Here is a 72089-nt window from a genome sequence, read left to right as displayed (position 1 = left end):
TCTTTTACCATAATTGACGCAAGCCTAAACGTTGGATGTGTTTTCTGCTTTAAAGGTAGAAACACAATGAAATACGCCACTTTTTCACGCTCAGTTTCATGTAAAAGATTAAAGGCCAAGTACTACCTAATTCAAATGCTACCTAATTCATTTGAATTAGGTAGTAGTTGGCATTTAATCTTTTACATGAAACTGAGCGTGGAAAATCGGCGTATTTCATTGTGTTTCTACCTTAAGTCCTAAACACATCCAACGTTTGAGTAAAGTTGGGCATAATTTCTGATAAAAGAATAAAGAAAAGTCAAAAGCCCTTGTACTTTTGTTTTTTAATTTATTTATTCTTTCCAATTCCAAGTCCGAAGACATCATTTAAGAAATTGACAAAGATAACAGGATATTTAACTTAACAGAAAAAACATTAATTGGAGAGATGCTCAACATTGGCACAAAATAAAACATATAAAAACTTCAAATACACAACTACTACTCACTAATTAACAACAGGGGCCTAATTAGTCGATGGTCAGACTAGCAAGGTTTCTTGAAACCAATTTCGTTAAAGTTTCTTTTCAAGTTTCGTTAGTGTCCACACACGTTAACGTGAAATTTAAGATTTTTTTCGTGTCCCTTTATTTTACTATTCGCATTTGTTGTGTTTCTCATACCAAAAAACAAAGCAAACATACATGGTAGAACAAGAAAAGGTAGCAGCAATACCCAGCTGACTGAACTGGGCTGTAGTGTTAGTGTCAAATTCCATACGACATTTTATATATTTATTTCTATGTTCGATGTATAATAGGGATATATATTTTTTGAAGAAAAAAATTATTCATCTGAAATAAAAACAATTTCCCATAAAGACTCCTTCATATCAATGACATGTAACCTCCTCCAGGTCCGAACGACATGTCGCACACTAAAACACCACTTATAGAGGCGGTACAATATTTGTTAATATGTGTGGTATTTTATTAAACTTGAAAATAATAAAGCCCTAATAAACATGTGCTTTTTGTTTTCAAGAACAAAAGATTGAAACAGCTTCTCTTTTTTCAATGAATTACGAGCGACCCCAAACATTTTGGCAAGAATTCTACTTCCTGCGTGATATTGTGTATTTAGTGGAATGATACGGAAACATTCAAACTGAAAATCTAACCAGTTTTCATTCATGTTTTTCAAAATATTCAATCAAATGTGAAAAATTATTAGTTTTTTAAATTCCAATAGTTTATAGACATTTCCTTATTTTGTTTACATTTATATTTGACACTAACGTTCCAAACAAAAACAAATTCCTTTGTGGTTGTTGTTCGAGTTGTATTTGTTGTAGTATTAACTTTACCTTGTATTTATTCTACCATGGCAAACATATATAAATAAACTAAACAACAACACAAAATAATTAACATTAATAATTTAATTAATAGTAATAGCTAAATCTCGTCTATTTCATTAATGAAATGTTTTTGTTAAATCTTTTTATGCTTGTTTCGTTGTTAACATTTGCTTGAGAAAATAAAAATGTGTTGCGTGGAGCTGGAGAGATGTTTTTTTATATGGAGGCGTCCTGCCTCTGGCAGCCGGCAAACGAAAAAGAAACCGGATACACATTAGATGGTCGGTTCATAGGCAAAATTCGCAGTGTTGCCAACCAATATGAAATAATAAAATACAACACTGTGGGGAACTATAGGGATCTATAGATTAGTTCGAGGCGAAAACGACAACGAAAATGAAAGCGATAAACGTTGGGAAATCCGCGAAAAAGCTAGAAAATAGGAAAATGTCTGATGATGGCGGCCGTATATAAGGCGTAACGGGGAGAAAATTCGCCATTGAAGTTTTTGGTGCCTGACAATAAGTTTATAATGGCCAAAATAAAAAAATATATACCCCCAGGAAAATAGTTAAATTGAATAAAACAAAAGACTGAATGTTTGAGAAAAAAACACTTCCTAATATTTATTTAAATTGATGGTGTTGTGTGTATGTTTTTGTGCGTACAAAAAAATTGTAAGTGTTTGTTTTATTAGTGATTGGTTGTCGGTTATAAAATATTGCTCTTTTATTAAAGATAACGCCAAGAAGAAAACCGACCACATCAATTAGAACTCTGGCCCCTCCAAAGCTTTGTGTGGAGGTGGTCAGTAAAATTTTAAGGAGAAATTGATCCAAAAACAAAATCCATATTGAGTCTGTTGGAAGTCAGACACCTGTGGGCGTAAGTCCAGAGTGAGGCATTGTGTCCCGTTGAATGTTTCGGACGCTTGGAAGTCCTAGATTGGCTAAACCATCATCATCTTCATGTGCAAATAATAAAGAAAAGAGCGAATAAGTATCTGGCTACCAGGTAAATCATAAATTTGTACCTACCGAGATATAAAACGGCGCTTAGCACGCACAGGGGTGACGTCTGTTTCCTAATGTATATGCGCATGCGCTCCAGATGGTGTTTGGTGCCTGAAATTACATAAAAGAACAGAATAATTTCAATCATTGTTTTTTTTTTACAAATTGACCTTAATAATATAATCAAAACTTCAACAAAAAATACTAAGATTTAAAATTGATATCATCGTTAGGCTAAGTGTGATCGTCTGTAGTGAGTAGATTAATATTTAAGTTTCACATTTGTTAAGAATTTCTAACGCCCAAAAAAAAAAAAAAAAATAAAAATACGTGAGCGTAGGGTTACACCGATATGCGAAAGGAGTAATTTTGGTTTTTTTTATGTGTATGGACATATGGTAACGTCCATCTTCCCCTTAACAGAGCTCTATTAGGGTGGGAAAATTAGTAAAAGTGGCCATATTGGCAAAACAATTCCTACTCATATTAGTCAGTAACCTGAGCGATTGGCTCGCAATAATAAAGTCAGGTGTTAGGAGTTTAAATAAAAATCTATTGTGTTTAAATGTTTCATTGTTAGGATTAAGTTTAAAAACATGATAATAAACCTATTTAATGTTTGAATGTTTGTGATTTAATATGAATTGCTGACTTGTTTCTTTGTAAGAGAGATAATTAGGATGTAGGTTATTAAGCGGTAAGTGTGTGTGGCTTCTGGGGCCCTTTAAAATTTTTTTGTCGTTTTTTCATATGGACCAAAGGGTCAAGGATGGGCGGGCTATGTGTGGGAACGAGACACCAAGTTCCCTTGTCATGGTTGTATAACGTGTTTGTGTCGTTTTATTTTGTGTGTATCTTGTTTTGTTTTCATTCCTTTAATTGTTTGACCCCTAGGGCTGACGGTGGAAGGGTTGAGAACCCCCTGAAAGTGTACGCCCCGACTGAGCTTGTCGGAACCCCACCGTAGCGCCGCATTAGGCGGTACATAACAAATGAATGAAAATGGAAGAAAAAATCTTGCTATGAAAAACAAGAAGAGGCAACATAACAAACATAGAAAACCATGTACATGGGTTTCACTACTTCATACCCCTCGCCTATAAACTTGACGTCGCCATGTTGAAATCGTGCTAGTCTGACTATCGACTTACGACATTCGATTCGATCGAGCATTTGCTCGAGAAAGACAACATCGAATTTTTAACCCCTATTCGCACCACCAATTCTACATTTACTAAGGGGTAGTTTACACTATATGTAAATATCATATGACATGAAATTTTCCACCGTTAAGGCGGCCATCAGACCATCTGCTTTTTCACATGTATCTTGTCACTTTGGGTATACTAATACTACAGAACAGCTGATGTCATACATCTGAAAAAGCAGATGGTCTGATGACGGCCTAAATAGTCACTAATATGTAGAATATTGGACATTTTCCTTACGCCATTTATTCTGTGGGTTCACCTCAGCAAAAATATAATAAAACTACGTCTCCACATTGCCTCCGTCTGTAGATATGGAATGTTTTTATTTCGTGTCATATGACATTGATAGATAGTGTTAACTACCTCTAAGAGGTTGTTTACACTATTTATCAATGTCATACGAGACGAAAAAAAAACATTCCATATCTACCCACGCAGGCAATGTGTCGACGTAAAGGCTTGCGTACATAAGCTGCCTTGCCTGCTTACATTGCTTACTTCTGATAAAAGAATAAAAAAGAAAAGGGCAACCCATTTCGAAATTTCCTCGGCCTTCTTTATTCTTTTATTTTTATTATGTCAAAAATGAAGCAGGAAAGCAAGGCAATCAGGCAGAGCAGCTTATGTACGCAGGCGTTAATTTTACTGCAATTTTGCTGGTGTGGATGCAAAAAGTAAGTGGCGTAAGGAAAATCCCTAATGCCAAGTTTACACTAGCGCTCCAAAATCCACTGGATTTCACGAAATCCTGAAATACACCTCGGTGTTTACACTAATTTTTTGTTGATTTTAAACATATCACAATGATCAAGGTAGCGCGCAGCTGATCGAACATGAATTTTCACAAGTTGTTGTAAATTGAATTAATCATCAAACATATAGAACTTTACAACTTTATTTGGAAAATTATCGTAAAATTATCTATATATCCTATTAATTGTGTATAGTACTAACAAATGAAAAAATAAAAAAATTATTTTATCGTTGAGACATCATATTAATAAATTTTGATAGATAAAAGTTGTCCTCAGAACCTGCATAATTTTAGTACTTGCAGTAGTTTTCCCGTTTAGTGCTAAAAATGCGCTCCCGTACTCCGAAATCTAGCAAGACTTGCACTTCTCTTTAAACCAAAATAGCGCCGAATAACACCTTCTCCTGTTTTCTGCCATACACTTTTGGCCTAGTAGAAACTGGCAGCAAGTATTTTCATTGGCATCTAATTGGTCTGTTCCTTTACTTTTGAAAATGGTAAAACCGGCAAAAGTGGTAAAAGTTGTAAACTGCTCCCATATGAATTGTATGGTGTCTAAAGTAAAGGAACGCTTTTCGAGTCAAAAGTGGTAAAACTTGAAGATTCTTGCACGTAAAGGAACAGGGCTAATATGTTATCTGATACGTTGATTTTGACATTTTTCGTCACTTTTCAGTTCATGTATTATTTAAGATATTTGTATGGGGAAGCAATTTTTGACAATTCGCTCTTTTTTCTAACATTACCATTAAAAAAGTACGGGAACACAATGAAAAATAGCATTGTAACAAAGTAATTTAATATTTTTTTCACATTGTTTACAAACTTTGATTCTAAAATTTTTTGTTGCAGCAATTGACCATCTACCTTGTTTATTGTGATACGTGAAAAGTGTTGCAACTTTTGGTACTTTTTTAGGCAAAAACAGGGTTGTATATCATGTGTACTGTGATTTCGATGTTGATTTCGCTGAAATCACGAAATGAGATGATTTCATTTTTGTATGCGAAATCATGATAAATTTAGCTTGATTCCGCGCGAAATCACGAAACGACGCCGAATGTAAACTAATATTGACTTTTGCACATTATTTCAACTATATTCGACTAAATATTCAAAAATAAGCAACATTTCCGTTTATTTCTGCGGTTTTTATAATGAAATATGGCCAGTTTTCCCATTTCTGGGATAGCGTTTTTCCTTAGCCCTAAATTTTAATAATTTGCTATAAAATATAATATTTTTGCACACAGGAACAATGATTCTGTTCGCAAGTATTAAAATGTATACTAATACCCTGCGTTTACAAATGACAGGACAGTTGACTTCATGTATTGATTGTCAAAATCCCACAACTTGCCTGTGTGACGTAGGCGTCCCGACAACTGCAAAAACAGTTGTAAAATTTTGAATGAAAATCATCGACATATTTTTGTTTTCCGTTCACACATTTTGTTTTTGTTCATGTTCTTTTATTTTCAACACATTTCAATTATTATCTCAGTTATTTTTACAAAAAGTGCCAAAAATTTGTCTTCCTTACTGTCTGTGAAAAAATGATGGACAGCTGGGAGACAAACGACAAATGTATGTATGTGTTAGTAAATCAGAGTTGTATTTAAAGACAAACTCTCTGGTGTAAACGCCTAGATATTGCAGAAAAACTTCGATAATGGCCGGTTTTTGGCAAAATATTTAACAAAAGATACAAAAACCGAATATTTTTGACGCATAGAAAACAGGGTTAACCACGTTTTCTTTGTTATTCTCGCCTATAGGGTTGCCATGGATCCATGTTACAAACACTTTTTAATTGCCACAGGACCAACATTTTTTTAGGTATTTGTTTTTTTGGATATTGGACATGGGCTTCTAAAATACTGAGGTCTTATTATTGGTGAAATTGAAAACCGAATACTTTCGACACTCACTGTATTTTGTAGTTTGAGGTGATTGTTTTATTTCTAATGGCTCCGGCACATACGGCGCGTTGAGCGTTGTGTTACAACAACCACATGAAAACTTCAAGAACAAACTTGGCATCACTTACACATTTTTCATGTGGTTGTTGTTTTTAACGCGTGACGCGACTCACAACGGACCGTATGTGCCGGGGCCATAAGGTATCAAATCTCAGCAAGAAGCGGCGCATCCATGTAGTAGGAGGAACACAATGTGGACTGCCAACCGTTAATTTATGATATGGAAAGAGAATTATTTTTGTAGCAATGGATAATCAAATAATTTTCGTAAACAACCTTCTATTGTTAAATTAAAGCTTATCCGCCAAACATCTTGATTTTCAAATCAGCTGACTTCTTGCAAGTTTTTGCAAATTGTTGTTCGATAACGTTCTGCAAATTTTTAGCTTCGAGAGAGAATAATTAGTGGAGAGAAGTTACTGAGAACTTGCTGAGTACCTGCAAGTACTTTTTATTTGCGAAGTTATCGTACAGACCTAATGTCAAAAAGTTTTATAGCCCGTTTCCACGGTACGTCGTTCGACCCATAACTACGAATAAATTACTTAATTCCCCACACAAAATTCTATGAACGAACGACGATTTTTCTACGTTGTTCGATTAGAAACACTTTCTGAACGACGAATAAGTATGTCCCATCCCTAACAAATGAGAGAATTTATCGAAAAAATTAATTATGACATGTCTAAATTCAAAATTGAAAAATTTGTAGAAAACACAAAAATTTTTAGAAAAAAGGAAAAAGATGAATGAAAATTAATGAACTAAACATTTTATATAGATGCAGAAGGAAGATGGTTGTGTTTCCTTCTTAATTCCACATACATTTCTTGTCCATTAGTTCAAAGTCGTGTAAAAAATCAGAATTAAAAAGGAAACAAATAACTGAAAGTGTGTATACACAAACATTATTTTGACATGTCTCTCTCTCAAAATAGTAACATATAAAAATATATTGAAAATACAAAATTATTCAGAATTTATGGAAAAAATGAATGAAATGTGTGTAGTTAAATATAGAAGATACATTTGAAGGAAAGTCTATTGGTTTTCTTATTCATTTAATGTATATTTTATGTGTTTTCGGTTCAAATTTTCGTGAAAACAAGGAAACAAAAATTAAGGAAATTTTGTTTATGTTTCTGTTAATTACGAATGGTGTCGTGGAAACGGGTTAATTCGTGTACGTCGTTCGACAGGTGAACAACGTAATTGAAACGGTCGTGTGAACATGACATTACAAAAATAAATCAATTCGTAAATTTTTCTAGCGCAGCCGAAATTATTACCCAAAGTCATGATAGAATAAGAAAAGGTAGCAGCAATACACAGCTGACTGAACTGGGTTGTAACGTTAGTGTCAAATTTCATATGACATTTTATACATTTATTTCTATTTCGATGTACATTAGGGACATTTATTTTTTGAGAAAAAAATATATCATTCGGAAAAAGCATTTCCCAGAAAGACTTCTTCATATCAATGATATGTAACCTCCTCCAAGTTCGAACGATAAGCCGCGCAGTAAATCCCCGCTTGTAGAGGCGATACAACGTTTGTTAATATGTGAGGAATTTTGTTATAATTTAAAAAAATAAAGCCCTAATAAACATGTGCTTCTTTGATTTCTAAAACAAAACATTGAAACAGCTTCTCCTTTTTCTATGAATTTCCAGCGACCCCAATGTTCACGGAAGAACATTTTTATTTTCTAATAAAGATAATGAATGTCTTGGTGAGGGTTGCGTGTGTAGATTAGAGATCATTTTGTTAAATAGGGATCTAGTTTAAATACAGTCCACTTGAAATGGGTAAACATGTGGCAAGCAGACCTCCTTATCGTGGGAGGTCGTTAGAAGAAAGGAGATAAGAATTTCCATTCCCACATGTGGTATGTCTGAAATAGATTGGTACAGGCAATCTATGAGCAGTCTGATAACCATGTGGTTGCTTGCTACATGTATGCGCATGTAAGATAAGAATATTTTACGACCTCTCCATAAGATTGTATGGCAGATGCGTTCGTACACATATGTGCACTCTCACTTTCTCTTTTCTACACACTAGTTTAAGTAGGTTAAGTAATATTTTTGTATTTAGTTATTAAGAACATTTTTTACTTTTAATAAACAGTGCATATTAAGCATTCAAAAAGGAAAGAAGTGTTTTCTTTCCACGCTACGGATCCTTATTTACATTGGTCCTTCGAGCCGGATCAGTGGCCGATTCCAAAAAGAGCTGGGAAGCTGATAATTTGCCTCACAGGGAGGAAATTGGGTCAGCTGGCTGGTGAAGTCTTAATATCCAATTGGGGATATTGTCCATAGGGGAAGGGACATTCACCATGCTGCTTCAAATGGAAACAAAGGTAAAGGATGAAGTGGAGAGGCTTCTTGGTCTCCTCATCTGGGCTATTGAGGAGATCAATGAAACCCAGTCTGAAGACTACCACGAAGGGATTTGTGAGTACGTCGAGACTCAACGGGCTGCAGCATCGAACCTGGCAGTTCAAAACAAATTGGTAAAGGAGAGAATGCTCCAACTGCTTACCAAGAAGGATGAGCTGATGAGACAGGCGGTAAAAGAGATGGTCGGAAGGTTGAAATTTCCCATTATACCTCTGTCATTGGAGGAAGAACGACAAAGGAAAAAACAGAAAATAGACGCCATGTACCAGGTGATATGGGATTTAGAGCGTAAAACGGCGAAATCGAGAGCCATGAATAGGGTTCTTGAAATTGATCTGAAGAAAGCTGAAGAGGCTAAAGCAAGCCTTGAAACCACAGTGATCTCTCAGTGTGAGGTGATAAGAGACCTACACATGAGGGCTGAAGAGGCCAAAATGGAAGTCCGTGGCCTGCAGGAAAAATTGGACAACGAGCGAATGCAACGCAGGGCCGCGGTAGAAGCTATGAAGATTATGAAAGGGGAGATCATGGCAATGGAAGTTGCTATGACCGCATGCCAATCGGAGAAGGAAGATGCAGTCAAGCTTGCCACTACACTAAAGGAGCAAGTCAAGCGTGAGGCTGAGGAATCGAAGATAGCTAAGGAAGAATTAATAGCGGCTATCCAAGAGGGAAATTGTGAGTTGGCGGCTATGAAGGCAGAAATGAGAAAATTGAATGAAGAATTGGCTAGCGCAGAGAAAGCTCGACATTTAGCAGAAAACGAGCGTGATGTATTGGCTGCAAAACTTATAGCCAATGAGGATGCAGCGATGAAGGTTGCAAATTTGGAGAAGGCGAATAGTGCTAACGTGGAAAGTGAGTATTTGGCCAACAAAATTAGGGTAACTAGCAGCGAGTTCATCAAGACGACAGATGAGAACTTTTGTGCAGAAGACAAATCGCACATAGTAGAGATCAACTACGCGTTAGTAAATAAAACCAATTGGACGAAGAAGGATTTTCGTTTGAAGGCAGGTGTGAAAGCCAAGCAAAAGCCGGAGGCGGATAGCTTCCTGGAACGTTGGAAGGAGATGATACCTAGGGCCAAAATGGTGATGTCGCCAGAGAAGGATGACTTTCTTCAACGTGATAAGAAGATGTTTAAAGCCAGTAAGAAGAAGCCCCCTCAGAAGGATGACGTTTTTACTGCTAGAGTGAAGAAGCCGCCAGATGAAGACGACTCTGTCTGGAAGATGAAGCCGGCAGACAAAGGTGGTACGAGCAAGAAGGAGTGGCTGAAGCGATGGAGATTGCTGCTACAATAATATTGATTGAATTTAGAATTTTAGTTGGTATTTCTAATTTTTATGTTATAAAATAATTTTATATTTCATAAGCATTTTTGGGCCCCCAAGATGTTCACGGAAGAACATTTTTATTTTCTAATAAAGATAATGAATGTCTTGGTGAGGGTTGCGTGTGTAGATTAGAGATCATTTTGTTAAATAGGGATCTAGTTTAAATACAGTCCACTTGAAATGGGTAAACATGTGGCAAGCAGACCTCCTTATCGTGGGAGGTCGTTAGAAGAAAGGAGATAAGAATTTCCATTCCCATATGTGGTATGTCCGAAATAGATTGGTACAGGCAATCTATGAGCAGTCTGATAACCATGTGGTTGCTTGCTACATGTATGCGCATGTAAGATAAGAATATTTTACGACCTCTCCATAAGATTGTATGGCAGATGCGTTCGTACACATATGTGCACTCTCACTTTCTCTTTTCTACACACTAGTTTAAGTAGGTTAAGTAATATTTTTGTATTTAGTTATTAAGAACATTTTTACTTTTAATAAACAGTGCATATTAAGCATTCAAAAAGGAAAGAAGTACTCGATCGAATCGAAAGTGGTAATTAAGCCCCAGAACTAATGAAAGTATCGGTATATAATAAATAAATCACAATCCGGCTAAGAAACTACTTTTTATCAGAAATAAAGCCAGGGTACATAAGCTGCCTCGCCTGACCGCTTTGCTTACCGGAAGGCCGAGCAAATTTCGAACTGGGTTGCCCTTTTCTTTTTTATTCTTTTATCAGAAGCAAGCAAGGTAAGTAAGCTGCCTTGCCTGCTTACCTTGCTTACTTCTGATAAAAGAATAAAAAAGAAAAGCGCAACCCAGTTCGAAATTTCCTCGGCCTTCTTTAAGCAAGGTAAGCAGGCAAGGCAGCTTATGTACGCAGGCCTTAAAGGAGGCCGAGCAAATTTCGAACTGGGTTGCCCTTTTCATTTTTATTCTTTTATCAGAAGTAAGCAAGTGGTTTGTTCCAGTACTACAAGAATCTACTAATTTTTACATTTTTTCCCGATAACATAAAGGAAAATATGTTATCGTAGTAAAAAGTAGTAGCTTCTTGCAGGTTCTGGAACAGAGCAAAGGTAAGCAGACAAGGCAGCTTATGTACGCAGGCCTTTACTTCTTTAGAGGTAGTTTACACTATCTATCAATGTCATATGACACGAAATAAAAACATTCCATATCTACCCACGCAGGCAATTTGGAGACGTTATTTTATTACATTTTTGCTGGTGTGGACGCACAAAGTAAATGGCGTAAGTAAAATCCCCAATATTGCACATATTAGCGACTATATAATGATGGAAAATTTCATGTCATATGTCATTTACATATAGTGAAAACTACTCCTTACTAGTCGATGTTTACACATCGCGATAAAATTCATAACTAACTCGCCGTTGCTGTTTCCACCTGTATTTATCTTATCTATAAAATCTCCATGTTGGGGAATTTTCCAGAATGTCTGGTAACACCTCGAATCTGTGCAACGAACACACAGACGCACATTCGCACTAATGGGTGTTTTACACGATATGTTATTTTACATATGTGTTGTCACTTTGCGTATACATTTTGTATATAAAAATTGACAACTTATATGTAAAAAACATATCGTGTCAAGTACCCATAATGGGTACTTTAGACGATATGTTTTTTACATATGAGTTGTCACTTTGCATATACATTGTGTATTGGAGAAGTGACAACTCATATGTAAAAAACATACCGTGTAAAGTACCCATAAGCGAACAACCATACTCACATACATGTGCGAAGATCAATACAAGTGGAAAAGCAAACTAATGACGTAATTACAACAACAACAAACAAATACAAGAAGTAGCAAACTAAACGATAATTACATGATTATGGCAAAACAAAAGTACATTAATGAAAGGACAAGTAAGAACTAGAATGATGAAGAGAATTCTACATGGTAGTTGTTGTTGCTTAAATAAAGTAACTGCGTAATAAAACTTTACGTTACATTTCAACTTTTTAAATTAACGGAAATTAAACCAAATTAACTTAAACCTATCAGTTACATTCGTAACATTGCCTCTCGCTTAAGCCTGTTCATCCCGAATAGGCACACTTCCCCCTCTGTGGTATGTGCATTGGTAACACTGCCTCCCGCTTAAGCCTGTTCCTCCTGACTTGGCACAGCCTTCGTTCCGTAGCGGGCCAACCGTTCTAGATGTACCACCTTCATCCTCGATCTAGGGCTGTCGCTCTTCTGAATGCGATACACGACGTAATTTATTTTCGTGACTACCTTGTAGGGACCTTCCCAGTGCATATGGAGTTTGGGGCGTAGTCCTTTTTTTCGTTGTAGTTGAACAATAGTACCAGTTGCCCTTCTTGGAACCTATCACTATTTGCCGCTCGATCGTACCTCGCCTTCATGCGGTTGCTGACCATTTTGAACCAACGGCGTACTGCACATGGACTTCACTGAAAGAGATTTGACAGTCCACAAGGAGTTATGAAAATGCACTACGCTCGATACATTTTGGAAGCTCTCGCTTAAATATCCGTAGCCAAGCAAGCCAATTTTTTGATCCCTACAGTCGCAGCCTTTTTTTCTGAACACAAGAAAGAGTGTTAAAATTCTAAGAATTTGTTTTATAAAAAATAAAGAAATACAAACTAAAGTTATGAACATTGCTGTAATTAACGAGACGCAAATTATTTTTGAAGTTGAGCTGGAGTTTTTTGGAAATCTGAACTGAAGTAGGAGGAAAAATGAACAACCATTTGGATGATGAAGCAATATCAATTTCGATGTCATAAAAAGCAGAGTAGAGGAAGTAAACTTATGCTTGGTTTACATTTACGAAATCCACTCGATTTCAACTGTCAAATCCATAGGTTAAACGTCAAATGAAATACAGATGAGATTTCATTTGACGTTTGAGCTGTGGAATTGACAGTTGAAATCGAGTGGATTTCGTAAATGTAAACTTAGCATTAGCATTAGTTACGATCAAATTTAATGGAGAGTTTTTATAATTTGTGTTAATGTAATAAAGTTAATATTCTTGTTTTATAAGAATATGCAATGTATTTTATTTATTTTGGGATATTTGCAATGTCTTGCATTTTATAACATATTTAAACTGCATTTAAATTCAAACCAAAACACTACGTCAAAATCTGTGATTTGGATCGAAAATGGAGTGCATCCTAGCTGTGTGCCGTGGAAGCAAAATGGAGTGCGTCCTAGCTGCGCGCTCTCTTGTAAAATTCATAGGTGAATTCATAGGAAAAGATGTACTCCAGCGGCAATTGTTCTAGTGATTTAACTGCATCCGCGGATGCAAACTTTTTGCTGGTACTCGGTTGCTTGTCAGTGTGGCCGCTCACTTTTGTTAGTCATCAGGAAACCACAAAATATTTTGTGGTTGCTGGACTGTTTGACAGTAATCGATAATTCCGAAAAATCGACAGTCAAAACTGATCGTGTGTACTCCGCTTTAGTGTGGACCGGGGCTTATGCCCGTAATTTCTACGCGTAGTTATCTATGAGTTCATAGATATCCCGCGTGTAAGCAACATTTCATAATTTCAATCCATAGGTTACGTTACCGGGTCGAAAAAGGACGTGTTACTTACACCAAGGATTTTGCATGGTTGATCGTTGCCAATGTGTTAAAAATTGTAAAACATTTATATGTGGCAATGTTTTTATTAAATCGTGAATGAAAATCACCAATGTTACCACATGTTTTCAAAAATTACACGCCTCGGTAAATGGCACGTAGAAATTACCAAACACATAGGTAAAGATAACTAACTAGGTACCTAGGGCTAGAAATTACGGGCATTAGGCCATGTTTATATTATAGCCTTTTGCAGGGTTAACCTTCTTAATGAGTATTTATTTGACGTATACGCAAAGGAATTGACATTTTAAACCCAGTGGGTTTGTTAAATCCGGTTATATATAAACGTACTATTACTCTACTAATGCCCGTAATTTCTATGCGTAGTTATCTATGACTATGGAACTTGATATAGAAACGCATAATTTCATGAAATTTACGTTAGTGTGGTTCGCAACTTACTTGCGGCAACTGAATTTACTCTGAAGCCACACGCTGAAACTTTCCCATTATTTTGGCGTTCTTAGGTCGAGTTCCCCAATACAGTAATTTCATAAAATTACTTTAGTATGGAACTCGATCTATGAACGCCAAAATAATGTGAAAGTTTCGTATGAGAGTTTCAGCGAGTGGCTTTAGAGTAAATGATGAATTGAAAAAATTGCTCGTACTGACAAATTTCAGCCACTACAAAGGGAACGAGAAAACTGCCACAAGAGAACTTGCCCAATGTAAATCGGGACTTTTAAAATCAAAAAGTCGACTAATCGATTAGCCGAAAGTCGCGAAAGTCGACTTGTGTATCCCTATATTTCACACCACTTTACGTACGTTTATAAAGAGGACGCTACGCGTTTTTCGCTGATATTTCACACCACTCTTCGTTATCTAGGAAAAAATAATATTGTATCGAAATAAAAGTTTTTGATATTAATTAAAACCTAATATAATGGCGCGTGATCTTTCTCCAAATGAAGCCATGGAGAAAAACAAGGAAACCAAGGATGGAGGAAAAGATGTTAAAACAGTGAACAATAAGGTAAGCTCCTCTTCAAATGCAAATCGTGGAAGGGAAAGAGATCGTAGGAGGCGTGGAAGTGCATCATCAAGCAGTGATTCTAGCGACAGGTGAGAGATACAAATTTCATGGCCCACGAACAACCCATACAACATATTTCTTCTTACTATTTTTGTTGAACAGTTCATCCGACAGCAGCTCTTCGCGTAGTAGTTCTGGCTCAGGATCACGTTCAAGCTCGTCAAGTTCTAGTGGATCTTCATCTTCTTCATCATCTTCTTCTTCGCGAAAAAGTGCCTCTTCGCATTCTCGCAGTCGCAGTCCGCCACCAAAGAGGCGGGAGCGATCCCGCAGTCCACCACCCAAACGACGTGAACGTTCGCGTAGCCCAGCTGTAAAGCCAGCAAGAGAACGGACACGCTCAAGATCACGTAGTCCTTTACAAAAACCTCGGGACCGTTCCAGATCGCGGTCTCCACCACCAAAACGACGTGAGCGTTCTCGCAGTCCAGTAAATAAGCCTCGTGATCGTACCCGCAGTCGTTCCAGAAGTCCTCTTGCTAAGGCCAGAGAACGTTCCCCTACTCCCAAACCAACTCGTATACATATTGGACGATTGACAAGAAATGTCACAAAGGATCATGTAATAGAGATATTCAGTTGCTTTGGCGAAGTAAAGAACGTGGAATTTCCCACAGATCGTTATCATCCAAATTTCGGTAGGGGCATTGCTTATGTAGAGTATGCTACGCATGAGGAATGTGAAGCAGCAATTAAGCAAATGGATGGTGGACAGATTGATGGACAGGAAGTAAACGTATCCGCCGTCCTTACACCCAAACCCAGAGGACCACAACGACGTCCATCTCCAGTCAACCGCAGACAAAATGATCGTTGGCGTGCATCGCCGAGATTTAATCGATTTAACAGAAATAGACGCTCTCCACCACTTCGTGGTGGACGACGTTCGCCTCCACGTAGACGTTCTCGTTCTCCCATACGTAGGCGCAGACGCAGCAATAGCTCAGACAGTTCTCGCTAAGAAATTTGCTATAGGCTCATTGGGGAGTCTTTATATAAAAAGAAACAGTTCATTAAAAACAGAATCAATCTTATCTAACACTAAACGTATATTTTAATCATATTCTTCATACTTTTTCGTAAACATGTATGATGTTATGTTAGAAATGTAAACTATATATTCTTCGTTCAATAAAAAAAACAATAATTTGATGGAAATACAGACGTCAGTGTATAAAAGAACAATCGTTGCTTGATAACGGACAGCCTTGTGGATGATTCCTATAAAAGAAACACGCCCGTTTCTTAATGGTTTGAGGTTTGTTTGAAGCTTTCTGAAGTGGCTGGGGTATGCGTATTTTTACAAAATCGGGTTTATAAAGTTCAAAAATTTCGTGTTTGTTGCGCAGTAATGTCTTAAGACCACCACATTCCGATTTTATTTGTTTCAAGTCTTCCTTCATCAACCCCCTGGCAATTTCCGGCATTGTCAATGAGCGTCCTTCCAACCATTCATTCTTGATGGGACTTGGTTCTTGTGGAATATTAGTTTGGTTTAATAGTAGCAAGAATATCTTTAAAACTATCTGATCTATTACTGTCTTGTCAATTTGTGTACAATTGCGTACAACTTCCACTTTGTCTCGAAGTTTAATTTCTGAGTTGTCGGTGTTAGGATAGAGATTTTTCTCACTATCCACAAATTGTTGGATCTCCTCCACTTTATTTGAATGCGAAATGGATGAATAATTGCGTCTCCGGCCAATAAATGCAATTCGTTTTGTGCTCGGAATTTTCAGACGATCTATTTCCGTCTCAAATCCGCAAACTTTCGATATTCTTTCGGCATAATCACAAAAGTCGTTATAAATAGAAATTGAGGAATTTCTTCGTTGAAACTTTCTTCCAGAGAATTCAAAGGCACAGCACGGCAAAAGAAAATAATTCATTTTGTAATGGCTTCTCGCTGCTAACACTGGTAACCATGGTGATAGTTCATCTGAATGATTGCCTATAATCCAATCGACATCTGGAGGCAGATGAAACGTACACGGGTCTATAGTTTCTTCTTTCAGGTTGTTTGCTACTTTGGAAGGAAAGTACGACCAAATCTTGCGAGATCTAACATCATAGCCGTAACCCGCATAGCCTTCCTCATTTAAAATATAAACTAAAAGACCATTGCCACAGCCCAAGTCTGCAAATGCTACGGGAGAAGGATTCATAACATCACTTTGCCACAACGCTATCAAATATGCTGCTATAGCTAAATCTTCATAAATGAACTTAAGTGGGTCGGTAGATTCTTTGGCATCGTTCCAAAACTGTAAGCAGTAACAAATAATGAAGCTGTGGATCAAGTTTTGTTTTAGAACGTGAACTTACTGTCATTGCCTTTTCGCTGTATTTCTGTTTGAATTCATTGTAGAGAGTGTTGTATTTTTCAATATCCACCAAACGCAGTGAACCACCATTCGCATTATCCACACGAACACTAGACCACTTTATTAATTTAGGTTTTAGAATATATTCGATCCATCGTGTACCCTTTTCGTTGTCAGCGAGTGGATTCAAGTTCTCAACAATTAGGCTACCATCGCACAATCTTATTTCAAAATCATCTATTGCATCACTTTCGAATAAAAATCGAAAGAATTGTCCAGGGAAATCTAAAATGATAAACTTTTATAGATAGCAAGCAACCTCAGAATGTCTTTCGGATTATTACACTCTTACCGACTATTCCAGTGGAACGTATGCTGCTCACAATTTTTTTGTGGAGGCACTTGAAATCAATAACAAATCCTTTACAGTCTTGGCTATTTTCCGGTATGTTTTGGAGGTACTTAAAGAGACAGTCCACATCCACTTTGTCGCTGTTTTCCGTACCATTTTGCAAGAATTTTTTCATGCTTACTTTGGTTATGACACATCCACACAATTTTCTATTTATTGTATGGTAGTTTCTAATTAAAATGGATATTGCATTCCAAAACTGTTGCTTGTCCATGATGAGTAGGAGCTAAATCTATCCACGGAACATGGGTTTGTTTACAAACATTATTAGTTTGTCATGTGTATACATACCCAGCTAACATTTTTTTCGCAGTTCTTTCCGACTTCGGTCCTAAAGGCGAGAACACAATGGATTTTTGTAGCTTATTTTTTCCGCCTCGTTTCAAAGCGCAAAATTGAAATTGTACTGTTTCCAACATGATGTGTGTTCGTTTACTTAAAATTTGTACAAATTGTTACTGGATGTTGTTCGTTTACTCTGCAGTACAATGCAAAAGACCTTGGTCGTTTACAAGAAGTTACTGGACTTGTACAAATTTGTACAAATTGTTGAGTAAACGAACACACCTATGGTAGAACAAATATAAGGTAAAGTTAATACTACAACAAATACAACTCGAACAACAACCACAAAGGAATTTGTTTTTGTTTGTAACGTTACTGCCAGTTGTATATGTAAACAAAACGAGGAAATGTCTATAATTATTGGAATTTAAAAAACTAATAATTTTTCACATTTGGTTGAATATTTTGGAAAACATGAATGAAAATTTGTTACATTTTCAATTTTTATGTTTCCACATCATTCCACTAAATGCATAAATTCTCGCAGAAAGTATAATTCTTGCAGAAAAGTTTGGGGTCGCTGGAAATTCATAGAAAAAGAGAAGCTGTTTCAATGTTTTGTTTTAGAAAGCAAAGAAGCACATGTTTATTAGGGCTTTATTTTTTTTAAATTTTAACAAAATACCTCACATATTGAAAAATAGAATTTGGCTGTAATTTTTGTGTTCGGTAAAATTATTTACGAACAATTCATATTAAAAAATTGAATTTTGATATATTGAAATAATTATGTTTATAGCGCCAATAAATTTTACGCTTGAAGAAATAAGCTAAGCAGGAAAATTAGCTAATACTATGGCTGACTTCCGTATTGTCAATTGCTTTGTGTTTTGTAAACTTAGTTAAAATATGTATTTCAGTTGCACACTCATGCATTGTACACAACAATGCATCTGTGAACATTGTTTACATTGACGATGTGGAACAGCTGACAGATGTTATTAGGGAAAACAAACATGAAGAAATAAATTTCGTTTGAACATTTTTTAAATTTTTGTACATAATTGCTATTATTTATTGCTTGTATACTTACCTTCGCGAATCATCCATTTTATATATATATATATATATATATATATATATATTTTTTTTTTTTTTTTGGTTTAATTACAAAATCATCAATATCACATGCGAATGAATTAGAAAACAAAGTGATACTTGTTTGCTTTTTACCTGCGTCAAAAATACCCGTTTTTGACAATAAGAAACACGTAGCTTCGTAGTAGTTAAGTACATCGGCGATAAGAAACAGAAAACATTGTATATTATTTGTCATTTGTAAAGCAAATGACGTATACACAAAGGAATTGACAGATGAAATCGAGTGGATTTCGTAAATGTAAATATAGTATAAGAACTGACCATGTTCTCATTTTTTTATCCACAGAGAGATCCTTCTCATGCTACATAAAGTAATTTGAGGTGCATCATTATCATTTGATCGATCGCGTCGTCGGGCTATACCAAAACTTCGGCGGCGCAATCTGCCAGGCGACTTCGCACTCTTGGGATCGATCGATCTTCTTATGTAATTTAAATTTTCGTGTTTTGTTTTCAGTAGTTCGTTCCTGTTTTAGTTATTTGGTGATTTGTTCCTTGCTTCCAATGTCGGCTATTAGACAACTTCATAAAATTTTGAAATGCTCCGCTGGCTTTCCTAGGGTCAGTAGATTACCGATTTAGACGTAGACCAACATTTTAGTGTTGTAATCAATCTATTATCACTCATTATCTCTTACAGAATGTTGTTCGTATCTTCAATGCCAAAAGATGTGTCAGCAATGTTTCAGCAGATCATCCGTCCATGTTTCCTGGTGCCAAGGCGCCTTTTGTATCCGAACCTAATCTTACATTACCCTCGGACTACTCACCAATTCCGATTTATCGAGTAATGGATGCAGAAGGTGTTGTTAATCCTAGCCAAGATCCAAATCTAGATCGTGATGTTGTAACAAAAATGTTTCGTGACATGGTTCTTTTGAACACTATGGATAAAATCTTGTACGAATCACAGCGACAAGGACGTATTTCCTTTTATATGACCAATTTTGGTGAGGAAGCAAGTCACATTGGAAGTGCTGCAGCTTTAGAGAGCAGGGATTGGATCTATGGTCAGTATCGGGAAGCTGGTGTTTTAGTATGGAGAGGCTTCACAATCGAACAGTTTATTGACCAGTGTTACGGAAATGTTGCGGACATTGGAAGAGGCAAACAAATGCCCGTACATTATGGCTCAAAGGATTTGAACTTTGTTACCATCTCCAGTCCTTTGTGTAAGTCTTAGAAGGAGATATCTAAAACAAGAACTGTAAATGATGACCATGTTAATTTGTTTTACTAGCAACTCAAATGCCTCAAGCAGTTGGAGCTGCATATGCTATGAAGCGTCGACCAAATAATGACTCTGTTGTGGTCTGTTACTTTGGTGAAGGCGCTGCTTCTGAAGGAGACGCTCACGCCGCATTCAACTTTGCTGCCACCCTCAGTTGTCCCGTTATCCTGTTTTGGTGGGTACTGAAATCGTATTTTAAAAGTTCATATAATAAATTTGGTTCTATCCATAGTCGTAACAATGGATTTGCTATATCGACACCTTCCCATGAGCAATATGCTGGAGATGGTATTGCAGCCAGAGGTCCAGCTTATGGAATAGCAACCATTCGGTAAAACAGAAGCTTATTGCATTTCATTTATTTGTTATTTAGCAATACCGTTTGCTTTCAGTGTTGATGGTACCGACGTATTTGCCGTCTATAATGCCATGAAGAAGGCTAGGGAATATGTTCTTCGCGAGAACAAACCAATTGTTTTTGAGGCAATGGCCTATCGGTAAGAATCATATTATTCACATACTAAGCTCATACCATTAATTTAATTACATTTTGTTTAGTGTGGGTCACCATTCTACATCAGACGATTCCACTGCTTACCGCTCTGCCGAAGAAATTGAAATTTGGAATTCAACCGAACATCCTATTTCTAAGCTTAAGAATTACATGATTAAGAAGGGATGGTTCAATGAAGATGAGGAGAATGCCTTTGTGAAGGATGTGAGAAAACAAGTTCTGAAGCAAATTTCCGTTTCGGAGAAGAAGCTTAAACCAAACTGGAGAGAAATGTTCCAAGATGTCTACCATGAAATGCCTGAACATTTGAAGGAACAATTGGGAGAGCTGGAGAAACACGTGGCCGCTCATCCCGACTTCTACCCAATCAAGAATTTCAAAGCCTAGACGAACATGTGACGACTACAAACAAACCCCTTACCAAATGGGAATCTTTTAATGTGCATTTATTAGTTTAAGTAGGACAAAAGTATGTATATAACGTACGAATCATGTGATTAGAAATTGCATTTATTTAGCATATACCTATGTAACTTTACATATATGTATATTTTGATTAGTTGGACGGACTCAAACAAATATTTACAAGTACACAAAATGTTTATTAAATTCAGAAAAAATAAAAAAGTCTATTCTTGCAATAGAAAAATAGAATTGCAATGTAATTTTGTAATGTCATTAATATGAATGAGTAGCAACAGTCAGAATAGCGATTGCCTGAACAAATTTGCAGTGCAAACGAAAGGGTAAGAATTTAAAACCTGATTGTGCCATTAAAAACATCCTCAAATCAAAATTTTCTTATTGGTTGTTCTAATGTTTATAATGTTATTTTTAATTAAATTGCATAATTTTCCGAACGGAAAATTATTTTAAAAAGTGAAATTCTTTTAAAATCAATATTGGTAAAACCTTGAAAACTACTAGATTCACTTAATTATGGCGGACTCTAGTCGAATCGACAAAAAATAAGGAAATAAAAAAAGAAAGGGAACAAATTCCGCTTGGAATTTTTATTCATGATTGCACTCAATTTTTTTGGTAAGATATAAATATGTTTTAAAACCCCAATTTCGTGCATCTACGGTCTAATATACGGTCAATTTCCTCTGCCTCCTTTAAAGCCTCAGCATTAAATGGCCCATCAACGACTGCATTCAGTTCGGAAATTACCACTGAAATGTTTAATTCAACACATTTCATTTGCAAAATTCTAAGCAGAATTTAAACGATTCCCGAGTTGTCTTGTTAGAGATTTCAGTAATAAATACTTCCTTTCTCATTCGTTTTCGACAACGGTTTTTATACCGCAAAGAATACAAGCTAATAATGACAAAAAGCAATTGATTTTAGAAAGATCATCATCTACTTCATCCAATGTCAATGTTTGATTAAAATATAAAAGAAGCTCATAAAAGCATTTGTTCTTGTGTGTGTATATATGTATATAATTTATTGATTAGACGGACAGAAAACTTTATCTTACATCAATTGTGGATGAAAATACATTATAACAAATCTTAAGTAATTTAGTGAGTCTGGCACTCTAACCAATTGAACAAAACAATGTCATTAAAATGGAATAGTTATAAAAACGCAATATATGCCGATCATTACTTTTGATTAGTTCCGACAGAATTACTGCAAAATAATTTTGCAGTAATTGAGCGACATACATATTCTTCGGAATGAAACAATTTTGGAACATAAACAAAAACCTTATTGTATGTAAAATTCAAGACAATACTAAAAACGATTAGATTAGTTAGTGCGTAACTGGTAGTCTCCGTTTTGGGTTATGTATCGTACCCATGGCAATGCTTGGTATCCACTCTTTTCTATAATTTTTAAGTAACGAACTTGGATGCCCGATGTGGTAAAGTATGGTATTTCGAAGTGAACCTGTATTGGCGGCTTACCCTCTAAGCTGTCCTCACTTTTGACACTTGGTAACCCGAAGTGGGCCCGCATTAAATACTCTTTGCCGCCGGGGAATGATTTAATGTTCCAAATTACTGCATTTTGTTCCGGAGCATATTTGCAGCTACCAATTGTTGTCTTGAATTTCGGAGAGTCTGCATCAGCTGGTACTGGAATAATGATTTCGACATTATTGGCCGTAGAACGACGCTTAAACTGGGACTTGGCCTTAATCATGTATTCCACTCGAGAATGTTCATGTCGTTCAATAACAGACTCAATCCAAATCAATGGCTTTACCTGAAAATAATATGTAATTCACGTAATCAATATATTCAGTGTGGACTACTAATGCATGCGCTACTCACGTGTGTATTGAGCCTATATGACATCAATTCGAATTCTCCGTCCGGTGGTATGAAAGAAATAGTTCTATCATTCTCAAAACGTGACAGACGCACGCACTGATGAAATTTCACGTCCTCCAGTTCTACCGATTTTGATTTCCCCCTACCTGTGCTTTCGAACAAAACTTTGTCATTGAGACCTAATCTAAGTTCTGGCATACCAGATAGATAAACTCTCATCTTAATAGCGCCAACTATTTCACTGCGTAAAACATTTCCATTGGCATTGGCCAAGAGGTTTACGGACTCAATGACATCTAGAAATACTTCGTTCTTTCGATATTTAATGCCTTCTGAGCGCCATGAAACTGCATTTGTCACTGCCGGTGGTATGCGTGGCTGTATCTCCAATTTATGTCCCTCTTGTGTTATATATTCTTGCAATATTTTGGAGTCAGTTGTCTGTGGATAACCAAAATCAATAATCTCATCCAACAGCTCGTAGATGATGACAAAATTATCTCGAATCGATTCCTCTTCCAGCTCCTTAAAGTACTCAATAAACACCTGTGCTATCTTGTGCAGGAAAACAAACACAAGTGCAATGTTGACATTTTTATTACGTGGTGTCGTCGACACGATATACAAGTTATTGGTCTTGATGTATGCGAAAGTGCAGTCGGCCGTTTGTAAAATAGGTGTGATCATACCCTCCTCCTCCTTCTCCATCAGCAGTGGCATAAACTTGTCAATTACAGCCATGTCCATATTGTCACCGCGGTAATTTCGCGATATCAGGACCTTACCCTTTACATCCAACACATAGATGGCCGAAGACGACATCTTTGACAATCTGAGAATTGAGCCCTGTCCAATTCAGTATGTCTTGTGTACAGAAAAAATACGAAAAATGAGTCAGTACGTACTGTATTCAGTTCAGCTTCGACCTACAACCAGCCCGTTGAAAAAAATCTTCTTGCAAAGTTCCACAATCAATCGACCTATATTTAAACCTATTAAAAAGATATTGTTTTATAATTAAAAACGACACAAAATTAATATAAAATTATTAAGAATGAAAATAAAAATTATACCAAAATAAATTACGTCGACTGACTACTGACTTATCTGACAAGTGTGACAGTTATATTTTATATCGATAGCTTCGTTTTGCGTCGGTATCGATAGTTATTTAAATGCTTGAAACTAATAGAACGTTTACATTCGCAAAATCGAGAGGATTAGAGCTGGCAAAAATCGATGGTACTATAGCATTGTACACACGGTCCAACAAAACTGACAGTCAACGTACTTTTACGGCAATTTTCTGTCAAATAAAAACTTTTTGTTAGCTAAAAATGATTGAAATACAACATTTAAGCATAGTACACACGGCCCAACAAAACTGACAGTCAACGTACTTTTACGGCAATTTTCTGGCAAATAAAAACTTTTTGTTAGCTAATACTATGTTTACATTTACGAAATCCATTCGATTTCAACTGTCAATTCCATTGCTCAAACGTCAAATGAAATCCAATCGATTTTAGATGAGTTTTCATTTGACGTATACACAAAGGAATTGACAGATGAAATCGAGTGGATTTCGTAAATGTAAACATAGTCTAAAAATGATTGAAATACAACATTTAAGGTATAATTTAGTGATTAATAGCTCATTTAGACTAGCCATAAATCCTCGACTGGATTTAATAAAACCAGTACAAATCTCATTGCATTTAGATATACATTTTGGAGGATTTAAATGGCAGTCAGCTGATTTTTGTTCATAGCACAATTACCAAGGTAGATGCATCAGCCCATCTGAACGAATTTGAAACGTTAAACGAATTTTTTTTTAAATTGAATTTGTCTCAAAAACATACGTCAAATTACAAATTTGTTGTTTAAGGCCATGTTTATATTATAGGCTTTTGTAGGGTTAACCTTCTTAATGAGGATTTATTTGACGTATTCGCAAAGGAATTGACACTTGAAACCCAGTGGGTTTGTTAAATCCGGTTATATATAAACGTACTATAATGTTTGGTTTACATTCGGCGTCTTTTCGTGATTTCGAAGGCGTTTCGTGATTTCGCGCGGAATCATGCAAAATTTATCATGATTTCGCATACAAAAATGAAATCATCTCATTTCGTGATTTCAGCGAAAACAACATCGAAATCACAGTACACATGATATACAACCTTGCTTTTGCCTAAAAAAGTACCAAAAGTTGCAACACTTTTCACGTATGACAATAAACAAGGTAGATGTGCGAATTGCTGAAATAACAAATTTTAGTATCAAAATTTGTAAACAACGTGAAAAAATATTAAATAACTTTGTTACAATGCTATTTTTCATTGTGTTCCCGTACTTTTTTAATGGTAATTTTAGAAAATAGATCTAATTGTAAAAAAATTTCTCCCCCATACAAATTTCCTAAAAAATACGGAAACGGAAAAATGACAGAAATTGCAAAAACTCCAGCAGAAATGTCAAAATCAACGTATCAGCTATAATATTAGATACCAATGAACATATGAACATGCTTGCTGCTAGTTTCTAATAGGCCAAAATTGTATGGCAGAAAACAGGAGAAGAGGGTTTTATTCGGCGCTATTTTTGTTTAAAGAGAAGTGCAAGTCTTGCTAGATTTCGGAGTACGGGAACGCATTTTTAGCACTAAACGGGAAAACTACTGCATGTACTAATATTTTGTAGGTTCTGAGCACAACTTTTATCTATCAAAATTTATTATTATGATGTCTCAACTATAAAATCATTATTTATTTTTTTTATTTTTTGGTACTATACACAATTGATATGATATATAGATAATTTTACGATAATTTTTTAAATACAGTTGTAAAGTTCTGTATTGTCGAATATTTTTGATGTTTAATTCAATTTACAACAACTTGTTTTGAAAATTCATGTTCCATCAGCTGCGCATATACATCTACCTTGATCATTGTGATATGTTTGAAGTCAACAAAAAATAAGTGTAAACACCGGGGTGTATTTCAGGATTTCGTGAAATCCAATGGATTTTGGAGCGCAAGTGTAAACTTGGCATAATACTGAAAATGTTAGCACATTATGCTACTAATATGCTGTTTATATTAGAACTTTTTCGGGGGTTAACCTTGATTATCAGGATTTGTTTGTCTAATCTTATCAAATTTATGAAGATTTACCACACAAATTTAAATCTTTTCATGACCGGATTTGTTTGAGATCCTGCACGAAATCCGGGTACAAATATAACACAACACTGTTTTTGTACTGTAAAATGCAACTCATTTCCCATTATACGAAAAGTTGCAAGCGTTTGTTTTTATTTGTTTTGTTTACATTTTATTTGTCAAAAAATGCGCAGCAATAATAATAAGAAAATTTCTAAAAATAGGAAATTTTGAGATGAATTCCAAGAGATGTAAGTAAATATATATTTATTTGCATAACAAAATAAATAAGCACTTCTATTTTTTCGCAGGAAAAGTACAATACAAGAAAGAAACGATCGTAAATCGTTGCTGAAAAATTCTTAAATTGATGTCTGACCAATAACAACCGACCCGAAACATTGAAACCAGCTAACATATTCATGCAATACCGTCCCGATCTAGTGGAAGGTTTCCCCACCCAGCTCGTCAGAAATGGGAGAAAAAAAAATTCTGGACGATGGTCCCTGATTCTGATTAATAACTCCTTCAAGATATTGGGTGTAACGTTTGACAGAATTTTTAAGTCCTTCGCGCAAGCAACAGCTGTTTGCGAATTAGGAAGATGGTCCTTAAGTCGCTGGCGGGCAACACTTGGGGGCAGAAAAAGAAACCTTGTTGTCCTCTTACAAAGCAATAGGCCAAATCAATGTGGTAAGCTATGCAGCGCCAGCGTAGTATGCAAATGTTAGCGCTACGCAGTGGAAGAATATTCAAACCTGCCAGAAAGACAATCTGAGGACTGCAACAGGGTGCTTCCTAATGACACAAGTGGAAAACTTCATGTGAAGACGAAGATTTTACAGAACAAGATATTGTCACGATCTAGTGGTCAGGCTTCCCGTACCCAGACACGTCAGGAGATATCTTCAGAATCTCGTAAAAGAGATCCAAAGGTACAAGCGAGAACGTCAAGACAAGCTCGTGTGGTTTTAGCACAGTTATAATCCGAACGATGCCGTCATTTCATATTGGACCCGAATTGATGGTACGGCACACTGCATTTGCAACTAACCCCACTCACGTGTCTCCTGAATCTTTATGGCGGCAGCCAGTCCAGGTTGAATCTGTATACATACATACCGAGGCACAAGGACTAGATAACTGAATAAAATAAGAACGTACTATAATGTAATAATAAACCAACGAACATATTTGCGTTGATACATCAACAACCATTCCAGATACCACGAAAGTTGAGCCCCATGTATGTTTGGACGAAATCCTTTTTAGACTATTTGGAGTTGATTTAGCCATGTCCGTCTGGTTGGTGCGCACGTTTTTGTTCAAATTTTGGGTATCGTAATATTTTGTGCAAATTAAGTCGGGAAACTTCCACACAAAAAATGGTGCGTACGATAAATCGAAGGGAGTAACCGAATTGGTCATAAACAGACATAGATCAGATTTGAATATGGACTAAATCGGTATACATTGTATACTTCTTACACAAAATTTGGGAAAAGTTTGTCTCGTATCGTTTTGAACTTTTTTCCAACAAGTTCTTCACGTGGGCAATTTTTTCGGGCCCATATCCATACTTCCAGAGGTCATGGCCCAAAAGCTCCAAAGAACCTGCCACTACCAATTAAAATGGGTAGTGCGTAAGGTAACCCTCGAAGGCACAAACCGATTTGGTCCAAACATTGTACATCGTATTACACGGTGCGCCTTTAATTTTAAATGAAAGGTACTTACACCTGGGATGTTTTTGCGGATTCTGCAACTACAATGTTTATAGATGAGAAAAATCCAAAAACAAGTAAGAACAGCGTTCTTAAGTTCGGCACGGCCAAACTTGTTATACCCTCCACCACGACTTGTATTTCGATTGTAAAGAAGACAATACCAAATTTCATCTCGGTTCGGTAAAACAATGTGTCTAACCTTAAAAATACCGAATTTCGGGATGAACCGTTCCTTGGGGCAATATCAAAACTTCGATCTGTACCTACAAATTTCTAGGTGAAAGTTTTTAGACTCAAAGAAGACCAAATACGATATTTCTGATATTTCGATAAAACCATCAAAATACCGAAAATCAAGAGGTACGCTTCTATGGGGGATATAGGAACCCGCGGACCTATACTGATAATTCTCTTCTGGAATATTTTATAACCCCATGGAAGACTTGACATCACAACCGTCAGAATTACGAAAATCGGGAGGTACCGTTCTATGGGAGCTATTGAAGGAGTGGACCTGTACCGACAAATTTCTGGTAGAATGTTATATATCCCCAATGAAGACTAAGTACCAAATAGGTGCAGAGGTACAGTTCTATGGGGGCTATACTAAGGCGTGGACCTACAAATTTCATATGGAACTTTTAGTACCCCAAATGAAGACCAAATACCGAATTTCAGGTATTTCGGTTGAGTATTGAGGCCACAACCTTCAAAGCACCGAATATCGGAAGGTACGTTCTATGGGGGCTATAGGAAGGTGTGGACCTATACCGCCAAGTTTCATATGAAACGCTTAGTACCCCAAAAGAATATTTGTCATTGCATTCAAAATCCAAAACATGGAAAAATGCGAACGATTATTGCGACATCTCCGTTGTTTGACCACGTAGTATGCCCACCCAATTTGCATCATTGTCAGGCTTTTGTTTGGAATATCCCTTACTAATGATAGGGATATTCGCTTTAGAATAAAAAATTGACTATTTCCTCACAGAAGTTTTTGCCTATTCCGACTCCTAAGTATTATCTAAACCATCACAAAATATATAGGCTTCTTCATCTATGAGACCCCATCTCCACCCAAAAAATTGCTGTGAGGTCTCTATCAGGGTGCCTCCTCATGAAACCAGTGGACCATATTTATGAAGAAACAAAGGTTTTACCGGTGCATCAGCACAACAGGATGTTGTCGATGCATTACCTGCATGGGTGTTAACACAAGTGATGTTAGCCAGTTAAGATCCGGACGATTACACGCACACGCGCAATTGCACTAAAATCGTTGGGCAACTTTGCACGCTTTTAAATTACAATTTGAATCACACACAAATAAAGGGTTTGAGCAGCGAAATTACATTTTCAAAATAATACATATGTATTTCATATTGCATGCGTCTTTTTACAATAAAAAAAATTATCCAATCGTACAATACCCTTAAAATCAGTTTTTTAAGTCCCAATTTACATTAGGCGAGTTTACTTGCGGCAATTGTCAGTTTGATGGAGAGAGAGGTGAGGTATATGGTAACCCTTTGCCTCTCAACACCCTCTCTCACCCACAAACTGACAATTGCCGCAAGTAAACTCGCCTAATGTAAATTGGGACCTATAGGCCTGCCAAAATTTACAACGTGCCAACATGAAGGCCTGCGTACATAAGCTGCTCTGCCTGATTGCCTTGCTTTCCTGCTTAATTTTTGACATAATAAAAATAAAAGAATAAAGAAGGCCGAGCAAATTTCAAATTGGGTTGCCCTTTTCTTTTTTATTCTTTTATCAGAAGTAAGCAAGGTAAGCAGGCAAGGCAGCTTATGTACGCAGGCCTTAATAGCTGAATAGTTGGGACTTCAAATGCGCCATGGTTATCGCCATGAAATATGTGAAATTATTTTCGGGGTACATATTATAATGAGAGCTATAGCATCTGATTCAATATCACCATCCATTGATCCCTGTAAAAAAAAACATTATGACAACTGTAAAAAATAGAGCCTCTGCCGAGTCCACATACCTCAACTCCCAATTTCAAATCTTTGGGATAATCATTGCGGAAGTAGTCAGTTGATCCGATCTATCATGAGAAAAAATTTTACTGCAACACGGAACATGGCTACTGTATGCCGCCGAAGATAAACCTTGAAAAAATGGAACTGGCAGGGAAAAGTTAAATGTTATTGTGGCGATAGGTATTACATATTGTCTTTCTTACCTGGATTAATTGTGTTCTTTCTTTTGTCACAGATCTGGTATACAACAATCTGAGGCATCATCTAGTTCTTCTATTGTGAATTCACCAGGTGCCTTTAAATGGAAACCGGAAACTGCAAGAATCTACTAATTTTTACTATTTTTTCCGATAACATAAAGGAGAAAATGCTATCGTAGTAAAAAATAGTAGCTTCTTGCAGGTTCTGGAACAGAGCAAATATAAGCATTGCTAAGGACACACCAGCGATTTTCAATTTCATTTAACACTATAAGGAAGGTGGACATATTTTCCGCTATTATATCCAAAGTTTCAATAGTCCGTTCAATGGAAACCCCTATTTCATCACCAGGTGATGTCTTTATTTACATCTGCTGAACAAGATTCTTTACAATATTTATCCAATTCATGAACATTATCCAATCCACCACCATGAGCATCCAAAAACAAATGACCAGCGACCAGCACGACCAACCTCCTGCACATAATTTTCAAAATTCAAGTTAACACGTTTTCGTTTGTTTTTCTTTTCCGGCTCATTTGCTATTCGATCTTGCGTACAGGTACGCAGGAAACTGGCAATATGCTCACATCCTAAAGCTGTTGCGACGCGTTTCCGACAAATATTTATTTTGTAGTTTTTTAATTTAAATAATTAAAGTTATGAAATTTGATTTGATGTTTTGTATGTATACACAAACAAAAATCAGCTGTCATTTATATCCTCATAAAGGCATATATAAACGGTTAAGATTAACCCACTGGATCTTTAAATCCCACAGGGTTAACCTTCCATAGTATAAACGCCCTATAATGCTAACTAAAGAGCAAATCAAGAATTATTTTATCGCAGTTTGCCCATGGTAGAATAATAAATGGTAACCTCATTTAAAAAAATCGTAGATACATCTCTGGACCTATAGACATGCTCAATTACAGACTAATTGAACGTATCCAACCCGGCATGACATGAATAAAAAACAAAAACAACTTTTGTTTATTTACATTTATTTAATGTAAATTTTTTGAAAATGGTAAGTTAAATATAGATAGATTCTGTGCAGAAAATACTGAAATTCATAGCTATATCTTTTCTTAAAGTGATGAATATGGCGAATCTGGTCCTGCTACTGGTGAAAAGAATTATATGATAGGAAGGAAGTGCCTACTCAACATACAAATAAAATGAAAATTATGTATCCAAATCTGTTCAAAGGACAAATCGACCCCAAGACCAGACACAAAATTGTTCTTAAAATGTCTGATTACTAAATGTCACAAAATAAAGACATTCTCTACATATGTGTTGTGGGATAGTTCCTCCAATAGGGATTATGTATTTATTTATTTAGACAAACGTACATCAAGTTGCAAGATCTGTATCGGACAACATCTTCGGTCACCTCCCACGAAGAAGTTTGTGTTTTTTTTTAATTTTTACCGATGGTTTACATCAATGTTTTTCGAGGGCTAGTCCAGCCTACCGACAGAATTCTCCAAAAGCTCTAAAAATCTTATGCTGACTACTAAAACGAATGGTGGACACGAACTATCGAAAAGAATGACTGATATTGGCCCAACATAAAAAAAAAATTCTCTCAATCTGGACCTTAAAAATAGAGCAATTCAATCCCGCACTATTTGTATTATAAATAAAACTTATTCCCAATTTATATTTAATTTAGCATTTGCCCTTTTTATTAATTTTATATTTTGAAACAAAAGTGCCAAATATGTATGTGTGTCATGATATACACAACACAAATATAGACAATGTTTGTCAACACTGTTTTGACAATGAAATGTTGTCAAAGCTTTAATTTAGAAAAAAAATTTAACATATGATTGCATAAGGTTACCTTCATGGTATAAGTAAAGAGGTAGATTTAAATGAAAACAATCTATAGAACCCTTGTTTTTCCTTAATTCCTAAAACGTCAAAATTAGTAAACTCAAATGCAACATGTGGGTTTGTTTACGATACCATTTTTGAGCATTTTATAAAAAACGCGAAAAATGAATGAAGTGTCAAGGTTTCTCTACATAATCGAGTTGTGGATATTATAAAATGTGTGTTTCAATGCAAAGCTAACGAATTTCTTCCTTACAAATGTTCTAAACACAATTTTAAAAACCATTGAATTCGATTGTTTTTAAAATTGTTTGGCATATTTTTTAAACAGCACACACACATACACAGATTGTGTATTTTGTTTTGACGTTTTAGGAACGGTCGAAAGAAAAAAATTAAATTCACAGAAAGCTTTACCTAACCTTTATTATTAAACCATGGTTACCTTTTTTAATTGTACCATGAGTTTGCCCATCTAAAATAAATAAACGAATTATTTTATCGTTTAGACATCATAAATATTAGTCTTGGTTGATTAAAATCAACTTTGTATATCAAAACAAATTTAATTTTTCCGCCTTGTTTACAAATTTTTACATTTTAAATTATTTTTAGTGTAGCAATTCACCGATGCATCTACCTTGTTTCTTGTGCCAGCTTGCAACTTTTTGTATTTTCTAGCAACATGTTGCAAAACACAGAGTTGTATACGAGGATTTATGCCAGATTTAAAACAAATCCACTCAATAGGAGGATTTATTTTTGTATGGGAAATCTGGTAGATTTTGGCTGGATTTAGCAAATAAAACCTGATAATTGGCTAAATCCGGCTAATGGTGTCATATCTAAATGGCATATAAGAAAGTTATTATTCAGTTTTGTTCATGGTACAATAATACAGGTAGCATTATCAAGCCAGCTGATGGTAACATAATGTGTCAATTGCATTGAATTGATGTCAAATTTTGACATCTTATGTTGCCAACAATTGCCGATGCGGCTACCTGTGTATTTGTACCATGGTTTTGTTGGACCGTGTGTACTATGCTTATCGATAATACCGATTACATTTGGTCTGTTCCAGTACTGCAAGAATCTACTAATTTTTACTATTTTTTCTTATAACATAAAGGAAAAAATGTTATCGTAGTAAAAAATAGTAGCTTCTTGCAGGTTCTGGAACACGGCATATTTTTAAACTCAATATCGATAGATAGTTTTGTCTATAGATATTAGGTGTGTTCGTTTACTCAATAATTTGTACAAATTTGTACAAGTCCAGTAACTACTTGTAAACGACTAAGGTCTATTGCATTGTACTATAGAGTAAACGAACAGCATCCAGTAACAATTTGCACAAATTTTGAGTAAACGAACACACATATTATCGGTTTAAAAACTCCCAACCTAAAGCGGGGTACACACGATCAGTTTTGACTGTCAGTTTTGCTCAAATAATCGGTTGCTTACCTGTGTGGCCGTTCACTTGTGTCAGTCATCAGGCAACCACAAAATATTTTGTGGTTGCTGGACGGTTGGACAGTTATCGATAATTCCGAAAAATCGACAGTCAAGACTGATCGTGTGTACCCCGCTTAAAATTCGTTGAAATAAATACAAATTTCGCGGCTTTTCATTTTTTTGGATGTGAGAAAGTAATGGGCCAAATACATACGGTGCGTTGTGCGACGCGTTGCGCGTTGAAAACAACAACCACATGAAAAATGTGTAAGTGATGTCAAGTTTGCTCTTGAATTTTTCATGTGGTTGTTGTAACGCGGCGCTCAAAGGACCGTATGTGCCGCGGCCTTTATAATTTGACATTTAGGAAGCAAGCAAAGCAAGCGACGATTGATTCTGTTCTGGCCTTTAAAGCTGGGTACACATTTGGTCTGTTCCAGAACTGCAAGAATCTGCTAATTTTTACTATTTTTTCCGATAACATAAAGGAAAAAATGTTATCGTAGTAAAAAATAGTAGCTTGTTGCAGGTTCTGGAACAGAGCACTTGTAAGTTTTGAATGTCGATATTTCGCAATTATCGATAACTGCCAAACCGTCCAGCAACCACAAAACACTTTGTGCAGTCTTTTTTTCCTGAACACAAGAAAGAGTGTCTAAAATTATAAGAATTTGTTTAAAAAAAAAAATAAAGAAATACAAACTAAAGATACGAACATTGCTGTAATTCACGAGACGCAAATTATTTTTGAAGTGGAGTTAGAGTTTTTTGGAAATCTGAACTGGAGTTGGAGGAAAAATGAAAAACCATTTGGATGATGAAGCAATATCAGTTGCGGTGTCACAAAAAGCAGAGCAGAGGAAGTGAACTCAGTTATGATCACATTTAATGGAAAGATTTTATAATTTGTATTATGTCATGTTCACACGAGCGTTTTAATTACGTTGTTCGCCTGTCGAACGACGTACACGATTTAACCCGTTTCCACGACACCATTCGTAATTAACAGAAACATAAACAGAATTTTCTTCATTTTTGTTTCGTTGTTTTCACGAAAATTTGAACCGAAAACACATAAAGTATACATTAAATGAATAAGAAAAGCAATAGACTTTCCTTAAAATGTATCTTCTATAGCAACCAGAAAATATTTTGTGGATGCCTGATGACAGACAAAAGTGAACGGCCACACTGACAAGCAACCGATTATTTGAGCAAAACTGACAGTCAAAACTGATCGTGTATACCCCGTTTTAGATATTTTCGATATAATATTTTAAAATATCGATTGCTATCGATATTATCGTTAAGTTGTCAACACCATTAATTTGGAGATGAAAATGGCGGAAATGTCAATGCTTTTCTTGACATTTTGCACAAGTAGTTCACAGAAATCTAAAGGAAAATAAACAATTGCTTTTATTTTATAAAAATATTAAAAAAATGCATTCTACTTTTACTTACTTTCTCACACACACAAAACCGAAAAGCAGCCAAATTTCTATTTATTTCAATGAATTTTAGGTTGGGATTTTTTTCCTATAATATCGATAGGCAAAGCTATCTATCGATATTTAATTTTTATAAAATAATTTTGAAAAATTATCGATTTTATCGATAGTACCATCGATTTTTTGCCAGCTCTAGTTAACCCACTTCATGAGGATTTATTTCACGTTTGCGCTATGGAATTGACATTTGAAAACCAAACCGACTGGGTTAATTCGGTTAAGTGTAAAGCTGGGTACACATTAGGTCTGTACGATAACCCAAAAGTTTATACAAATTTGTACAAACTTTTACAAAATACTGTTCGATAACAAACTTGTTCAGTATAAGAGAACTGAGAGAACTTGCAAGTAATTGCAAGAACTTGCAAATACTTTTTACTTGCGAAGTTATCGAACAGGCATATTGTCAGTTTTGAAAGACAGCTTTGTTGTTGCTTGCTAGTGTGGCCGTTCATTTTTGTCATTCATCATGCAACCGCAAAATGTTTTGTGGTTGCTGGACGGTTTGACAGTTATCTATAATTGCGAAATATCGAAATTCACAACTGACAATGTGTACTAGAGCTGAAAAAAAATCGGTGGCACTATCGATATTATCGGTTACTATTTAAAAATTCAATATCGATAGATAGTTTTGCCTATCGATATTATCGGAATAAAAACCCCTAACCTGTAGTGGGATTCTGTATATCATTTTTGCTGTTATCGACAAAAATAGATAAAATTAAATCGCAAAATTATGACTAAAAACATAAAGAAAGTTTGGCATCACTGTTTGTGTCGGTAGAGGCTAGCGACTACTTTTTATTCATCGTTAACTTACCGAAAAATTTCGTTAATTATCAAAATTATAAGCATTTTAATTTTATCGATAACAGCAAAAATGAGTTACAGAATCCCACTACTGAAATCCATTGAAATAAATAGAAATTTCGCTGCTTTTCGGTTATGTGTGTGTAAGAAAGTAAGTCCGTAGTCACACGTACACATTTTTCGGTAAAATAAAATGTATTTTTTTAAATTTTTTATAAAATAAAAGCAGTTGTCAATTCTCCTTTATATTTCTGTGAACTACTTTTGCATAATTTCAAGAAAATCATTGACATTTCTGCCATTAATGGCGATGACAACTTGACGATAATATCGATAGCAATCGATATTTTAAAACATTATATGGAAAATATCTAATGTTGGGAATATCGATGGTTTGCCAGCTCTAATGTGTACTCAGCTTTACTTTCTCAAACACACAAAACCGAAAAGCAGCGAAATTTCTATTTATTTCAATGAATTTTAGGTTGTGAATTTTTGTTCCGATAATATCGATAGGCAAAACTATCTATCGATATTTAATTTTTAAAAAATAATTGATTTTATCGATAGTGCCATCGATTTTTTGCCAGCTCTAGTAACAGGGGTATTATACCCCGTTTATATATAACCGGATTTAACAAACCGACTGGGTTTTAAATGTCAATTCCATTGCTTATATTTCAAACAAATCCTCATAAAGAAGGTTAACCCTCCAAAAAGCTCTAAAACGCCGTACACATTAGAGCCTTTTTGCCGGGTTAACCTTCTTTGTGAAGATTTGTTCGACATATAATCAACGGAATTGACATTTAAAACCCAGTGGGTTTGTTAAATCCGGTTATATATAAACGTACTATAATATAAACAGCATATTATGTCTGCTCTGTTCCAGAACCTGTAAGAAGCTACTATTTTTTACTACGATAACATTTTTTCCTTTATGTTATCGAAAATAATAGTAAAATTTATGGTCTGTTCCAGAACTGCAAGAATCTGCTAATTTTTACTATTTTTTTTTTCGATAACATAAAGGGAAAAAATGCGATCGTAGTAAAAAATAGTAGCTTCTTGCAGGTTCTGGAACAAAGCATTAGTAGATTCTTGCAGTACTGGAACAGACCAAATATTTTTCATTTCAAATTTTCATAGAACAAGAATCCAGCCCCAGACTAATACTATGTTTACATTTACGAAATCCACTCGATTTCATCTGTCAATTCCTTTGTGTATACGTCAAATGAAAACTCATCTGAAATCGATTGGATTTCATTTGACGTTTGAGCAATGGAATTGACAGTTGAAATCAAGTGGATTTCGTAAATGTAAACATAGTATAACAGACCATAGACCTGTTCGATAACCTCGCAAGTAAAAAGTACTTGTAAAGCATAGTACACACGGTCCAACAAAACTGACAGTCATCGAGGTCTATTTCGTTAATATCAAGTCTAGCTGAATAATTACTTTCCTAATCACTAAATTATACCTTAAATGTTGTATTTCAATCATTTTTAGCTAATGCTTGGTTTACATTTACGAAATCCACTCGATTTCAACTGTCAATTCCATAGCTCAAACGTCAAATGAAATCTCATCTGGATTTCATTTGACGTTTAACCTATGGATTTGACAGTTGAAATCGAGTGGATTTCGTAAATGTAAACCAAGCATAACAAAAAGTTTTTATTTTCCAGAAAATTGCCGTAAAAGTACGTTGACTGTCAGTTTTGTTGGACCGTGTGTACAATGCTTAAGTTCTTGCAACAACTTGCAAGTACTTTTCATTTCTATTTAACTGAACTAGTTTTTTATCGAACAGCATTTTGTAAAAGTTTGTACAAACTTCATATATTTGATATTCAATGACGTGTTTGGTAAACCTTTCAAATGCTCTCTTTGTCAAAAGGTGCATTTTAGAATGTTTTATGCATGGTATAAGTAAAGAGGTAGACTTAAATGAAAAAATCTATAGAACCCCTGTTTTTCTTGAATTCCTAAAACTTCAAAATAAAAGCAACAAGTGGGGTTGTTTACAAAGTATTTTTTGAGCATTTTATAAAAAACGCGAAAAATGAATGAAGAGTTAAGTTTTCTCCACATAATCGAGTTGTGAATATGATAAACTGATTGTTTCAATGCAAATCTCACCAATTTCTTCCATACAAATGGTCTAAAAACAATTTTAAAAGTCATTGAATTCTATTGTTTTTAAAATTGTTTGGCATATTATTCAAACACCACACACACATACACAGTTTGTTTATATTGTTTTGAAGTTTTAGGCATACTCGAATAAAAAAATTTAAATTGACATAAAGCTTTGGCTAACCTTTCTTATTAAACCATGGTTTTATGTAAACCTAGCCTAAAATTACGTTTGGCAAAATATCGATTTGCATATCAAATATCGATACTATCGATGTGGTACCGATTGCTTGTCAGCCCTATGCAAAATATACCAATATTTTTTCTTATCTGTCAGACGTTTCAGGTTCAGGTGTTAAGAAGGTAAAATTGTGTTCCATTTGTTTTCTTTTTTTCACAAGCATTTATTAACATAGTAAAAATGCAATAATATATGTACAAGAGAATACACAAACAAATAATAATAACAATTAGCAATATACAATACAAAGCTCGTGCAAATGACAATTTCTTGTGATAATATAACTCGTTTGGTTTGTGTGAATGAAAATAATGAAATCATCAGCTTTAATAACTGTCGTTAAAAAAGAATACACAATACGAAAAAATCTATAAGCCTCGTATATAAATTATGTAAAAAAATGTGTACTTGTAGAGAAGTTAACAAGAGAAATATTTTTCATCTTCTATATACAACCCAAAATATATGTATGCAAAGATATATGTAAATTGTAGTATGGAAAAAATATACATAGAGCTGTGTGTGTATGTCGTGTGCTTGGTGGAAAATCAATTCTTTATGAAGTAACATTGAATTTAGAGTTTAAAGGCCCAAAAAATACATATTTGTACATACGCAATAACACAGCAGAAAGGAGGAAGTGGACTTATATACATACATACATAGTATATAGCAAACATATGTATGTACACCGTATACGTATGTGTTTAAATGTGTGTAAAACGTAATGAACGACGAAAAAGTTTGACAAAAGATGGACACACTTGTCCGATGGCAATGGTTGGTTGATATATATGAATGTAATGTATATATAATACATATCATAGTGGTGCATGTATTATATGTTGTGTATGTTTTGTTTGATCGGTTATAGACAAGTGCGGGATACATGTATTTTTCGATTGCTTTAAATTAGTGGAAATCTTCGAGTTACATATTTAATTTCTTGTTAAAATATGTTCACATTTAATTATTACAGCAAATTTTCATATACCACCTAACACAAAGAAAAGTGTTTATAGCAAAAATAACAGTGTGGTGGTGGGACTTGTACTTGGGCCCCACTTGTTCTCGTTGTATGGCTCTCAAATGAGAAGCACAACTTTGACAATTCACCACATTCATTTTTGTATCTCTCGCGAGTGTGGTTCGTTCGGTCGGTTCGGGTGTAAATAAAAATACAACAAAGAAATCCATCGTTTTGTGGGGCTAATGTGATTAAACAATTCATCACGAACAGACACTTTTTGTTAAAAAAAAAAATAAAACACAACGCACACAAAGAAATAAAAAATAGAAAAAAAACAACAACACAAAATAAAAAATTAAATACAGAACAAAAGATAAACAAATGCTAGCTGGGGGGATTGTATGTATTCAAAGTAAATGCTATATACACTGTATGTGTGTGAACCCCAACTCGTGAGAAACACTTAAAAAGGCAAAGAAAAATAAACGGAAGCAAAAAGGAAAAAGAAACAAAGAGACGCGCAACAAAAACAAGTGTGTAATTACAAGTTGCGTTGCGTATATACGACTTTAGTACATTGCAAAATATTTTCAATATTTCATAAATCGTATACTAAAAATTCGTGTTTTATATTTCAATACAATTGCAAAAAATATTAATGCATCAACCAAACCATTTCCCATAGGATAATTGCATATTAAGGTGGGAATATTTAAAATTGTTTTTTTCTGTTTATTATTTAAGAACTGCCAAGCACTCACACATACACAAACTTTATGCTTTACAATATATTTTCCTTTTCCGGTACATCAGGGTGAATGTTCTTTATGTTGAGATTCGCATTTTGAATATAAAACAGCTTGTTAGTTAAATTTGTGATTTAATTTTGTATGATTGTATGTTTTTTTTGTCTTTTTCGTATTTAGAAGTTTGGCATATAACAATATTTAATGATTTGGGGCACCGTTCACACTAATGCTTACAACTGTCACATTATTCTGTAATCCAGTGGATAGATACCTTCCTATAAACTGTAAAAACAATCCTGTCACACATGATGTATGTTTCAGTTTCCACAATCTTGATGGTTACTTTGTATTGTACTCCATACTTAATAACAAATACATTATGCTATTTATTGTACTTAAAGAAGCTTACTCAGCAAAAACTCCCATTACCAAATAACTGGCATATACCTACCTACATATAGTACATATAGTACTTTTTGGCTGTAACTACTTACGAATCAACCTACTAATTCATTATTTTAACAGCGTCATGTCGCACCGAATAAGTTATCTCAATATTATGTTTTGTCAGAGCCACGCTTACGAACGCTCGTTAGGAGGATTCGTACGTTTACACTTACAGTCAACCAAAAAAGTCTACAAACACACTATAAATCTCGATTTTTAAGGGTAAGGAAACATTTTTATGAAAATCCAAGTACATAGTTTATTTCATATCCCTAATAAACAAAATTAAATACAACAAACATATTTTTCATAGTACGAATAACAGTAAATTCTACCTATAAAAATAAAAAAATTAATAGGGAAAAAGTTTTCATGCACCCCAATGAAATATTGAGATTGCCGTAAAATTCATGGAATAAACAATACAAAATTTTAAATTTTATTGCTTTATCGAACGTCTTTGGTTATTCATGACATCTTTTTGACAAAATAGGAACATATTTGTGGATTAATTGCCGTTATTTAAGGTCAGAAACTTTTTCCCTATTAATTTTTTAATTTACCGTTATTCGTATTATGAAATATATTTTTGTTGTATTTAATTTTGTTCATTAGGGATATGAAATAGAACTATGTGCTTGGATTTTCATAAAAATGTTTCCTTACCCTTAAAACTCGAGATTTATTGGGTGTATGTAGACTTTTTTGGTTCACTGTATGTGCTAAATAATGAAGCCAAAGACGTTACAACTCATTAAGCGTTTCTAAAACACTTCCCAATTAGAAATTTTAAAATGACTCATTTTCAGATAAATTAAATTAAAGAATTAAGAATTAAAGAATCTACAAATTTTTACTACGATAATAATTGCTCCTTTATGATATCAAAAAATATATCGTCACCATAAATGCCCGAAGTCTTAACCCACAAAATTAAAACTTTACAGGAGAAGCAAAAAACGTAATAAAATGAAAACGGTGTTATAAAATATCGAACATATTTTATATCGTGTTTTAAGGTAGAGAAGAAATATATTTTTGGAAAAAAATTAGATTTTTTCAGAATTTCAGAAGCTGTATGGGTTGCGTCTTTTGGTATGTTATTTTCTGAAATGCCAAAAACGTAACCTACAGTTTATTGAGCACACAATTAAAGAAACTAGTATAAATGAAAAATTATAGTCAACTTAGAACTGACTTATTGGCCTACGCGAACTTTAAACTAGCAATCTGAAGGTGTTGGGTTCAATTTCCAGTCTTAACGGTGATATTTCAATGGATCACAATTAGGTGAACTGTCTTTTCCAACCATCATTAAAATTACTTATAATTTCAATTGTATTAGACGGTATTTAAATCTGGAATATTATATTTATTGTTGTATTTAAGTCAATTTGTGGACAAAATATAGTTTATATAAATTAAGTGATCTGTAACAATTTAAATGTAACTTTTAATTCTCATAAGGAATGTTGTCATAAAAGTAATGAAAATCAGTTGGAATTAAGCGTTTAAAGTATTGCAGGTGTTGAAATTTCTTTTTGAAACTTTTAGCCTCTGTGTGTACATCTGAGGAGGATCCGCTGCCTCAAAATTTCGGGAACTTCTCTGTGTTAGACTCTGGTAGTCGTCTTTGATATCAGTTTTAAAAAAGATGATACTGTTAGGATCAAAAGCCAATGTTCGCAGTTTATTGACTGTAGGATCTCCTGTCTTTTTGTTTAAGTAAACCAATACAGAAACTTTGCGTTTTTCTCTGGACCTATTTGATTACTACAATCAGTTGAATTTATCCAATTATCTCTATTATACCATGGGTTGGTTGACAAGACAATCTTTTGCAAACTTACAGCCTAATCGTATCCGTCATTAAAAAATACATCTTTGTACCTATTAGAACGACGTGAATTTTGAGCATATACCTACACGTTTTCGTATCAACATCTCAAATTTTCAATATTTCCGTTCGTTCTTTCTCTTGAAAAAATGAGCAATATCGAGACGACCTGCTTTACATCCGGGCTTCATTTGTCTTGCATTGCCTTACGAATAACCACTTCCTTTGCGTTTTAGATGTTTATTTAAATCAGGGCATATGTCTTCTGTCATCAACTTCAGTTATTTTAATTATGGATTTTTTTGTAAGACCATTAAAAATCTTCTAAAGTAAAAGTCGTTTATTTAAAAATTAAATAAAAGAATGGTCTTTGTGATTTTTGATTAAAAGCAACCATTCTTGAGATATCGTCACCTAAGGGTCAAATTACACATATGGAGAAATAAGCCAAGTAGGAGTCAAAACTGTTAAAGTAACTACACCATGTTATATGTATTTCCATGAGCTTTCATACGTTACCCATTTTGTAGTAATCGGTTCAGAAGAACCGGGTCTAACCCGGTTTTGAACCTGGACTTTTGGGTCAAATAACCCGATCCGACCACGTGGAAATTATACATTATACACAATAATTATAATTTCTGCAAAAATCAAAGACTACATTGTTTGTACTGCTGTTTAATTTTCAAATAATGTGGGTAACGCTTTTTTGTTTTATGAAAATTACAGTACCTATGCAGTTACGTCTACTGGCATTTCTTGAATAGGATCGTTATTTTTAAAAGTAGAAGCTTCAAAGCATGTATTTTAACTTTATGTATCAGATTTCATCAAAAATGGATCGACATTGACCGTTATGGAAGTGGATCTCCAGCCACAACATATGGTGCCATAGGTGGTTTTTACACTCTTCGGGCTGTTTACTCAAGAAGTATGGACTTGCCACTACTTTTGCCATCGTAATTGAGGCAGCGAATGCAAGTTGCTTGAACAAAAATCAAAGTGATTTGATATCAGGTCTTAAAGTGAACTTATCCGAAATTTTGTGTGGGAGGTAACGGATGAAGTGGACAAATATAGCCCATATTTCAACCTGATCTATATCTGGTAGATATATTAGGACCTGTAAAGTATAGACCAATTCGGCCACTCTCTTCAAGAGTTACCGTACGAACAATTTTTCCGAACATGTTTGAAATTTTGTGGGGGAGGTACCTGAAGGAGTGGACCGATATGAGATATGTTCAAACTTAAACTATGTATGGACAAAATATTACTAAGGACATATTTTGGACCGAATCGTCAGATCCGTTCGAGAGTTATCTTTCGCTCCAACCACCTCACACGGTGTCATTGGGGTTTTTTGCAAGATTCATGCTATTTTCTCAGGAAGTATGGACTTGCCCCTGATGAAACTTGTAGCGTCGTATGGAGGGCAGTGAATACAAGTTGCTAAAACAAAAATCTAAGCGATTCGAGAGATGGCCCTAAACTGAACTTTTCCGAAATTTTTTGTGGGAGGTGCCCGAAGGAGTGGACCATATTGGAACCTCATATTACTCTGGTAGAAAGTTTACGCTATACAAAGTATGGACCAAATCGGTCACTCCCTTCAAGAGTTATCGTGCGCCCAAACTTTCCGAACATTTTCGAACTTTTGTGGGGGAGGTACCGGAAGGAGTGGCCCGATGTAGCTCATCTTCGAACTTAAACAGTTTGAACAAAATATTACGAAAGCCAAAATTTTAACGGAATCGGTTCATCCGTTCGAGAGTTATCGTGCGCTCCAGCCAGCAGGACAGACAGACGGACGGACATGGCTAGATCGACTCCAAATTGTCTGAAACACATTTCGTCCAAACATGTTTGAGGCCTAAAACCATTATTTCGATGAGGCACATTTTCATCGTATCAAAGTGTATATACCCTCCTTAGCCTAAAGGCTGAGGGTATAAAAATACCTATAACATCAAAAGGCATTAAGAAAAGGGGTAATATTTTTACGATTTCGGAGCAAAATTTCATTGGTTCAAAGCTGTTATTTAAGAGTCTTCAAGATATATTTGTAAAGGGTTATTCAGCACATTTGGCTCCCAAAGTTTTGCTGGGTATGATTACAATGGAGGCACCGAGTTGCCTGTCACTTGCATGTGTAAACTCCCGTTTACATACATATATGCAAGTGGCAATACTCTTTGAAGAAAAATTTTATTGTTGTAATTTCCCCAACAACATAAAGAAACTTGTTGACAGAACATATTCAAATATGTCGACAGCACTACCTTATTTGCTTCGGTCCTACCCTTTTGTTGAACAGTTTTGAGTTCACAAATGGGCCATATCGGTCCACACTTTGGGTTACCTCCCACACAAAAGTTTAAGTTTATCCGCTAAAATTGTGAATGAGTGAGTAACCGATTAGTTCCAACTATTGCACGTCAAAATATTTCCTCCAGACATGGATTAGCTTTAAATATGGGATATATCGATCCACAGCATCGAGTGCATCCCACACACATTTTCAAAATTGTTAGCACTTATGCTAGTTTAGGGATTCTTGTAGGATCATAATGAAATTTTTTGCAGTATTATGTGCTTGCTGTCCCTTTCAAGACGGGGGACAGGTCCATATAAATAACCATGACGGCACCGACACAAGTGGCTGATGAGCACGAAAACTCACGGATTGAGTATACGTTTCAGCCGAAACATTGCAAATCATAAAATTTCTTCCAAACATACATACATCATACCAATAGGATAATGTGGTTCAGCGAAACAAAATCAAAGCCAGTAGATGCAAACTCAGTGTGAGGCGATAAAGTGCACTGTTTATAAAGAAAACAGTCAAGAAAAATGCAACAACTTCACAAATGCGCTATATTGTGGTATATCGAGCAAATGCAACGTTCGGCAATAATTAATCGTACGTTGTCCTCCAAAGACAATCAATATGCATATATAAAGCATTCAGTCACATGTACACAACACCTTTATGTACATACATTGTATGTATGATTGCATTTAAAACAGGTAGAGTAAGCATTGAACAGTGAGAATTATTTTTATCTTAAATTTTGAGAGGACTTGTTTTCTAATCTAAAGTTTTATTGGCGTGGAATGGGTTACATGCTATTCTTTGGGCTGTTGCTTTGTGTTTGTTATCTTTAACAATGTTTATTCCGCTCCACTTACAATCGATGACTACGTTATTTAGTTACATACATACGTTTATATCTGTCATAAAATAAAAGCAAAACAAAAGCGTAACGTTTAAACATCAATGCGCTTAAACGCTTATCTTTCTACCCTTTCCATATAAATATGACTGTTTAAATTGTGATAAGGGTGCGTGACTTTTGAACATATGGTTGACACTTAAATGTTAGAACAAATTGTTTGTTGTCTCCAACATTTTGTAACGTCTAACGTTTTGTATGGCCAAGCCTGTAACGTACCAGTGACCGGTATCAGTTTGCCCCATAGGTACCTTTATATGTATACCTATGTATTTATGCATGTACATTTTTGGTTTTGTATGTTATACCTAAATACAGTTTATTTACATATTGTTTGTAAGTATGGACAAATCTAGCAAATTTTATTTCTTGACAATAGTAGATCATAAAATTTCTTGCAGAGAATTGGCGTTTACAAACAATATGTGGACAAACTGTATGCCATAGATTAAAAAAGGAACCCTAAATACAGAGAATTATCGGTTAGCTCCAATTTACAAAAGATATCAAGTAAAAATAAATAATAATAACATTGTTATCAGTTTTTAATGAGATACTTATGTGTGCATGTGTATTTTTTCAGCTTTGTTGATTCACACATTTCATTGGTTCTTATCTAAGAAAATAATTAAGAACTTTGTAGATTTGTTAGTTTTATTGGTTTATTATTTTTGATAAAATACTTTTTGGAAGGTGTTCGGTATGCCGTGTACCCTTTAAACGAAGTAGGTAGCTAAAAAATACATTCTTCAAAGTCGTGTTTGATAAAAATCGGATCTCGGTAATGCTTGACAAATAATATTAGGTCAATACGGAAGAAGAAATAGTTGCTTATTACATAAAATGCACAATTTTGGTAATGCCACATATGTACCAATTGGTACTGTTGGACCGCTATAATCCGGGAATCTATCAAGGAACTACATTCATATGCATCACAGTTATAATATGGTCGTTTCCGCAGAAAAGTATTTGAATTGAAAAATAATAATAAATTTATAAAAAATCGTTGGAAGGCGATTTCAAATATTGTAGACTTTCTAAAAAAATTACAAATAATCAATTATATTCAAAATTATTATAATTACAGTGAGTGTCAAAAATATTCGGTTTTCAATTATAGTACTCGTAATAAGACCTCAGTATTCGCATTTATTAAAATGTATACTAATATTGCCGAAAAAGATCGATAATGACCTTTCATTTAGCAATATATTTAACAAAAGTTAAAAACCCGAATATTATTGACGCATAGAAAACAAACTTTTATTTATTATTCTCACTTATAGGGTTGCTGTGGATCCATATTATATACATCTTTTAATAGCCACAGGACCAACATTTTTTTTAATTATTTGCTTTTGACATAAACTAAGTTTTTTAAAATGTCAATAATATTTACATTTTTATTTCATATTCCAAATAATTTTGTGTCATAGAAGTAGGAAATTTTAAATACATTGCTTAAATAAAGTAGTTGGTGTCTATAGTCGGCAACTATTAACCAATTTCCGGAATGCCACAAACGTATGGACTTCAAACCATGCCTAATATTGCCTAAAATCACTAAAAAGTCATTATTTTATTCAAGCTATTTTTATTAATTAGACATTAAAGTATTTATATAACATTTTTGAGCTAAAAATAATGGACAAAGCGCGGGTTTTGTTGTCCTAATGTCGGCATCGGCAAAAATGGCAGAATTACAATAAGTTTTTAATAATTTAGTTTTCTAAAGTGTTCTTTTGACTATTCTCTACCAACTACACAACAATTTTGTTAATTTTTTTTAATTTTAATATAATTACAGACATTATGCTGCATTCTCCTCTAATAACGAAGGTATATACACTTTCATACGGGCAAAATGTGCCTCATCGAAATAATGGTTTTAGACACCAAGTATGTTTGGACGAAATATGTTTCAGACAATTTGGAGTCGATTGAGCAATGTCCGTCCGCCTGTCTGGCTGGCTGGAGCGCACGATAATTCTCGAACGGATAAACCGAGTCGGTTCAAATTTTGGCTTTCGTAATATTTTGCCCAAACTTATTTTAAGTTCGAAGATGGGCTATATCGGTCCACTCCTTCCGGTACCTCCCCCACAAAAGTTCGAAAATGTTCGGAAAATTTGTGCACACGAAGGGAGTAACCGATTTGGTCCTTACTTTGCCCATCGTAAAATGTGTACCAGACTTAGATAATGTTTCAATATAGACTCAATCGGCCCACTCCTTCGGGTACCTCCCACACGAAATTTCGGAAAAGTTCAGTTTAGGCCCATTTCTCGAATCGCTTTGATTTTTGTTTTAGCGACTTGTATTCACTGCTCCCCATACGACGGTACAAGTTTCCTTAGGGGCAAGTCCATACTTTCCGAGAAAATAGCCTGAAAGTTGCAAAAACCCCCTATGACACCGTGTGAGGTGGTTGGAGCGCAAGATAACTCTCGAACGGATCTGCCGATTCGGTTCAAAATTTGGCCTTAGTAATATTTTGTCCAAACATAGTTTAAGTTTGAAGATAAGCCATATCGGTCCACTCCTTCAGGTACCTCCCCCACAAAAGTTCAGAAATGTTCGGAAAAACTGTTCGTACGGTAACTCTTGAAGGGAGTGGCCTAATTGGTCCATTTTCAAATATGGACTATATTTGTCCACTCCATCCGGTACCTCTCACACCAAATTTCGGATAAGTTCACTTTAAGACCAGCCATCGAATCACTTTGATTTTTGTTGGAGCAACTTGCATTCGCTGCCTCAATTATGATGGTAAAAGTTTTTTCAGGGGCAAGTCCATACTTCTTGAGCAAAAAGCCCGAAGAGTTTAAAAACCCCCTATGGCACCATATGTTGTGGCTGGAGATCCACTTCCATAACGGTCAATGTCGATCCATTCCTTTTAGTATCTCCTGTGCAAAACTTTTTATCTTTAATCGTAATCAACATTTTTGTCGGTTTAAACGCCCAAAATTTTTAAAACCCCCTACATACATACGTTTTTTGGCAAAAAATTGTTTCAATATACACAGGCTGAGGGTATATCTCTGTCGGCAATGCCGACTGATACTTTTTTACTTGTTTTATTATTTTCATATTTTGTTACAGTAATTTTGAGTTATTTGAATTCAAATACGAAAGATGCCGACTACTGGTACATGCCGGTGTTAGGAGCACTTACCCTATAATGTTTCAGTTAATGAGTAATCTCATGGGCGATTCGAAGAATAAAAAGTAACATGCAAGTGATACTGCCATACCCTATTTTTGTATGACCGAGAAAGAAATAGTCACCAATGGGTTTTTGAATTTTGTGTGCTCATATGTCACTTACACAAACACTCTTTAGATTTTTGATATTTCAATATGTAGTTGCTACTTCAGAGAATCGCAAGTGGAATAATAATTTGGTATTCCATGCTCCAAATTGCTGCAACACCAATGTATAAATTAACTCTATTTTTTCGATTTCTTTTTCAATTTTCCTCATTTCTTTCATCACATATGGATTGCATAATTTTTATGTTTAAACTGGCTTTAGCCAACTTTCTGTTAAGTTCAGATAAACTTGTTTTGTTAAGTTGACTATACATATGTATGTACGAATGTACGAGTATGTATGTATGAATGACTAAATGAATGTCGAGTTCAAGTGAAATGGCGCTTGCGTTATGCTGCTGCTGCTGTTTTCGTTGTTTGTAAAGTTTTAGAAGAGGAAATTAAGGCATTTTAGAGTTACATACACATTTTCACTTTCATTTGTCCATTGGCGTTATGAGTTAACCACAGCGAAAAGATGTTGACTGATGAATAGAAACATCCATAATGTGTGTACAGATACATATGAATATATTCAGTGAAACAATCAGAACATAATGAAGATTTATTCATATTGAGTGCATTTTAACAACAGTATTCGAAATAGAGTAATGATCATTAATTTCAAAATGCAATGTTGTTCTGAAAACAAAATTATATTGTTACATTTTTTTGCACTAAAGTTTTACTCTATTTTGTAGGCGATAAATCCTGTTTTTAAGTAAAGCTTGGTAATTTTTTTACTCTACACCATGTATTGGACTTTATTAAGAGTGTCATCCAAATTGTAACTCCTCCAAATAAGTATTTTATTTATACGAATTGAAATGTGAAACTTTGGGAGCGAAACTGAAACTATATCGTTTCACATGCTTTTGTTGAATTTTCCAACAGAATTGTAAGGTACTACTTAATTTTTTTTAACCACTTTATTTAACCACTTCCGCGTCTTATTGGGTAAACAATCTCCCGCCAAAAATTCTTCAAAATATAGGACCATTTTGGGTGATAAAAGCTATTAAAAATATACTTTTTAATATTTGTATCCACTGGAGGAGAGTATAACAATCTCTGACATTTTTACATTCTTCGTTTTCAAGATCATCTGGTATTTGTGTTTTTTTTTTTTTCTTAAATTTCACACAACAACTTACATTAAGACCAAGCGTTTCTTACGAAAAAAATCAAGTGTTGACAAAAATACCTGTTTTTTTTTTTTTTTAAATAACGATTATTATCGGTTCGTGTTATTAAAGTTTCTTGTTTTTAATTAAGAAAACATATTTAAGTGTATTTATATTTAGAATAACGACATAAAGCCAAATTTAGAAAAATGTATGATTATAAAAAAAGCAGAACATAAACGTTTCTAACAAAAAGTTGTTACAGTAATAGTATCTGAAATTGAATTTATTTGTGGTTTTTTTAATATTATATACATTATCTGGATTATTTTGTCATCTCCGTTTTTAATCGAAGTTCCCAAAGGGATAGATAGATACAAATCTCAGAGTGCAACTTTGATGGTTTGGAAAAAAAAAACAAAATCATGGATGTTAGGACTCGTATGTTAGAAATATTCACTGGAGAATAGCCGTAGACTATTCCCGCATTTTCGGAAATTGCCACGCCTATTTAGGTCAGTAAAATTGCCAAAGACACTTTATACCTAAAATACAAGGATTCCAAGAAATCTGATGTCGAATATTTCAAAACCTGTAGAAATGGGCGGAAATTGCCACGCCTATTTAGGTTACTTCCCGACGTAAACTTTCACAACGCCGATACACGTGTCTTCTTTTTTTCGGTCCTCTTTCATAATCTGTGCGGGGTTTCTTGTAATTTAAAAAAGTTCAATTTTGTTGTACAGTGTTATTGAAAACATATCACAATTTATAATTCAAGTTTATAGTGCTTGTTTATTGCAAAAACGGAGAATGATATTAAAAAAATCGAACCAATTAGTTTGCAGGTTAGTAAAAGTGCAGTTTGGAACCAGTTCTGCTTAAGAAATTTATAATTAATTGAGCCATCATGACCTAGGGGGAGTTGTATTGAAAAATCTGTATCCAGCGAAGTCCCACACACCAAACTAATAGGCTACGATAGTTTCTCGGGTTTGAAATTTTGCCTGTTAAGGTGAAGATCTTTTAATATTAATTGGAGTTCACCTGAATGATCGAAGATTTTTAAAAGTGAAAAAGGGAAATCGAAGAGATTTCCCACACACTAGAGTTGTGTAGTTCCGAAACGAACTAGTTCCAAGGAACTATTCCGTACGTGGAACTATATCCAACTCTTGCGTTTATATCAATGGTGGGCAAATTGCGGGAGACTCATGTATTTTTTACACTTTTGTGTATGAGGCCGAGAATTTCTGCCCAACAGTGGTTTATATAGTTCCTCTAGTTCTTTTCGCTCATCTCGTTCCTTTAACGTTGCTGTTTAGTCGCTGTGATTTATTTATTACTAGCTGAACCCGATGCGCTCCGCTACGCCGCAGCACATTTATTGTAGGCCAAATTCCGTCCCACATTCCAAACTTCATTGAAATCTGACATACTATATAGCGTTTTTGGTGCATCAAATACATGAAATCGGCCGAAAATATATATGGGAGCTATATACAAATCTGAACCGATTTCGATATATTTAAGCACATTGTTTTTTAGTCCAAATTCCGTCACACATTCCAAATTTCATTGAAATCGGGCATATAAAGCGTGTTTGCTACATCAAATACACGAACTCGGACAAAAATATATATGGGAGCTATATCCAAATTTGACCCGATTTCGATATATTTTGGCACATTTATTTGTAGGCCAAAGTCCGTCACACATTCCAAATTTCATTAAAATCGGGCATATATAGTGTCTTTGGTGCATCAAATACATGAAATCGGACGAAAATATATATGGGAGCTATATCCAAATCTTAACCGATTTCGATATATTTTGGCACATTTATTTGTAGTCCAAATTCCGTCACATATTCCGAATTTGGAGTCTGTATCCGTAACCGTTCTACAGATATTTTCATACAAAATCTAAATTTTTTGGAGGTACCTCCGATTCTGATGCTATATCTCCGGATCAGGGCGGAATTTCAAAACTTTGCATAGCCTATGTTACTATCAGGCCTTGTAGTGATATACTCTGAAAATTTCAGGAAGATCGGTTAAGCGGTTTGTTAGTCCATAAACTTCAAACAAACAAACAAATAAACAAACATACAAACATTTTTCTACTTTATATATATAGATTTTGTCAATTCATCCACCAAACCATGAACACATTTCGGTCTCGAAACTATTTGGAACGAAGGAAACAAAAAAGAACTATAAAAGATAACGATTCGTGAACTATTTCGGTCTCGGAACTATTTGGAACGAAAAGAACGATGAAAAAGAAAGATTTGTTGAACTATATCTGTCTCGGAACTAATTGGAACTATGGAACTGTATTAAGGAACTAGTTCCTCTTGGTTAAAGGAACTAGAAAGATCGATCCGCTCCGGGAACTAGATTACCTAACTCTACAACACACCACTAAATTGTGCGACCGGTTTCAATTGGTCGTGCTTCGAAACTTATACTACCTAACAAATTCATAATTAATTTAATTAATTGAGCCGTCACGACCTAGGGGGACTTGTACATTAGGGTTATGATTTTTTTACAACCTAAGATTAGATAAAATCTTGATTAGAAGGTGATTCGAAAAAAAGCTCACGCACAAAGTCATTTGAAAATTTTTCTCTATGAGCTCTTTGACAATTTTATTAAGTCACTAATAGCAGATATATAACTGAAAATAAGCTTTGGAGCCACACAACATAAGCAAAAATAAAGTTAACGCAAAGACGTGCTAATGCCAACTGTGAAACTTATATTTGTATTTCGTCACATGAAATGCCCGAAGACGCAACCCTCAACGTAACCCTTTGAAGGTTACGTATTTGGGCATTTCAGGTGACGATTTCTAATTCAAAATTGTGCTTTTTGTGGTTGTACCAATTTCTGTCGTTAACTAAAATAAAGCCAATTTATTTCACTACTGATTATTTTAAGAGTGAAGAGGAAGAGTTCCGATCTTGCAGCATTATTCAAAAGACAGACAAAAAAAGATAAAACTATTCGTAATTTTGAGTTTTTGAAGTCAATGTTTGAAGGGCAAAGTTCGATGCGATGTTGTCTCTATTTTTAAACCAATTGTTTTAGTGTCTGGATTTCTGCATTGTCCCGTTTAATTATATGGGATTATGAGATTAAAGTGTGGGTGCCACCGTGGTGCAATGGTAAGCACACCCGCCTTGCACGCTAAAGGTCGTGGGTTCCATTCCCAGGCCAGGCAAAATCAAATTTTTAACGGTGGCAAAACACTCCTCAGTGATGTTGGCGACATTTCCTGAGTATTTCAGCCATGTAAAACTTTCCTACAATTGATGTCTTAGGACACGCCGTTCGGACTCGGCAATAAACAGTAGGCCCCATTGATACGAGAGAAGTCTCCCTTGTCCCATCTGGGATGTTTGTGGAACAATTATTATATTATGAGATTGACGTGTAGTTGTACTTGGCCCAATTTCTCCATAGCTCTGATGGCAAAACAAGTTTTGCCTTTAAGAGGAACGGTCTAGCGAATCCGACATATGCTATGAAATTATATATTTTTATTTTAAGAAAAAAAGTGGCCTTTCTTTTTAAATTTTTATAATAATTGCATGCTTGTGGTATAAATGAGATAGCTATTTTAGCATTTTATTGTATAAAAAAATTTAGTCATGTTGTAACATTCAAATACGATTTATACTAACATGACCTTAACATAATATCCGTTGAGGTCAAATACTATATTTTTGTTTTTTAGTTTTTTTTTCTTGACGCTATATGAGTTTGTTGGCCTTTACAAACACAGCACACACATGCATACATACATACGAATCAATTAAAAAGCTCGATAGCACTCACACCTACACATACATACATATGTACATCTATATGAGAAAATCCTAAAACCGGCAAAGAGTTATACTACCTCCAAATATAATAACAAACAAACGAGTTATATTATTAGTATTCATCTTGTTGTTATTGCTATTATTACACACTCGTACATCCATATATTAATTACAACATCATCGAATGTGTGTTTTTTCTTGTACAAATGTTATTGCTTTTTTGACATTTCTTTTCTATTACAATCAACATTCATTCGTAATCGCATTCTATTTTATATATTGTATTGAATTCATCACACCGCAATTGATCAATGTTTAGCATCAGATAATTGTTCCTTCTTCTTCTATTTCTTCATTTTTTTATTATTTATTTACTTTATCTAATTTTAGATTGTTTTTGTTATATATTTTAGTTGGTGGTTTTGGTAAATGTTTTCTTTGCAACCGTGCAGCATAATCTAATCTTAAACCAAATCTTGCATCTTAAAAACCAATCAATCAGTAAAACCAAACATATCAACATAATAAAAAAAAACGCCAAATATAACGTATTCTTAGAAGCAACAACTTATAAATATCTACTATATACCATAAATATATATATAAAATCTACATACAATATATTTTAAACATACTGTGTTATTTAAATGTTCCCTTTCTTTCTTTCTCTAAATTAAAAAAAAACCAACAAACAAAAGCAAATATCATGTGTTTTTTGTACTATACATTTAATGCCATATATAGTTAATGAAAGCAACAACAAAAATAAAAACAATATCCAGTTGTTGTATATTGTGAGATATATAAAATAACAAAAACAAACAAGAACGACAACAATGAAAAACGACAACAAATCAATCACCCATTGAACTAAACTACTACTTTAATTACTACTACTACTACAACTACATACTTACATCACCACCACCACAACTAGCATCTGTTCTCATTGCAAAAACAATTGTCAAATGGTTTATATAGACGTGTTGTTCCTATTGCTACTATAATTTCTACTACTACTACATAAATTACCCACCCACCGCCACCCACAACAAACCGCCATTACCACAACCACCACTACACTACTACTGTAACCAACACCACTGCCACCTGTAGTAACTACTTACATAGATATCCTTTTACTCTTTGATTAATTGATTACTCCAAATGTCAACTGACCGCTAGTTTGTTTATCCCATTTGTGATTTTTGTAAATTAAAACCAAGAAAACAAACAAAAAATCCGTTCAATCAAGACAACGATTAACTAACCCACAAATATTCGAAATACTTTTTATTAGTTAATACGAAAGGTTATTATTGAATATTTTGATCTAACCGATTTGCTTTCCCACTTTTTTTCTCACCATTCTGACTTTCTCAATTATTATTAATAATTTTTAAATCTACTTTAAATGGATATATGCATATGTATGCAAATGTATATCGTGTAAAACAAAAAGCAAATATTTAATTGATTTTTTGAGATACTCTCAAACTTTTGTTGTTTGTTTTGTTTATTTAAATTTTTTTGGTTCTATATGACATAGAATATGTTTACTTTAAGAAAATACTATTGTACTGCTAGGAACATATTTTCCATTTGTCGTTGGTACTCTGTTTTTGATAGGTCATTGTTAAAAAGTTGAAGCAAAAGCGAACATTTCTAGTGTTTGTCTAAATCCATAATTCTGACAGAAGATCATTTCTATAGAACAAAACGGTAAGGAAAGGATCAAAGTCGGGCGGTGCCGACTATATGATACCCTACACAAATGTGAATATGTAATATATATATGTGAACTATATTCAGTTCTATACTGATTCCAATACAATTTGGCGCATTTACTTCACATTCAAAATTTCACAAAAATTGATCAGATAAAGCGTGATTGCTATATCCAAATCTGAACCGATTTCGATATAATTTGGCACATTTATTTCTACACCACATTCCGTCACAAATTCCAAATTTCATCATGATTGGTCAGATATAGCGTGTTTGGTGCACCAAATACCTTAAATCGGGAGTTATATCCAAATCCGTACCGAATCTTACCAAAATAAATAGGGTGCGTCCTTTGGACAAAAAATGTTACATCCCCAATTTATATGCGAACCGGATTATAAATGCGACCTGTTCTTTGTTTACACAAAATACACGGACAGACGGACGAACATGCGTAAAACGAATCAGAAAGTGAATCTATGCAGATTATGAAAAGGAACTATGGGTCTATTTCGTTTCCTTTTGCATGTTACAAGGTTAGGTTAAAGAACGCGTAGCTGTCATATTGGACAGCCACTTCACTCTGAGACCTTATGGTCCATTGTGTCCATCCTGTAGGGGGTTTGAAAGAGAAGAAATGTATATTACATGGAAAAGAAGAATAGATATCAAAGAATGAGTTAAACAAGGTGATGGAGTAAAATAGTATTAATGGTAGAGAAGTCATAGAAAAGGATGTTTTAGATATAAGAGCGAGAGAGGAGAGTTTGCCACGCTAAGGCGCATTGGTTGGTTCTCGTTGAAGCCATTTTAAACCTTTGGCCAAAAGAAGCAGTTTCGTCGGCTCGACTTGGCAGAACGTTGTCGGAGATGTTGTGGTGTGAGCACTGGACAACGACAAAATAAGTGCTCAATCGTCTCGGTCTCTTCTTCATCTTCGCATAATCTGCAGTAGTCGGTAGTGTCGTCTCTATCCCATCTGCAGGTCAGAGACCTTATCCTGCAGTGTCCTGTGATTGTTTCAACCATTAATTTCAGATCGGATTTCTTCATGGAGAGAAGGGATATAGTTCTTCGCTGAGATAGTTTGGGCCATATTGCCTTTGATACCTTGCAACCAAGTTCATTGTTCCAAATCTGACCAGCCTTGTCCCGGTAAACTTGTTCTAGCTGCCGCATGAAATGACACAAGGGTGGCTTGATAGAGTTGTCGATTTCAATTTCGGTTGACTCCGATCTGCTACGTGCCAGCTCATCCGCTATCTCATTGCCTTCGATATTGCAGTGACCCGGGACCCAGCATTAGGTAACGATTGATTTTAGGTCTTCCAGAGCTTTCCTGCAGTCCAAGACCGCAGCAGACTTGATTGAGTGGGATTTAAGTGATTTAAGGGCCGCCTGACTATCCACGTAGATAGTCCACGGTCCAGTTATGTCCCCTTTTTTATTGCATATCAGCTCTGCTGCTTTCTTAACTGCAAATATTTCGGCCTGGAAGACACTAGAATGCTCGTTCAACCTGTATGAGAGCCGTAAATTGAGGGTATCACTGTAGACGCCTGTTCCTGTTCCCGTTTCCATCTTGGAACAGTCGGTACAAACCTCAATACCGAGTAGAGGTGGGGAATTGTGGGTCCAGGCCTCCCTGTGGGGTATTCGTACATCAATCTTGTCGAAGTGTAACTGTGGTGATATGTAATCACTGATTACTTCCGATCCCAGTTGAAATCCGGATCGTCGGATGTTACAAACCGGATGTTACAAACTAATGCACAAAGACATAATACCCCCTACCACAGTGTGGTGTAGGGTATAAATGAATGCCCGTACTTCCAGGATATACATACAACATCACATTTTCAACGGCGACAAAACTACGTCCCATATCATTAAGCTAATGGGGGTTATCATGAACGGCAATTCCCCGTGATTTTTTTCACTTTCTCCCTTAAGTTGCAACGGCGGAAAGACAAAACTCACGGGGAAATTTCATTCATGATAACCCCTAATATGAATCGGTGTGCTTTCATTGATATGGGAGAAGTCTCCCTGGTTCCTTCGAGGATGTATGAGGGAACATATACATTAGGGATATAACTTTTTGCACTTTTTTGCAAATATCAAAAATACCACCACATAGCCGTGTAGAGCATGAAAAACTATTATGAAATACGGTGTCAATTTTTCTCTACCGCGAAAAAAGTTTCCGCACCAAATGCATTGAAGTTCTGTAATGCATTTTTTAATTTTATCTGTCTTAACAACATATTTGCTTTTCATTAAATTTTTTATTTTTTTGTAATCTAATTTAAAATCATTATCAAAGCGTTCTGGACCAATTTGTTCTCAAATCGCGCCATTTCGGACCATATTAGGATTTTTGACACTATTGCAATTTTTGGTTTTTCTTTATAAACTCGTGAATTTTATGTTTATATTTTTTTAACCTATCGGACAAGAGAATATGGGGTCATTTGCAACGAATTCGCGAAAGTTACAGGCTTTTTTGTTGACTTTGCCTGTAAAGATTGTTGAGAAAGTCGCCATAATAGTAGAAAAAGTGATGGCATGTCGTCACAGGCTTCCTACAGGGATTAAGCTTCAATATAAAATGCAATGAACGAAAACAAACAAAACGATTCCCGTACCAATCACACAATGCCACAAACTTTTCAGCTTCTCTGAATTGTTTCATTCTCACAACCAAAACAAAACCACAAACTTTTCAATGTAAAAAGATGAAAACTACGATTGCTGAAATGTACTTCGGCTATGCATTGCCGAGTTACCCAAATAAAAAGAATTTTTGGCAAACGTTTGCTGTGCGTTATGTGACTGCTTAACAACCCTATAAGATTGCATCAGCATACCACAGTGAATTTTATCAACCACCAAACGTTTTTGATTTATTCACATGTGTTTAGTACTATTCCGTTTTCTATCTGCTCTTGTGGAGTTGAGTACTTTTCGTTTTGTTCGCACTCACGAATGTAAACAAAACGAAACAAAACAGCGAGCTCGGCCAACGTGGGTTATGTTTCTTTTTGTATTGTTCCTATGGAAAATACGAAACAAAACGATTGGAAATGTTATTGAAAGTATTTTTACGTACGCTGATAAAATGGGTCTGCACTTATTGTATGAGATATTGCCCTTTTGGATTTTCATTGAAATATTGTATTTTTATGGCTTTAGTTTCAAAAACATATTTTTCAAAAATGTTTTTTTCCAAGTATCCCTATTAGACTGGTGGTTAATCAAAAATGTACATTTCAACATAAGTATATAAAAATGTACATACATTAGACTGATGATATTATTTGGTGATGATACAGTAGGGTACCATGCTGTGGGTTTGGCATTTAAATATGGTTATGTATGTTGCTAGTATTTTTAGCAAAATTGGTAGTAGAACGTTTATTTTCTTCACATCCAAGAATGGAAGCTTACAAAATAACCATTAGAAACATTACATAGATATAATTTCGCAAATTCCAATAATGTGAAAACTATTTTTTATTGGAAGTTTCAAATGTTAGGAACAGATTCCAAAACGTCTATGGAGTCTGTTCTGAATCAAACCAGAACAGTAGTGGAATTCTCTGTAACTTATTTTTTGGTTACCACCAAAATCCGCTAATATTAAAACGCAAATTTTTTAATGAAAATTACCAATATTACTAAAAATGAGTTGGAGAATCCCACTACAGTAAATGTAATATCCATTCCATATACATTACCAAGAAGAATTTAAAGATTTAAATTTCTGCTTTCTTCTGTTCGATTGGATATTTAAAATGTTTTTCTTTTCACAATGCATGAGGTTTGTTGTTTTCATTGTTTTCTTTTCAGTATAAAGTTCTTGTTTGAGCCTGAGATTTTTATATCCATGAATAGTGACTGGAAATTTAGACAATATTATTTTTTGTTATTATTTGTTTATTTAAAAATAAAATGTTTTCAAAAAGGATTATCCCTTATGGGCCATGGCGTCACTAGAACATTTTGTTAACTTCTGACTCGTGACTCTGGCATGTTCTGTGAGCCGCCGTGGTCCTTAAAACTTTTGCTTTTAAGCCAAATTTAAGAGGGTGGCAACATACTAAGCACACGTACTAAATGTTTTCTTTTTAACCAAAAAAAAAGTTTGAGTCTAATTTTAAATAATATTGTTATATAGCAAATTTCACCAAATTAATTTATTCATTCTAATAATAAAGCAAAAAAAAAAAAGCAAATACAAAACAAAATGCATTTCTTTTTAATAATTGTAATATGTATGTAACTTTATTTGCATTCTATCCTTAATTGCCATATTTTGTAGAACCTATGTATTGTAATTGTAGTTGGAGTTGAGAGATAACTAATTATAGACATGTATGTGTATATTTCAAAATTACCTACCAAATAAAAACATAAAAAAATAAAATGGGTCTTTGTTATATTATTATTATTATTATGTTACAAGCGCCAGCCTTCCAAACACACCACATCACCATTTATATTTTTGTGTAGCTTTATTATATTCCTTCAAGAATAACCCACTGAGTTTTTGTCATCTTAACTTAATGGCTTTACATTAATAAGAAATTTTTAAAACAAAATAATTAAATAAAAAATAAGAGAACACACCCATCATACACCCAAACACATAACATACCATACAAAACAATATTAATAATATTACAATACAAATATCAAACCAACATATGAAAAACCTAACCTTAAAAAAAATTAATAATAATAATAATTTAGTGAAAATAATAATTTGTATTTTTTGACATACTTATCATTATACCAACAACAACCATTAATACTTACTCTTACTATACATTGTGTATGTATATACATTTAATATTTAAGCTTAATGTAACAAACAAATGATGAAATGTTTATGGTTAAAATATAATCTAAAATACATATTTATATACAAAATTTGCAAAAATAAATTTAAAAACCATAATTTTTGGTTGTTTTACTTTTCTCTGTTTTAATTACGAATGTCGCTACTACTGTGAAACTGCTACAAATATCCTATGTTTTCATTCTATTCATGCTCTTTTCTCTATGTATTTGTGTCTGTCTGTCGTTCGTTCTGTCTCCGGTTCTATTATTCTTTTGGTCTCATTATCATAATTTTTCATTCCATCCCATTTTTGTGAATCCATTTTTAGATGATATTTCTTTTACTTAGCGTTTATCTAACTTTTCACATTTAAATCTTGAGTTACACAACCAAACGTCTATTTCCTCCCCTTTCCCACATTTATGTATCAATTTCAATTCGAAGTTACATTTTGTGTATTGGTGATTTTCAATACTGTGTTTTTGGATTTGCATAGGAAAAAGTTGTTATTATATCATTACCATTCCTAATACCTGCACGTCAAAATAAACATATTGATGTCACCAAAAACGTCATTTTAGATGAGAGTTCTACAAACTTTAAACGTAGCTTATATCAGAAATAACAATTGTTCTTCTGCATAGAAGGAAACGTATCTCCTCCTGGCCTCAGGTTGCACACTTTATTTGCTAATCAAAATTCCATTAATCTCGATATTGATAACTATTTGACACTCTAGCCTTGATAATTTATAACAGCTGTTATTTGTCATTCGAAAGACAAACAACTTAGTTTTCAGCGTTGACGCACATTTATCACACAAGGTCTATTCATGCCTATTAATATAGTACGTAAATATATCTTGCAGTGCATGACGATTACATTTTATAATTTACATATGTACTATAATGTTTTAATGCAGCTACGTTTACACTAGTCTAATCCTGCGTTTAAATGATCCTTTAGGAAAAATATCTCATATTCATAACGATTCATTCAACCCACCCAGCATTAACAATATACATATGGCTGACTTCCGTATCGTCAGTTGCTTTACAAATGACTGCAAATCTGCGAAGTATTCAGCCCGATCATGAATGTAAACTCCCCGTGAGTTTTGCATTTCTGTCGTTGACAATTAAAGGGGAGAGTGAGAAAACTCACGGAGAGTTGATATTCAGGATTGGGCTGATTATGTTTCTTAACGCCTTTGTACTCAACAACTGCAAAGCTACGTGGTTCAAAACGTCAAAAAATACGCATTTTTACCGCAGGTAAAAAGCAAACATGTATCATTTTTATTTCTGATGCATTTAGTTGCATTTTCGAGGAACAATGTATGAGTGTGCAACTGAAATATTTTGACGAAGGTTAAACAACACAAAGCAACTGACAATGCGGAAGCCAGCCATATACAGACATGTGTACATTGAGGATATTATTTTTTGAGGATTAAAATACTACACCCTTTTCGGTTGTAATTCGAATCTCATCTCTTATAAATGAACAGGGAGGAGCCAAAATAACGGAAAGAATATTTGATTTTCGAAATTAAAATATTAAATATGTTCTATGCATTTATTATTATTTCATATTTTAATTAAAAAAAAATAATAATTATAATAATTTTGGAATTACAGTCGGGGTGAAAAGAAAGTTTGCACATAATATTTTATTTTAAATTTCATTATTTCACTGATATAAGGATATGATACATATAAAATATAAATGCAATTTATCTAGTTATTTAGTGAATTATATCCATACAGGGATCTAAAGCGTTCGTACTTATTTATGAATAACATGTTGACTAGGCCGGGGCGATTTGTGTGGAAGGAAAAAAACCTTAATAGGCCCTTCGCGTTTCTGATTCCTGGGATTGAACTGAGCAAACAAGTTTGCTGGACCATATGTCTACGATGAAAATCGAGCCTCCCGATTTTGACTTTAAGCTTTTTATCTACGTTTTTTGACATCTTGGCATATAGCAGCCAAACCGTTGAGATTTTCGAGCCAACACTAAGACAAAAATTGTAGCCAAGACAGTAATTAAGAACTCTCTAATTCATCACAAAAGCATTGGAAAGCTTTTTCAGTCACTTTTGGTCTTGAGAAGTTGCAAACTTTTCGGAAAATGTCTATAAATGGCACTGTGCTACAAAAGTTGACCAGAAAAATATTCAAGCGTTCTGATGCCAAATTCCACCGTGTTGGGATCCATGGAGAACGAAAATGCCTTTATTTCGTTTGGGTCACTTCGTTTTATTTTTTTATAACGGTAAAAGTAGTGAAAATCTGGGTTTCTTATATTTTCAAATTTAAACGGGTATATCTTATTTTTTCCACATCGGATTTCTTTTGATCCTTCTTCCTTTTAAAGGGATGAATAATATATTTTAAATAAGCTATTATTGTTTTAAAACGGTTAACAAATGGCTAAGTTATAGTGGTTTATGTGTGAAAAAACCCCACAAAAACCTGTAACAGAATTTCTCACAATTTTCAAAATAAATATTAAACAAAACAAAATTATAATTTTGAAAATTTATGTCCATAATTAAATGATTCTAGAAGTTTTCAACCTATTTAAATATTGATTTTAAAAGAATTTCTCTATTTAAAATTATTTTCCGTACAGAAAATTCCGAGGGAAACATTTATGATTGCCCTGTATCCTCATATCAGTGAAATATAAATTTAAAATAAAATCTTAAGTGTAAACTTTCTTTTGACTCTGTGTGTATGTAGGTAATTCGAGAATTCCTTTTGTAATCCTTTGGGATTACAAGCGAAATAATACGAATAATTTTTTAATTTATGGGTCTATCTTGTATTGCCACTAAACTTGAGTTGCGTTGTCAGTTGTCTGCGCGACTGAGACGAAATGTTGTACCATGAATGTCAACTCAACTGGGTGGTCGATAAACATGTTATCGATCAGTGTTTTTTTCAAACATGTGACCTCTATTCGCAAAAAAAAAAAAAAACAAAACATTTTGAAAATAATTGCGCTTTGGATAACTCTTTTGTGTATTCTGGACAATATTTTAATATTTTGGCTGAGTTTTCGAGCAAATTTAGAAAACAACCCAAGATTGGAATATAACCTGCCCATTGAATCTTCGGATCGTCAAGTTTTATTTGCTGTCCCAAAAAATGATAAGTTAGGTGGAATTATTTTTTGGTGATGAAGAAAATGTACAGGACATTGCATCTATTAGAAGAAATTTGAGGGACAAGTCGAATCCATTGGAATTGCCATCTGCACTGTAAGCTGATGATCATGTGGAATGATCTGAATTTGTCACCAAATTAATTTGCAAAAGATTTGCTGCTGTCCGCTCCAAAGGCGATAAATTCACTTATTGTGATGGACCACCACCAGTGTCATTGAAGTGATGTTTATTTTGAGGCATTTTCTTTTTCAACTTTGCTTTGAAGTGAATCCAGACTCTGTCACTCTTCAGGTGTTCGTGTTGGAGGTTCATGGCTGTTTAAACTGTCCGAAATGGACCTCCACGCTTCATCCGCTGTGGCTTTGGTTTCACCAAAACTCCCGAACTCCTCGGGCTAAGTTTGGGTTTTCACTCAGTTTATCAATTAATATTTCGAACTGCTGCTTTGTCGTTATTTTCACCATATTGATACACAAAATTAATTAATGATGCAAAGAATCAATAATTGTTAACAAAATGTTTATTTTTCCTTCTATTTTACTTCTTGTTTCTTCGAAAATGTTCACTGCAACTGAAAATTGGTGGTTGCTGAAAAACAGCCGCTTCGTCAACTCAGATTCGCAACTTCAGTTGAGAGTTGCCATACGTGAATCAATTTTGACAACTGGCAACGCCACTCAACGATAATTGTTATCGATGATCGACCCCTTAATAATTTGAAATGGAGAATTTAGTATTACAAATAATTGCATTTTTAAATGGATGAATGAATTATTATATAATTGTTTCGAATTACATCCGAAAAATATTTATACCAGAAAAATGTGTGCCAAGTGATACCCGGAAAACAACGATTTTTGGAATAATGCTACGAAAAACAAATATCGCACCAAAAACTTTCATACAGCGAATAATGCTTTCGAATCAACGCATTTGGTGCGTAAACATGAGACTTTGAATTCCTAAAAATTGTCCTTCAATGTACTTACACAGTATTTTGAAAATATGTTAGTATGTGAATGCCTAGGGCCTAGGTAGATAATGTTCCCATTCATTTATATAACCTCACATACATCTTCTACATACCAATCACTTCCTCTCCTCCGCCTCCTCCTCCTAAAAATAATAATTAAATATATTAAAGTAGTCCAAAGCGTAAGCGTAATTCTGTAAAGTAAGTATGTTTTGTAAAATCAAACTTTTTCTTTATTTCCATTGTCGATTATCATGTAATTCGTACTATCTGCTTTCAAAGTTCCTTATTAATGCATGACCACAACACACACACATATACTACCACCACACCCGTAATACTCGTAAGAAGTTTAAGTTTCAATGAAAATTGATACACGTAACGTAGTGAATGTTGGATGAGGATGATGTGTGCAACTTGGGAGAGTGGTACAGCTCTTTTTACTGGCTGATGTATATTAGAGTGCTTTCAAGGGTTGACAAGGGTTATTGTCGTCTCCAATACTATATGTATATTCACATTTGCAACTGCATTTATTTGCCTTCATAGATTAAACGTTTTGTCATATATATAACTTACAAAAAATACATACCCTTCAATATCATCCAACCATAAGTGTTTTAAACACAAACACACAAACAACACCTACATACATATATATACATGTAAGTGCATACATGACATCTAATATGATGTATGCATGCACTACCAATGATGATCCTCATCGTCGTCGATAAGTTCAATCAATGAAATCAAATATATATTATGTGTGTTTTTATATTGAAATTACAGTTATAGATTCTTCGAAAATAAAGACAAAAACTTTACTACTCCCCCAACTCAACAATAAGGACCATCAGACATCTATCCATCCATCCAAGCAATCAACCATTGATTCGAAAGAGAGACCTTTAAGTCAGACATTCTACGGATCAGATAATAGCTACCTTAAAACGCAACACCAGAAATAATAGACGGAGCTGTAGGACGGAGGATCATCGATTGATCGGTGTAACTTGTACTTATTGTCATGATCAATTCAAACCACACGGGCACGACCCGTCGACCATTTTCTCGTAACGGTCCATCTGTTCGTAATAATCGAGGGCGCAGTCTATTTTCTCCACATCATCATTCGCATTCGTACCAGGGTCAGCAACAAGTGCACCAGCAGCAACAACAGCAACACAACAACAATCATCGCTTGAATAACGGTATTAATTCCGTTGGAAATAATAACAATGGTAATGGCAACAACAACAACACAGGTACATCCTGGTACAATAAGGACAACAGCGGTAATAGTAACAACATTGAAACGTGGAACTCCCTGGGGTAAGAAGAACTTATTGATATGGACCATCATAAAACAAAAAAAAAGAAAGTTATGCTGCATTGCTTACCTAAACCACCAATTGTATCCCATCCTATTTAGTGTACTGTTTAGCGAAAACGCATTTCCTGAGTGGTCTTAATTATTACTGAAATTAAAAACTTTCAATATTTTTCAAAACAATATAAACAAATTTCTAATACTGAACATTTCATGCGACTAGCGGGCTCACATCACAAAATGAAATCATTTAGTTCAGTTTTTTTGTTTGGGAAAACTCAACAATTGTTTAGCCTTTTTTAGATCTTTTCCAGTGATCCATACTGAATATCCAACCATCCATCAGTGACCAAACTTGTTCAATGTATACATAGTTTTTCTTAACTATATTGAACAGTTATTTTACTTTTCTCCCAATATTTCAGCAACAATAACAATAATCATCAACAACAACAAATTAACAACCTGCCACTGCAACAACAATTCCATGGGCAAAGTTATCAACAAAATAATCGTCGAGGAGGGACAAATATTCACGGCGATTTTTACAATTTTCGACGTGGAGGTGGTGGTGGAGGCGGTTCCGTCAACAATGCTAATGGGTCCAACATAGCCACTGGCGGTAATATGATGATGGTACCTCATCGTAATATTGACTATCATCAACAGCAGCATGGTGATCGTTATAACAATAATAATCACAGTCGTAGCTATAATGGCATTAATGGAGTTGGATCTAACACAGGTCTATGTGATAGGAACATAAACATTAACAATGCAGTAAGTGATAAAGTACATTCAAATTGTAGCCCTTTATTTATGATTTGTTTTGTCGATTTAGCACAATGATGCAGGATTGGGTGGCAGCAATTCCAGAAGTATGGAAAATACTGACAATAGTGGCAATGCTAATTTTTCCCTCAACAACAATAATCGCAACAATAACAATTCGTACAATCGATCCTCACAGTACTACAACAACAATAACAACCAAACAAACCAGTACATCAATAATGGACCATCAACATCGGCATCGGCTTTAGGTGCTGGTGGAGTTAGCTCCTTGTTAGATGGGCCATCGAGTTCAGGTTTATCTGGTTCGAATCTATTGAAATCGGACAGTCCGTCACGCAAACGAAGGCGTATATCGGGCAGAATGCCTAGTCAGTCGCCACCGGCTCTATGGGAACAAAGGCGTTCGCCTCGAATGTTGGTAGGTATTTCATTTGAATGCAAAACTATTCCACCAGATAGTTCCTAATCGTTGTATTATTTCCCCAGTTACAGCAGGGTAGTCCACCCATAAGACGACCACGTCTTAGGGACAATAGCAGTTCAATTTCACAAAATCAAAGTTATTTTAACAGTGGCGGGTACCATCAACAGAATCAGCCGAATCATTATCAACAGCAGCAGCAACAACAACAACAACAGCAACAACATCAGCATCAACAGCAGCAGCAAGCACAGCAACATTTGCAACAACAGCAACAACATTCAAATGGGCATTCAAATCCCCACTTTATGCCGCACCAACAACAGCAACAACGTCCGCACTGGGATTTAAATACGGCAGCTGTAGTTAATACCAATTCGGCTTCCTCCCTTGCTCTTATACACACCCCACCGCCTGCCCATCCACACAATCAAGCACAGAGTCCAACAGCATTGCCACCGCCACCACCATTAATGGTTGATATCAATCAGGTTCCCGTGAGTTTATCACTGCGTCATGCCGAGCCAGTATGGGCTTCTATTTGTACAACGTATCCCGCCCAACCGCCACCCCCACCCCAACAGCCGCGTTTGGCACCATGTCATCTCCATAGTATATATCCGCAACCATTTCCGACACAACCCGCCTGTAATTCACACCCGCATGCCCAATTCACTAATGCCGCTGGGTTTTCGACTGGTACCTTGCAAGTGGCCCCCCAAACACCGCAGCAACTTGCGGCTGCGACAGCCGCAGTTGCGCAGCAACAACAATCAGCCCTGGTGGCTGCAGCCACAGTTGCAGCCAATTATCAGAATACGACACACCTAACACAGCAGCAAAGGTCGGATGCTGCTGCTGCTGCAGTTGCCAGCTTATCACTAGATCCGGCTGGTGTGCATCATCATCACCATCATGCACAAAGTGTTACAACAGTGCCACAACTTCAGGCCACATCCATACACTTAACGTCAATGTCGGCGGCTGCAGCCGCTCATCACTCACATTCCATGGCAGCGGCAGCAGCAGCTGCTGCAGCCCAAGTTTCGCAGCTTTCAGCTCAACCACAACCAATTATTATATCAGCAGAAGTAAGTTTTTCTAAATCATGCCCCCCCTGCATAATAGGGTACATCATAGATTTACTAATAACAAAAACTGAATAATTTCAGAGGCGAACATTCCCTCCACACAGACGTATAACACGTTTCTGGACCGCAAATCATCCCCATGGCCCTCATCGGCATGTCTTGCCACCTCAGACCTTGGGTCCACAACCAACACCAGTACAAATTCAAACAACTGGTATTATAAATCCTGGATTCTTACTTAATTTCCTGTAAGTATATTCATCAATAGAATGAATGTAATTCATTTCGATGATAATTATACATATTTGTTCCCGTTAACTTATGTAGTGCCATGTTCCCGTTGTCACCATATAATCAACACGAATTGAATTCGTCCGATTCCAATGAAACCGAAAACTACGAAGCTTTATTGAGTTTGGCTGAACGTTTGGGCGAAGCGAAGCCACGTGGTTTGGCACGCAGTGAAATTGATCAGCTTCCCAGCTATAAATTTAATCCAGAAACCCATAATGGTGAGTAATGAGGAAGGATTTTTTGTTAGATTCTTTTCCCCCATTGTCCCCGTTTGACTCCCGACCGACTTGATAAACATCACACTGCGCTATATTCTTACAATGCGATGTATCATACTTTTGGTCGTGAGATATTTAAGTTCAAATGAACTTTATGAATTCGATATGCATGCGTAGGAATAATCCAAAAAGGGCATTACTTGTTTAAGCAACTTATAATAAACATAAATTTTATCTCAATATAGGTGATCAAACATCATGCGTTGTTTGCATGTGCGATTTTGAAGTGCGGCAAATATTACGTGTTTTGCCCTGTTCACACGAATTTCATGCCAAATGTGTCGACAAATGGTTGCGGGTATGTATAACAATGCAGTTTTATGTCTTATTTCGAAGTACAATATATATTCTTCTTTCGTACGTTTTGCAGTCGAATCGAACCTGTCCAATATGCCGAGGCAATGCTTCAGATTATTTTGATAATCCAGATCAACAAACACGACAGCAACAGCAACAACAGACTCAAATGCAAACAAATCAAAATACATCTGCTCCTGCTGTTGCTGCTGCCGTTTCAGGAAGTGCAGTGGTTAGCGGCGATAATAGCAATGCCGCCTCAACTACAACACCAACAACAATTAACATTAATTCTAACAATAGTCAAGTTCAACCAAATGGTCAAAGCATAACAACAACAACCCACTAAAAGACAATAACACCAACAAATATGCATTGTCTGTCTTAACAAAAACAACGAATTTTACCTTCACCACAAGGTTAATTGTTTTTCTTTTCAATCATCCTTTTAATGACACTCATTCATTTGCAAAAACCAAAACAAACAATTTATTTCAAACATAACAAATTTTTGTTGTTTAAACACGACACATAAACATTACTTTAACTTTATTTCAAATATTTTACACAGTGATAGATAGCTCACTTTAATTTTATATATGTATGTATATTTTAAAAACGTTATATGCACAATACTATATGTATCCGTTTAGAAAGGAAGTAAGCAATTAATTAAAAATCAATTTTTTGATGAAAATGACCTTGCAAAATGTGGCATTATTAGACACGATGCAACAGACAAAATGGGATCTCAGTCCATATGGAGTGAGTGCTCATATTTCAGTTTTCAAACGTGCAATATCTTATCAAAATTTTATGTTGAAACATTTTCACTTTTTCCACTTGAGGAATATATTCAAACTGTTTTTGATATGTCTCAGCATTGTTTTACGAAGATTGTTGAGAGCCACCGTGGTGCCGTCGTGGTAAGCACGTCCGCATTGCACTCAGAAAGTCTGCGGTTCAATCCCTGACCAGAAAGTCAACATTTTCGGCTGTGACAAATTCCCTCAGTGTAATGTTGGCGACATTTCCTGAGTATTTCAGCCATGAAAAACTTCTCTACAAATGATGTCGTAAGACAAGCCGTTCGGACTCGGCCATAGAAAGTAGGTCCCATGTCATTGATATGACAGACGTCTCCCTTTTCCCTTCGGAGATGTTGTGGGAAAAGTATGTATGTATGTACTCAAGATTGTTATTACTGATTGGGCCGGCGTTAAAAAGAAATATACTTTTGAACAGCTTTCAATTTTAAATTGTAAATCTTTACATAAGACACACATACATTATTGCTTTGCCTTTATATACATACTTTAGCTAAGCGAAATATTCATTCATTTGGCTGCTTCAACTAGCCACATTTTGTTGTATTGGTCGCTTTAATGTTTAGTCTAGGATTACATTTTTGACTTCTTTCCATATTATTTGTATTTGCAAAATTAGCAAAGCCAAAAATCTATACAAATCGTGATTCATAGAGAGTTTCATTTTTTTATTGTAATAATTAAACGAACAATAATTACCGGTCTGTAAACAAAAAAGCAATCTTTTTAAAAAAATCAAAGAAAAACTAATTATATGGTGTATGTAATGGTCATGTTTAAACATTTATAACCAACAATTTCTATAAATCCTTAATTCTAAAAAAGAACAAAAAATATAAATAATATTACTGTTTTTACTTATTTGTTAATGAAAGAGCCTATAGTCAACTTATGATAATGATAATTTCAAAGCTACATGTTTTTGTGTGTGTCCTTAATAAAAATAACAAAAAAAGAAAATAAATATTATTAGAAATTATAGCGAAAATATGCTTCAATATCTAAGAACGATGTAATATTTTGATTTGACATTTCTAAAGATATCTGTCTCTTCCAAATTTTCACAACTAATTCTGTTTTAAAAATCTTACAGAGGTGTCAATATAAATATTGCATTGTGCTGAGCTATATACACTAAACAAATTGTATGTTTATATGTATGTTTGAGGAGATGTCTTGGCATGGAAATAAAAAGTCAGATTTTACCCAATATGGCTAAACATAGCTGACAACAAAACAAAAAAAGTCAGGCAATACGTACGCTGCAATGTCCAGATATTTTGGATATAATCAATAGATGATATTGTTGATATACTCAAAACATGCAATAATATAAAAGGTAAACAATTTATATTTTTCTCTGTCACCTACTTCATATTGTGTCAAAATGTCGAAGCTGGAAACTCAACAGCTTGCTAGAAATTTAGTCCCAATTTACATTAAGCTCTTTTCTTTCGGCAATTCTCTGTTGTCCCATTAGCTTCACCTTTCTCGCGAACAAACTGAGAATTGTCGCAAATAAATTTGTCTGATGTAAATTGAGACTTACTAGCCTATAAATTCAATATAAATCGTACTTGATCTTGCTTTGAAATTTATTGATGCCATTCTAAAAGTTCAATTAAATTTTTTGGAAGTTTTACAATACCGAAACTCCTACAAGTATTTTTTTCAATGAAATGATATTGACCATATTTTTTGTGTAAATATATTATAACGTATTTTTTCTGTATATTGTTTTTTTATAAAAAATACAATGAAGTAGACAGTAGACTTGTCCTTTTTAGTTAGCTTCAAAATTTACTAAAATAATCCAAAATTGCGTAAAAATGTCTTACAAATTTCTCATATGGCTTTTTAGGAACTATTGACTCACTACCTCCAATGTTCCCTCACCAACTAGTAACTCACTACAGACATACTCTTTCCAATGCAAATAAGGACTTTCAAAAATGACCAGGGGCTCAATTCTGTTTCTATGAAAATGTGAAATGAAAACTTTTATAAAGGAGAAAACGGTCAAATGAAAAAAATTATAAAGGAAATATTTTTCATTTCAAATTTTCATAGAACAAGAATGCAGCCCTAGCTCATACAAAATGTCTACAGGAAAATACATGAAGTTGTTTACAATTGGACAATTGACAATGTCAGTAGTGATTTACTATTGACTTTTTCGATAGGGAATAAACCATGCAATTACCCAGGCATGATACAATAAGAAGGTAGCATTATCAGCCCAGCTGATAGTAACATAATGTGTCAATTGCATTGAATTTATGTCAAATTTTGTCATCTTATCTTACCAAAAACGGCAGTTGCTGCTACCTTCTTATTGTATCACGTACCCAGTAGTGGAATTCTGTAACTCATTTTTTGAGTTACCGACAAAAATCGGTAACATTAAA

At 34.8% G+C, this 72089-nt stretch overlaps 5 protein-coding genes across 14 annotated transcripts; 3 read left to right on the top strand and 2 right to left on the bottom strand.

Moving 5' to 3' along the window:
* The first annotated feature begins 14430 nt into the window (after window positions 1-14430).
* RnpS1 (RNA-binding protein S1) lies at window positions 14431-15921 on the top strand. Its single transcript, XM_073963106.1, has 2 exons — window positions 14431-14788; window positions 14862-15921. Exons 1-2 carry the CDS (start codon window positions 14610-14612, stop codon window positions 15718-15720), a joined length of 1038 nt encoding a protein of 345 aa, XP_073819207.1. The 5' UTR covers window positions 14431-14609; the 3' UTR covers window positions 15721-15921.
* On the bottom strand, window positions 15791-17839 carry LOC141390259 (probable tRNA (uracil-O(2)-)-methyltransferase). 2 transcript variants are annotated; one of them, XM_073963100.1, is made up of 4 exons: window positions 17787-17839; window positions 17436-17727; window positions 17085-17368; window positions 15791-17023 (listed from the first exon to the last, which is right to left on the bottom strand). In XM_073963100.1, exons 2-4 carry the CDS (start codon window positions 17707-17709, stop codon window positions 15926-15928), a joined length of 1656 nt encoding a protein of 551 aa, XP_073819201.1. In that variant the 5' UTR covers window positions 17710-17727; window positions 17787-17839; the 3' UTR covers window positions 15791-15925. The 2 variants fall into 2 exon arrangements, with proteins under 2 accessions (XP_073819201.1, XP_073819200.1); XM_073963099.1 differs by lacking the exon at window positions 17787-17839 and having other exon boundaries at window positions 17436-17776.
* A 1530-nt stretch (window positions 17840-19369) lies between these two features.
* Window positions 19370-21346, top strand: BckdhA (Branched chain keto acid dehydrogenase E1 subunit alpha). The gene is made up of 6 exons (XM_073963102.1): window positions 19370-19502; window positions 19582-20113; window positions 20182-20347; window positions 20405-20503; window positions 20565-20669; window positions 20731-21346. Exons 1-6 carry the CDS (start codon window positions 19446-19448, stop codon window positions 21071-21073), a joined length of 1302 nt encoding a protein of 433 aa, XP_073819203.1. The 5' UTR covers window positions 19370-19445; the 3' UTR covers window positions 21074-21346.
* Window positions 21347-22106: 760 nt separating this feature from the next.
* AP-1mu (adaptor protein complex 1, mu subunit) lies at window positions 22107-24122 on the bottom strand. Of its 3 annotated transcripts, none has more exons than XM_073963104.1 (4): window positions 24048-24106; window positions 23880-23966; window positions 22975-23820; window positions 22107-22906 (listed from the first exon to the last, which is right to left on the bottom strand). In XM_073963104.1, exons 3-4 carry the CDS (start codon window positions 23794-23796, stop codon window positions 22448-22450), a joined length of 1281 nt encoding a protein of 426 aa, XP_073819205.1. In that variant the 5' UTR covers window positions 23797-23820; window positions 23880-23966; window positions 24048-24106; the 3' UTR covers window positions 22107-22447. The 3 variants fall into 3 exon arrangements, with proteins under 3 accessions (XP_073819205.1, XP_073819206.1, XP_073819204.1); XM_073963105.1 differs by having other exon boundaries at window positions 22975-23806; window positions 24048-24093; XM_073963103.1 differs by having other exon boundaries at window positions 22975-23966; window positions 24048-24122.
* A 14047-nt stretch (window positions 24123-38169) lies between these two features.
* On the top strand, window positions 38170-70645 carry mura (ring finger protein murashka). 7 transcript variants are annotated; one of them, XM_073963092.1, is made up of 9 exons: window positions 38170-38222; window positions 65138-65680; window positions 66104-66458; window positions 66520-66891; window positions 66960-67985; window positions 68067-68233; window positions 68313-68497; window positions 68743-68855; window positions 68928-70645. In XM_073963092.1, exons 2-9 carry the CDS (start codon window positions 65376-65378, stop codon window positions 69201-69203), a joined length of 2799 nt encoding a protein of 932 aa, XP_073819193.1. In that variant the 5' UTR covers window positions 38170-38222; window positions 65138-65375; the 3' UTR covers window positions 69204-70645. The 7 variants fall into 7 exon arrangements, with proteins under 7 accessions (XP_073819193.1, XP_073819197.1, XP_073819196.1 ...); XM_073963096.1 differs by having other exon boundaries at window positions 38215-38392; XM_073963095.1 differs by lacking the exon at window positions 38170-38222 and adding an exon at window positions 38231-38492.
* Window positions 70646-72089: the final 1444 nt, after the last annotated feature.

The sequence above is a fragment of the Musca autumnalis genome, unplaced genomic scaffold (genome assembly GCF_047663935.1).
Source record: "Musca autumnalis isolate F117 unplaced genomic scaffold, ASM4766393v1 scaffold_1, whole genome shotgun sequence".
Lineage (NCBI taxonomy): Eukaryota > Metazoa > Arthropoda > Insecta > Diptera > Muscidae > Musca > Musca autumnalis.
The sequence above is the reverse complement of the archived record's forward strand: the minus strand, read 5'-3'. Positions and strand labels throughout refer to the sequence as shown.

What these genes read in the sequence shown, in the direction of transcription:
- RnpS1 (XM_073963106.1), top strand. Translation starts at nt 14,610, where the DNA reads ATGGCGCGTGATCTTTCTCCAAATGAAGCCATGGAGAAAAACAAGGAA. An exon ending in AGCAGTGATTCTAGCGACAG is followed by an intron (nt 14,789 to 14,861) that starts GTGAGAGATACA and finishes TTTGTTGAACAG; the next exon opens with TTCATCCGACAGCAGCTCTT.
- LOC141390259 (XM_073963100.1), bottom strand. Translation starts at nt 17,709, where the DNA reads ATGGACAAGCAACAGTTTTGGAATGCAATATCCATTTTAATTAGAAAC. An exon ending in ACGTTCCACTGGAATAGTCG is followed by an intron (nt 17,369 to 17,435) that starts GTAAGAGTGTAA and finishes TTATCATTTTAG; the next exon opens with ATTTCCCTGGACAATTCTTT. An exon ending in ACAGCGAAAAGGCAATGACA is followed by an intron (nt 17,024 to 17,084) that starts GTAAGTTCACGT and finishes TACTGCTTACAG; the next exon opens with TTTTGGAACGATGCCAAAGA.
- BckdhA (XM_073963102.1), top strand. Translation starts at nt 19,446, where the DNA reads ATGTCGGCTATTAGACAACTTCATAAAATTTTGAAATGCTCCGCTGGC. An exon ending in GCTCCGCTGGCTTTCCTAGG is followed by an intron (nt 19,503 to 19,581) that starts GTCAGTAGATTA and finishes TATCTCTTACAG; the next exon opens with AATGTTGTTCGTATCTTCAA. An exon ending in TTTGAGGCAATGGCCTATCG is followed by an intron (nt 20,670 to 20,730) that starts GTAAGAATCATA and finishes CATTTTGTTTAG; the next exon opens with TGTGGGTCACCATTCTACAT.
- AP-1mu (XM_073963103.1), bottom strand. Translation starts at nt 23,796, where the DNA reads ATGTCGTCTTCGGCCATCTATGTGTTGGATGTAAAGGGTAAGGTCCTG. An exon ending in CATATAGGCTCAATACACAC is followed by an intron (nt 22,907 to 22,974) that starts GTGAGTAGCGCA and finishes TATTATTTTCAG; the next exon opens with GTAAAGCCATTGATTTGGAT.
- mura (XM_073963092.1), top strand. Translation starts at nt 65,376, where the DNA reads ATGATCAATTCAAACCACACGGGCACGACCCGTCGACCATTTTCTCGT. An exon ending in GGCGTTCGCCTCGAATGTTG is followed by an intron (nt 66,892 to 66,959) that starts GTAGGTATTTCA and finishes TTATTTCCCCAG; the next exon opens with TTACAGCAGGGTAGTCCACC. An exon ending in GTGTCGACAAATGGTTGCGG is followed by an intron (nt 68,856 to 68,927) that starts GTATGTATAACA and finishes TACGTTTTGCAG; the next exon opens with TCGAATCGAACCTGTCCAAT.